This window comes from Gossypium arboreum, chromosome 10 (genome assembly GCF_025698485.1).
Source record: "Gossypium arboreum isolate Shixiya-1 chromosome 10, ASM2569848v2, whole genome shotgun sequence".
Classification (NCBI taxonomy): Eukaryota; Viridiplantae; Streptophyta; class Magnoliopsida; order Malvales; family Malvaceae; genus Gossypium; species Gossypium arboreum.
In genome coordinates, this window is record NC_069079.1 from 35,668,923 (window position 1) to 35,741,011 (window position 72,089).

Consider the following 72,089-nt stretch of genomic DNA (forward strand, 5'->3'; position numbering starts at 1 on the left):
AATTTGTGTTTTTATGAAATAGGGACTAAATTGTAAAAATATGAAATGTTAGTGGCAAATGTGTAAAATTACCTAAATGTGTGTGTTGGATTAAACTGAATAGAAAGGTAATTAAATAAGCTAAATTTGATATTATATAGATCAAGAAAAGCGAAATATGGACTTAGATCGGGGAAAGAATAAGATTTTGGATTAATCGACTCTTTTGTCGTTTTTGCATCCGAGGCAAGTTCGTATGCAACAAGCGTTGTTATAATTATATTTTATATGCTTTGATAATGCATAAATTGTTAATACGAGACTGCGGACATGTTCAACGATGATTCGACAAATGTGTAAATCCCAGTTGAACCTTAAGAATAGATTAGGATACGAATGACATGTCATTAGGGGTTTTTGTAATTATGTGATCCGGGTGTTGGTCTTGTACATCCTTCCAGTGGTTGAGTATATCGGCATGTGTTGCGGTTACTTGACAGCTTGTGTGAGCAGCACCGTGTAGCTACATCTTGACTGACAGCTTGTGTGAGCAGGCCCATTGATAGCTCGAGAGTGAGCATTATTGAGATATGATATGGAGATAGTTTCGGCTATGTATGTGGCACGTAAGGTGCGAGATTCCCAAATATCTGATAGTATTTCAAATGGTTCAATGGGTATATCAAAGACATGGATGAGTATGAGACTAATAAGAGGTGGTACAGGTATGTACATGAACCGTACGAGCTTTGAATCAAAGAAAACTGTGAGTTTTATATCAATTCTTATGATTGAATATGTGAAAGGTTTGTTAGCTAACATGTGTTATATGTTGATATATTTAAATGGTTGAATTGTATATTTATGTTTAATCGAGTTTATTTCATATGAGCTTACTAAGCTTTATAGCTTACTTTGTTTAATTTTCCGTGTTTTATATTGAAATTAAGCTAGCTCAGATTCAGGATTGTCGGAGACTTCATCACACTATCCTACTATCACTTGGTACTTTTGAACTTTGGTATTTTGGTATATGGTACGTATAGGAGTTTGGTCATTTTGGTATATATGTTGTTAATGAATTTTAGCCATTTGAGTTGGCTTGTAAACGTTAAGTGATGATATGTGAATAGCCATGTGATTTGGCTTATTTTGATATAAAATTTGTGATGTATATATTTTTGTAAATAGCCTTTGTTATGTTGTGAATGTAACACCCCTTACTCGTATTCGACGTCGGAACAGGGTAGGAGGCATTACCGGACTCACATCACAAGAAATCATACAAATCTGAGTCATAAATTTGCGTCCAAATCAAAACCATTTGCATCTAATAATAAAGTCCCTAATATGAGCCCACGAGGCCCAAAACATGCTTCGGAAATATTTTGGGACCAAACAGAGAATCTAGAAAATTTTACAAAACTTAAAAAAATTTTCATGTTACAGGGGTCACACGCCCGTATGATCCAAGAGACATGCCCCTATGACCTTGAGACGTGCCCGTGCTACAAGCTGTGTTCAATTTAGGGTGCTCTTTAACTTGTCCCACACGGCCGTGCCACACGCCCGTGTGCTAGGCCGTGTGGATATTTAATTTAATTCGAATTAAGTGCAGGTTTCACATGGCCAAGACACATGCCCATGTAGCACACACGGCTGAGTCATATACTGTAACACCCCAAACCCGGCCCAAACGTTATGGCCGGATCCGACTTGTCACATTGAAGTTTTTAAGAAAACCCATGCCTCTTTCAACGCCCTTCTTAGTGTTTTAAAAGATAGTCTTTGCTAAGTTAATAAAGTGAATGGAAGTCATGCACCGGTAGGTATCCAAAGCAGAGGAGGTGAGCCTAGAAGGTCGCTTAAGTACCAAGCTCTTGATTGGATCCAATCCTAGACATGCCCACAACCATTGCCACACTTTGGTGCTAGGTTAGGTTTTGAGAAAACGAGTTGGAATTCATTTAAGTAGATATTTTGATAAACCGATTAATTGTATCGTTGCGTTATTTTGAAAACAATTATCATTTTGGAAATGCGCCCTAGGTCTAACTCATATTGTTATCAGAAAAATATAGGGTATAAGATAAAATAATCCTAGAAAAATAATTAAAATGGCCTTATTACAACCCAAAACCAAATAATAATATCAATAAGATAAAACTTATAAAGAAATAAATCGGCTACTTATTGCAATTAAAAGAAACAGAAACAGTAGTGTGGCCATCTCCGAGTCCCTCGTAGCTCCTAACCATCTAAGCTTAGGGATTACCTACACAGTTAGAAACGGGTTGAGTTTACGAAAACTCAGTGTGTAACCCCAATAACAAACAAACAATAAATAGCACAGTATCAGTACAATCTGGGCCAAAGCCCTATTTAGTCTTGACATATACTGGGCCGAAGCCTTTCCATAAATCATATCATCGGGCAAGCCTTTTCATAAATCATATCATCGGGTCAAGCCTTTTCATAAATTATATCATCGGGTCAAGCCTTTATCAGAAACAGTATGGCCCTTAGGCCCATTTCAATATCACATGTAATGTCAATGGATGTATGCAAGCCCATTTCAATATCACATGTAATGTTAATGAATGTACGCAAGCCCATTTGGGGAGACTACTCGACCCACCATCCGCTACTCTCCACCCGTACCAACCAATCTCTCCATGTGGGGAATAACTCAACCCACCCAACCAAACTCTTCACTGGCAGCATAGCTGCTTTATCATATAACTGGAGGCTTAGCCTCTTTTAATAACTGGGGCAAAGCCCTTTCTGATAAACTAGGGCAAAGCCCTTTTCGGTAAACTGGGGTAGAGCCCTTTTAGCACTTCCTCCATCAATATAACCCATATCCCATGCAATATGTCATGTATGCAGAATGTCATGCCCATATTTGAATCAAACAATCACAGTCAAGTCATTCATATCACCAACATATATTCACAATCAAATCCGCCAACCACACAGTCCAAGTCAGTCACTTGCCTACGAGGGCAAAACAGTCATTTTTCATATTATAAGGGTATTTTCGTAATTTTACCAAAAATCAGGGTTTTCCATGTTCATTACAATTGTCAATATTTCCGAGTGTTTAAACAATGATCTTTAACCCACTTATCAAATTCGGGCTTTTGGGCCCAAAACCCTTAATGGGCCCTACGAATGCTGATTTAGCCCACTAAGCCTGCTTAACCCAAATTTTACAACAATACTAACCGTGTTAACATTTAACTTTTCCAAATTCCATTTTCTATCAATTTTACCCAAATGGACCCAAAAGCCCATTTGGCCCAATTCCTGCCCATTGAGGCCCAACTTACCATCGTGCACAAAATTGACTTCTTACCCGTTCTATCGATCCAAACACCGATCTTATCGTATTTATCGCATCTATACCTACACGCAACATTACAAGTTCCCGAAATGCCAGTATTTTAGCATTTCGGCTTCTCAGCAGATATTAATCTAAGCTATTGCGAGGGTTAGTACATACCTGTTATGGGTTGAAGTTTGAAACGTTTCCATAATCAATCACCTACGATAACCACCACCTGTCACTCAAACTTAACTAATCCAATATCAATATATGTAAATCCTAAGCACATCAGTCATACGGAACATAAGGGCATATTCGTCATTTTACCATACAAGGGTATTACGGTCACTTTACCCTACAGGGACTTTACAATTATTTTACCTATTAGGGTTATTTTAGTCATTTCATCCTACAAGGGTGTTTTGGTAAATCTACAAACCAAGGGTATTTCAGTAATTTTGTAAACCAATGGTATTTCTATAATTTTTAGAAAGTCAAGGGTATTTCGATAATTTTGTAAATCAGGGGTATTTTGGTAATTTTACAAATTGAGGGTATTTCGGTAATTTCACAAACCAGTGGTATTTCAGTAATTTTACAAACTAGGGTATTTTGGTAATTTTACAAACTAGGGGCATTTTGGTAATTCTATCCTACAGGGGTATTTCAGTAATTTCACAATCGAGGGTAAAATGGTAATTTTGTAAATCGAGGGTAAAACAGTAATTCTGTAAATCGAGGGTAAAATGGTAATTCTATAAATCGAAGGTAAAACGGTAATTTTGTAAATCGAGGGTGAAACGGTAATTCTATAAATCGAGGGTAAAATGGTAATTCTACAAATCGAGGGTATTTCAGTAATTTGGTAAACTAAAGTATTCTAAACAGGGATAACAATACGAATGGGCCTAAAGCCTATTCTCGGCCCAAATGGGCCCACACGCTCGTGTGGCCCTTTTAGCCCAAACCTAGCCACAAATATGAGATTCACCTAGCCTAGTCCAATATTTACTACACAATCAAACAACTTATCCAATTGGGCCCGTAGGCCCATTAGGCCCACATGACCCCTTTCGGCTCGAAGTAGCCATCCTATAGCTAGAGTAGCAAGAAAATACACACCTGATAGGAGACTGGAGTTAACCCACGCTTCGAGCACTCTTAGCCGACGCCTAACCCAAACGAGCACGCCATACAGCGAAAGGGATCAGCCAAGAAAAGGTACCTTTACTTTCCTCATGGTTCCCTCTATTTAAAGCCGACCATAACCACTCTTATGTTAGCTTCCCGATGTGGGATCCCTCCAACATCAGAGTTTAAATTCAACACCAACTCTTGCCGCCCCCTGTTAGCAAAATAAATGCTCCTTGCTTGCCATGGAATTCAAACCCATGCCTCCCCTTAGATGCTCCACACGCTACTTGCCACTAAGCCACAAGGCTTTTTGTGTCATATTTTATCCCCAATTAATTATAAGGTCTAAAGGCCAAAGTCCAGGTTTCCTTAAAAAAAAACCAAAATAAATTGCAAGAGCTAAGGCTTGAACCCAGGCTCCCATACAACCTTAATGACGCCACAACCACTAGACCACATGCTTTCTTGTATCATTTATTTAACACAATAATTTAAAAACCCTCATCCAAGCATCCAGATTTTTTTTTTCACTTAATACCAAAATTTTTGCTAAAGCCCAAGTTTGAACCCAAGATTTCTCTAGCACTTCTCAAGGCCATTAACCACCAAAGCAGACATTTAATTGTTATTTCATTGTACAATTAAATACCTATATACAACCTCCTTACAGACCCGCACTCAAGGCCCAATACTTCTAGGCCTAAATTCGAGGTGTTACACATACCCGTGTCTCTGCCCATGTGCTATATTCTGGACATTCTATTTCTTAAAATTAAGGTGCAAGGGACACACGGCCGGAACACATGCCCGTGGGGCAGACCGTGTGTCACACTCCCATGTGTCTATCCGTGTGGACAAAAATAAGGCTATTTACCAAGCCATTTGCCACCCTCATTTACACCTACACTTACATCAATTCAATGACATAATTCATAGCTTACTTAGGCAACCAAAACATCCACAACCAAGGTATTAACATCACACTAACATCTAATATGCTTTAACATCATAATTTATCAACATAAATCATGCAAGTTTCCATATTCATGAATGGTGTCAACATATAACTATACTTATAACCAACCATAGCCAACTTTCATGGTCATATACAAAATGAAATCATTAACCATTATAAGCCAATACATTTGGCCACATTACCAATGACACATACAACAAAATGACCAAGTCCCTATACATGCCATACATTCAAAATGCCAAGATCATCAAATACCCAAAATAAGAGTTTGATAGTGTGATTCGAATCTCCGTTGATCTCCAATTCCGAGTTAGCTTTGTGACACTATAAAAACATAGAAAATAAACGGAATAAGCTATATAGTTTAGTAAGCTCGTATGCAAGAAAAAAGCAACCTTACCATACACATAACATTCAAATAACACAACATAATTAAATGTAAACCTACCATAGTTTCATAATCGTAATCTATTCTATCACAAAACTTACCTCATATTCATCATTTCACACATTTAATAAGCATAAGCTTTACGTACATACTTGAGCCATCTCGAAATGAATGTAAACATACTTTCATCTTTGACATACCCGTGAACCACTCGGAATAATAATGTCAGATACTTGGAAAAATTTGCACACTAAGTGCCACATATGTAGCCAAGGCTACCTAAGTCTTGTATCAGATAATCGCTCGCTCTCGAGCTATCGACGGGCCTGCTCACACAAGCTGTCAGTCAAGACATAGCTGCGCCGTGTTGCTCACACAAGCTGCCAAGTATTTGCAACGTATGACGGTATACTCAGCCACCGGTAGGACGTACCCGGATCACATAATCACAATACACGTAATGACCCTAGTGACATGTCACTTGTATCCTACCCTATTCCTAATGTTCAAACGGGATTTCTCACTTGTCGATTCGTCTCTGGACTCATTCATAGGATTAAGCTCATCCACATTAATTAAACATACAATTCATGCAATATTAAAGCAATAAAATACAATCATATTAAAGCTTATTTTTAACATACGAACTTACCTCAGTACAAAATGGATAATTGTTCGATTTAGTCCACAATCTTGTTCTTTCCCCGGTCTAGGTCAGAACTTCATCTTTCTTGATCTATAATATCAAATTTAGCTTATTTAATTATCACATTATTCAATTTAATCTTAAAAACACCTTATGAAAAAAATTACATTTTTGCCCCTAACTTTTCAACTTTTTACATTTTAGTCCTTAGGCTTGTAAAATGATTTTCATTCAATTTTCATCACAATCAAGCCTAGATGAACCTATTTCTTGCTCATAAAAGCCCATATTTTTCATTTATTCATATTTTTACACGTATTTTACATCTTTTACAAATAGGTCCCTATTTGGCATTTTCATCAAAAATCACTTAGTAAATGTTGTTTATCTAACACCAAATATACATTTCCTACTATTAAACATCAAAGTACACAATTATCTAACATGGGTAAAATTTTAGACTTTGATTTTCTTTCAAATTAGTCCTTGAAATAGCTAGGTTAGGTTACACTGATCTCAAAAATATAAAAATCATTAAAAACGGGACAAGAACGGACTTAAAATCAAGCTTGGAAGCTTGGCCAAAAACCCTAGCTATGGATAAAATCGAGCTTGGAAGCTTGGCCAAAAACCCTAGTTATGGAAACTCTTCAAATTCGGCACAAGGGACTAAATTGGGGAAGATGACATCTTTTTATTTGTTTTATTTGTCTTTTTTACCATTTTACCAAAATTCCCTTAATGCCAAACTTTGAAATTTCATCTAACCATGTCCATTTTTGTCCAACTTAAATTATAATGGTTGAATTACCATTTATGGACCTCCAATTTAAGAATTCATTGCAATTAATCACCTCTAGTTTCTAGAACACATATTTGTACTTATTGCAATTTAGTCCTAATAGTCAAATTGGACATTCTATCGATCGAAATTTTCACACAATCATTCAATCATACTATATACCTTAATGAAATAATAAAATAAATATTTCTACTTCATATTTGTGGACTCGAAACCACTATTCTGATTTGACCCTAAAACGGGCTGTTACAGTGTAATATTGACATTTATGTGCTTGTGGTGAAATGGTATTTTTGAGTACCATATGATTGAGATTGTAGTTGTAGTATGCTTGAGTTTTGAGGTAAGAGAATGCATGGATAAAGTTAACTAGTTAAGTGAATTGAGAATGTGATTTTGGTATGAAATTGAATGGCACATTGTGGTGTTGATATGTTTGGTATTGGTTAGTATTGAAATGGTATAAATGAAGCTTGGATGAGGTTGATTTGAAGGCCAATTTATGTATTTTTTTGGTGCCATTTGGTTTGATATAGGTGTATACAAAATTAGGGGGCAAAATGGTTTGGTAAATAGCTTATCTTTGTCTACACGGGCAGAGACATGGGCGTGTGTCTCAGCCGTGTGTGATACACAGTCATATTACACGACCATGCATCTCTTGGTGTTGAATTAGAACCCAAGTCAGTATGCTCCACACGGCCTAGCACACGGGCGTGTGATTGGCCGTGTGGCATAAGTCAGTATACCCTACAAATTTGACAGGGCTTAGCACACGGGCGTGTGACTTGGCCTTGTCGCATAAGTCAATATACCCTACAGGTTTGGCACGGCCTAACACACAGCTTGGCACACGGGCGTGTAAGGCCAATTCGAATGGGCACACGAGCTGGACGCACTAACGTGTGGTTGGCCGTGTGACCCAAGTCAGTAAGTGGCATGAAATTGAACACTACTTATGACACAGGCGTGTCTTTGGCCTTGTGTGACACACGGCCTGGCCACACGGGCGTATGACCCCTGTATTTTGGAAATACTTTCTAAGTATTTCAAAAGTTTCTAAAGTTATCGATTTAGTCACGAACTATTCCTAAAGCATGTTTAGGGCCTCGTAGGCTCATATTAGGAACAATGTGATTGAAATAAATAATGTTTGCTATAAATTTCAAAAATATATTTGAAATGTTTGAATATTGTGTTATAAGTCCAGTAGTGATTCGAAACCCTATTTTAGCGTTGAATACGGGTGAGTGGTGTTACACTATGCTTGAATTTTTCGTGCAAAATTGGGAGATATTTTTGAAGATTGTGTCGAACCAAAATTGAAAAGTTTTCAAAAACGGCTTGTATATCATGCACGACAATAATTTCCCCTATTTGTATTGAATTCAACAATGTGTCGTGCCATAGATAGGATGTGGCGCAACACAACAATGAATTTTTGGAATTTTTTGTAACAACCCTTACCCGTGTCCTATGTTGGCACAAGGTACAAGGCATTACCGAACTTAAATACAATCAATCATGTAAAAATCGACCATAAAACTTTCGTTCTATTTAAAAACTTTCATACATGTGCTTACCGTACCTTATATGGGCTTACAGGGCCCAAAACATACATTTGGGGTGGTTCGAGACCAAACCGTAAACATTTGAAACTTTTGCAACACTTAGAAAATTTTCACACTTTGGAGAGTCACACACTCGTGTGGGTTGGCCGTATGGGTTTAACGAGCTCGTGTGGCTTGGACATGCCCATGTCTTCAGCCCGTGTAACTCTCTATTTATGAAGTTAGCAAACATTTAGAGTCACACGGCCAAGTCACATACCTGTGTGTGGCCGTGTCCCCTACACGGCTGAGACATACGGTCGTGTCTCTGCCTGTGTGGTTAACACTTAAGGCTATTTTCCAAGCCTTTATGTTACCCTTAATCCTTCACATCTTTACACACACTAAGGACACATATCATGACATCATTTTAATGATTTAGCATCTCATATTAAGACACATTCATAACATTAATTCCAACCATATATGGCCAACAAGCATAATCACACCACCTCATCACAAGCATTAGAACATAGCATAGATAGATAGGTTCACAAACCATAATTAAAATAAGACACACCTCTTGGCCATATAAAAATAACTCAATATAAGCCAATGCATTTGGATAATCATAATAACACATAACATAAATATAAGTCCCTCTACATACCACTCACTTAAAAATGTTTAACGTATATCAATATTACAAAGGTGATAGCTTGATAGTGTGATGCTGCCTCTGATGACCTCCAATCCCGAGCTAACCTGACAACACTAAAGAAAAGGAAAGGAAGGGAGTAAGCTTCAAATCTTAGTAAGACCGTATGAAAAATAATAAGCAATTATCGACTTGCTCCTCAAGGTAATACAACCATATTTGCACTTTTACTTACGCTCAGGTCAAGCTATTTTCTTGAGTCACAGTCACTAAATTATATATATCTGGAGCTAAAAAACTCTGAATTAAGATCCTCTAATTTTTCCAGAAACTAGACTCACATATATTCTTAGCATAAAATTTTCAGAATTTTTGGTTCAGCCAATTAATTACAATTTATTCTTTAAAGTTACCTCTGTTTCACTATCTAACAGTTCTGATCCCTCTTCACTAAAAATTAGTTATCTCCTTATTCAGGATTCGGATGATGTTCCCGTTTATTTATTTTGAAAATAAACTCATTAAAGAATTTGATAATATAAATTATAACCCATAATTATTTTTGTACAATTTTAAATGGTTTTCTCAATTCAGAATAGGGGATTTCAAAATCGTTCTGACTCTATTTCGTAGAAATTCAAATATCTCATAATACAAAATTCTTTTGGTTACCCTATTTCTTATATGAGAAACTAGACTAGATTAGCTTTAATTCCATATTTTATTCAATTTCTAACCCTCTTTCCACTATTTTTAGTGTATTTTCCAAGTTGGACTACTGCAGCTATCCCAAAATTATTTAGTGTAAAATAATGGTAACTAAGCTTATAACACCTTTGCAAACCATTTTAAACATCATGGTGAAAATACATATTGGTGCATCATAAGCAGAGAACCATAATCACAAGGTCATCAATATTTCATTCTCATAGGCATAGCTTACTTATTTGTATCCTTACTAAAGTTGCATCATTTCATGATCGTAATAGCATTTGAGCTTCGAGTACATACCTGTACCTTTTCGACATGCTCACAACATTTCATAGTTTGTTCATAATACATAAATGGACATAAGCACAACTTACTCATCACTATCAAATACAATTCATATATCATATATCGAGCTCACATCTCATACGTTTCAAGTAGGTACCTGTACCACTCACAACATGGTCATAACCTTTCTCATTTAGCTTAAACTGTAAATCTCACCGTTGAACCGTTCGAAATACTAAAGGATATTCGATAAGCCCTAAACATAGGGTAGGATGCCGATGCCATGTCCTAGATATGGTCTTATACTGGCTCATACATCAAGTCGATGCCATGTCCCAAACATGGTCTTACACTGACTATCGCGATCAAGGCCGACGCCATGTCCCAAACATGGTCTTACACTGGCTCTCACATATCTGTGCCGATGCTATGTCCCAAACATGGTCTTACATTGACACCTCTATCTGTGCCGATGCCATGTCCCAGACATGATCTTACACTGACACATCTCATAGCCGATGCCATGTCTCAGACATGGTTTTACACTATCTCTCGTCTCAATACTGATGTCATGTCCCAGACATGATCTTACACTAGCTCTCATAATGTGGCCGATGCATGTCCCAGACATGTCTTACACTAGCACACAATCACCCAAATGTCATGGCATGAATATCCAATCTATTCCTAAGGTTCAACCGGGAGTTTCTACTACATCAATTCCCATCATGCATACTCATTTTCACAATCAGACAATTTATGCTATATCAACTCAATCACACATAATAACAATGTAGTTGCATTATTTACACCCAACTTACTCATTTCAATGAAATATCATATTCCATCAAATTTCCAATGTATTCAATCATCACCCAAATGTTATTAACATTTGACATCACTTTCTCATATACAATTATCATCAACATATAATTCAATACAATGATAGCAGGATATATTTCAAGTATATTAACAATAACATGGATATCATGCTTATTTAATCACATGGACTTACCTCAAATGCAATTTCAGCTAATTATTCTATTTTAGTCCATAACCTCGTACTTTCCGATTTAAGCCCGAATCTCGGTTTTATTGATCTATAATGATAAAATTCACTACTTTAATCATCATTTTAACCAATACATTCCATAATTTATACTTTGGCAAAATGACCATTTTGCCCCTAGACTTTCACAAAAATTACGATTTTACCCTTGGGCTAGTAAATCAATTTTAATTAAATTTTATTATTATCCAAGACTAACCCAAACTTTATTACTCTTGTAGAAACTCAAAATTGCAATTGTTTCACACAATTTCGATCCATTTAACAAACTTTACAAAAGGGTCCACATTAGGTGTTTTCATGAAAATCCTTTCATAAAAGTTGTTTATTACACAACCATGACTTATTTTATTCCATAAAAATTCAGTAAAAAACATAAATATCACATGGAAAAACCCTATACTTTCAACCATTTTGGAAAATAATCCCCCCATTAGCTAGATTAAGCTGCAACGGTTCCAAAAATACAAAAATCATCAAAAATGACCATCAAAATCACTTACTTGCAAGGGAACTAAGTGGCTGAAAATTTGAGCTTCAAAATCGCCATGTTTGCTGCCATTTTCGGTGGAAGAAGAAGAAGAAATGAAAAAAATGACAACTTTTTCTTTATTTTATTTTATTACCAAAAAAGTCACCTAATGTCTACCAAATTTGACTTGTCAACTTTCTTGTCCCCTATGGCCGACCATCACTCCCCAAATGGCTTATTTTCACTTTAAATACCTCTAATTTTGGTTCTCTATCTATTTAACATATTTGGGTAGTAAAACAAAACTTTGCCCTTTATGCGATTTAGTCCTTTTTCGCAATTAAGCTCACAAACACAAAAATTAATTTACCAAAATTTTCATGCACTCATATAATCATGCTATAACACATAAAATAATATTAAAATAATTTATTGACCTCATATTTTTGGTTTTGAAACCACTGTTCCGAGTAGACCCAAAATTGAGCTATTACATTTTTGGGGTTCACGGGGCTTGTGTTGTGCCATGGTATTGTAGTGTGATAAGACGAATTCAATTTGGCCTCTCCGAGACTTGTAGAGAGTTCTTGGTTGCCCGTACATGCACCCTACTCACATCTAGTTCATTGGTTGTCATCAAGACCTTATTTTCGACCAATTCTAACAAAAAATAACTAATCTAATTCCTAATCTAACAAATTAAAAACAAATTAGTATACAATATTTTACTATTTGATCAAGTTCGATGGTTAGAAATATATGTCATGCTACTAGACTTGTCCGGAAAATCCTTGAATTTTACCATCGACTTTATCTTTTTGTCTCGCCTATCTCAGCTCTTCCATTTGCTCCTTCTTCTACCAGTGTAACAGTCCGGTTTTGACATAGTGGTTTTGGGACCACATATTTGAGTCAGAAAAAATATTTTAATATTATTTTTTCGTGCCTTTTATAAGTAAATTGACATGTGTGAAAGTCTCGTGTGAAAATTTAACTGTTTGTGTGCTTAATTTTGAAAAATGACCTAATAGCGTAAAATGTAAAAGTTGTGTGCTAGATGCTAAAAGTGCCTATTTGACTTGGCTTTATATTTAAGAGGTCCTTATGTTGTTATTATGCCATTTACACGATTGATGGACACTTATGACCTCAATATTCATGTTTTAATAGATTTATAATAAAGGGTAAAATGGGAATTTAATTAATATGTTAATAATAATAAAACAAATACATGAAAATAGATCATTTTATGTCCATATTTAGCCGAAAATACAAGAAAAGAAAAGAGAAAAGTTTTCTTAGGGTTCGGCACTTGTTATCCTTGATTAAGGTATGAGTTTTGCTCGGTTTTTCATAATTTCTATGTTTTTGTAATCGTTGCTTCGTATATTATCGAACCCATGCTTCAATTTTTGATTTTGACGATGATTTTGAAATATTCCATTGATGAAACTATGAGCTTTGTGATGTTAGTTAATGAAATATAGAAGCTTGATGTTGGGTTTACATGTTTTGTCTTTGGATTTTTGATGAAATTGAGTATTTTGAGCTAAATTGTAAAAATGTTATATTGAGGGACTAAAATATGAAATAAATGAAATGTATAGACTTGTATGAGAGCTAGGAGAATTCGGCTAAGCTTGTGTACAAGCAGATTTTTGTGTATTTTGTGATTTTGTGAATTAGGACTAAAGTGTCGAAATATGAAAATGTGAGGGCTAGTTTGCAAAATGCTCTAAATATCTGCCTATGGATGGTTTTGAATGATTTGGTGAATAAAAGGGTTAATTTTGAATACATATAGATCAAGAAAAGAGGAATCCAAACTTAGACTGAGGGAAGTCGAAAATTGTAGAGCAAACAGTCTTAGTCGACAACTCCGAGTACGAGGTAAGTTCATACGCAAAATATGATGTTATAAGTATTTTTAATGCTTTGATTATACATAGATTGTATATATGTTTGGTTTGGATGAATACAATAATAAATCAATGGTATTTGGCACTAAGTGTACGATACCGACTTAGCTTCAGTTAATTGAGATGGCACTAAGTGTGCGGAATCATTCTAGCTTCGGCTAACCTTTACAGTACTAAGTGTGAGAATGTTTAAAGCGCGAATAATTTACGGAAAGTTTTAAAATATTCAAACGGAAGGTAAGAATGAAAGTGAATAAATACGAGAAGATTCAGGTATGTATGATACCTATGTGGTAGATGATATTAGGTATGTAAAGTTCATTGAATTGGTATGAACATATGGATTTTGTTGGTATAGAATTGATAGATAAGTTGAGAATTTGTAAATACTTATGTGTTGTTGTTTCACATTTTATATACTGTTGATGATTTTAGTACGAGCTTACTAAGCTTTTGAAAGCTTACTTTGTGTGTGTTTGCATTGTTTAATAGATATCGAAGCTATTGTGAGCTCAAGGATCGTCGAGGATCGTCATCACACTATCGAACCTTATTTTGGTACCTTTGAAAATGTATATAATAAAGTATGGCATGTATAGGCTAGTAGTTTTAGGATTATGTTTTGTGATGTACATATATTTTTAACCATGTAATTTGGCTAGTTTATGTTTGAACTTATAGTTGTTAATGGTATATAATATGTGATGCCAATGTTAAATTCTGGTATGTTTTGGTTAGTTAAAAGAGATGGTAAGTTTGGTAAGTTCATGGCATAAGATTGAGTGATGGTTTTGATTTGATCTTATCTTATGTTTTAGTATAAATTGGTAAGGTTGATGAGTATGTAAATGATTGATAATGTTATGGTATGAATGGCTTATGTTTTGGTATTGAATTGGTTGAGTAAATATGCTTGTTCATTTGCTTGTAGATTGGCCCAAATTGGGGTGGCAAATTGGCTAATCAAATGGCCTATTTTTGCCCACACAGGTAGAGACACAGGCGTGTGTCTCAGCCATGTGTGACACATGACTATGTTGCACGGCTGTGTGTCCCCTAGGTTACCCTACAATTATAAGTCAGGCTCAAGCACGGCCAAGGCATACAGTCATGTGGCTAGCCGTGTGACCCAAGTCAGATTCGACCACAGCCAAGACACACGGGTGTGTCTTGTGGCCGTGTGATTAAGTCAGTATGTATGTGTTGTTTAGACACTGCCTAGATACACGAGTGTGTCTAATGCCGCGTGAGGCACACGGCCTGTTCACACGGGTGTGTGACCTGTACTTGTTTGAAAAATGTTAAAGTTTTGGAAAATTCAGTATGTGTTCGGTTTAGTCCCGACCTTTTTCTAATGTATGTTTAAGGTCTCGATAACCTATATAAGGGACTCTATATTGATGTGGATCTCTGATGCATTGATAATTATGAAGTGAAAGTTAAATGTTTCGATTTGTCTGGTAACGCCTTTAGCCTTAGTTCAGTGATGGATACAGGTTAGGAGTGTTACATTTTATTGGTATCAGAGTTATGATTTAGTCGGTTCTAGGACTACCATAGTGTTTTTGAGTCTAGCTATACATGCCATATTTATGAATTGCGATAGTGTGATGAATCCTGACATTGAAATGTGCTTTTATATAGCAAATGGATATCGAAAGAGACAAGCCTTCTATCAGATGATGAATGATTAGTTCACCCGATATATTAGAACCAATCAGATTGTACAACAACCTCCACCCCCAGTTAATTCTCCTCAAACTCCTAGTATGCCACCAGTGAATCCGATTCAGTTAAGTAGACCACCAGTAGATAAGATTAGAAAATACGGTGCCGAAGAGTTCTGAGCTACAACGAGTGATGATGCTGAAAAAGCTGAATTTTGGTTAGAGAACACGATAAGAGTGTTTGACGAATTATCATTGAATCTTGAAGAATGCATAAAATGTGTTGTTTCCCTTTTGAGAGATACGGCGTATCATTGGTGGAAGACTTTGATATCTGTGGTTCCGAGTGAACGGGTTACTTGGGATTTCTTCCAAGCTGAATTCTGGAAGAAATATATTAGTCAGACATTCATTGATCAGAAATGTAAAGAGTTTCTCGAGCTTAAACAAGACCGTATGTCTGTCACAGAATACGAGTGAGAATTTGTAAGGTTGAGTCAGTATGCTCGTGAATTTGTATCTACGGAAGCAATAATGTGCAAAAGATTCGAGGATGGTTTAAACGAAGATATTCGTCTGTTAGTTAGGATTCTAGAAATCAAGGAATTTGTTGTTCTTGTTGAACGAGCATTTAAAGCTGAAGATCTCGGGAAAAAGAAAAGAAAATCTGATTTTGAAGCTAGAGAGGTACGAAAGAGATCATCGGGCAAATCATTTCAATTTGGATCAAAGAAGTTTAAGGATGATGGTAGTCGTTCAAAGGCTAGTGTGGGACATTCAAACAGAGACTGTGCTAGATCGCAGTCGAACTTTAAAGCTCCAGCTACGTCTGTTGCCAGTGTTGATAATACAAAGAATGAAAAGCTTGAGTGTGATCAGTATGGAAGATGACATTTTGGAGAATGTTGGGAAAAAGTAATAACCGAGCTTGTTACAGTTATGGTTCACGAAATCATTTTATAAAAGATTGCCCAGATTTAGTTGAAAAAGATAATGTTCAGAATCCAATGCTGAGTGGTAACGCTTCTCGTGGTAAACCTTCCAGAAATACGAGAAATGTAAGCGGTAGTCAAAGAGGGACAAAAGATACAACTATTAGATCTGAAGCTCGTGCACCTGCCAGAGCCTATGCTATCTGAGCTCGTGAGGAAGCTTCATCGGTAGATGTGATTACGGGTAGATTTACTTTTTATGATACTTCTGTGATTGCTTTGATAGATCCTAGATCGACACATTCATATATATGTATGAACTTAGTGAACAGTAAGACTTTGCCTGTAGAGTCTACTGAATTTGTAATTAGAGTTTTGAACCCCCTAGGCAGATGTGTTATGGTTGATAAAGTCTGCAAGAATTGTCCGTTAATGTTTCGAGACACTTGTTTTCCAGCTAATCTAATCTTGTTACCTTTTGATGAGTTCGATATAATTTTGGGTATGGATTGATTAACTTTGCATGATGCTGTTGTGAATTACGAACGAAAAACTATTGATTTGAGATGCAAGAATGATGAAATAGTCAGAATTGAATCTAGTGATTTGAGCGGATTGCCTTTTGTTATATCTTCGATGAAAGCTTTAAGTATTGTGAGAAAGGGTTGTGAAGCCTATTTCGCATATGTGATTTATTCGAGAGTGTTGGAAAACAAAGTTGAATCAGTGCCTGTTGCGTGTGAGCTTCCTGATGTATTTCTTGAAGAACTTTCAGGATTACCTCGGGTTAGAGAAGTTGAATTTGGCATTGTATTTGTACCTGTACTACTCCAATTTCAATAGCTCCATACAAAATGGCTCCGACTGAACTAAAAGAATTAAAGTCTCAGTTGCAAGAATTGACCGATAGAGGGTTTGCTAGACCGAGTTTCTCACTTTGGGGTGCTCCAGTGCTATTTGTGAAAAAGAAAGACGGTACGATGAGAATGTGTATCAATTATCATCGGTTGAATAAAATGACTATTAAGAATAAGTATCCTCTGTCCCGAATTGATGATTTGTTTGATCAGTTGAAAGGAGTTACTGTGTTTTCGAAAATAGATTTGAGATCAGGCTATTATCAATTACGAGTGAAAGACTCAGACATATTGAAAACTACTTTCCGAACAAGGTACGGTCACTATGAATTCTTAGTTATGCCTTTCAGAATGACTAACGCATCTGCTATCTTTATGGATTTGATGAATAGAATTTTTAGACCGTATTTAGATCAATTTGTTGTGGTATTCATTGATGACATATTGATTTATTCACGGGATGAATCCGAACATGCCGAGCATCTGAGATTAGTGTTGCAGATTCTGCGAGATAAACAATTGTATGCGAAGTTCAGTAAATGTGAGTTCTGGTTACGAGAAGTTGGTTTCCTAGGTCATATTGTATCAGCATCTGGTATTCGAGTCGATCTGAGCAAAATTACACCTATTTTATATTGGAAACCTCCGAGGAATGTCTCCAAATTTCGCAGTTTTCTAGGACTTACTGTTTACTATAGAAGGTTCGTAAAAGGTTTTTCTATGATTGCGACTCCATTAACAAAACTACTGCAGAAAGATGTGCAGTTTGAGTGGTCCGAAAAATGTCAGAACGACTTTGATCAGTTGAAAACCTTATTGACTGAAGCTCCGGTATTAGTACAACCCGAATCCGGTAAAGAATTTGTGATATACAGTGATTCTTCTTGATTGGTCTGGGATGTGTTTTAATACAAGAAGGCAAGTCATTGCTTATGCTTCGAGACAGTTGAAACCGCACAAAAAGAACTATCCGACACACGATCTTAAGTTAGCTGTGATTGTGTTTGCTCTAAAGATTTGGTGTCAATACCTGTTTAGTGAGAAATGTCATGTGTATTTTGATTATAAGAGTTTGAAATATTTAATTACTCAAAAAGATTTGAATCTGCGACAAAGAAGATGGCTTGAACTGCTAAAAGACTATGAACTTGTAATTGATTATCATCCGGGAAAAGCAAATGTTGTTGCTAATGCCTTGAGTCGAAAATTGTTGTTTACTTTGCGTGCGATGAATACTTATTTGGTTCCGTCTGATGATAGTTCAGTTTTAGCTAAATTGAAAGCAAGAACTTTGTTCTTACTACAGATTATTGAAGCACAGAAGATTGATAATGAGATTTTAGCTAAACGAACTCAGTGTGATGTAGAGTCTGATTCAGAATTCAGATTTGATAAAGATAATTGTTTGAGATTTCGAGATCGAGTTTGTGTTCCGAGAAATCCAGAGTTAATTCAGATGATTTTGAATGATGCTCATAACATTCGATTATCTGTGCATCTGGGTAGTACAAAAATGTATAATGATCTGAAACAGCATTATTGGTGGTCTAGAATGAAAAGAGATATCTCTAATTTTGTGTCTAAATGCCTGATCTGTCAGCAAGTTAAAGCTGAGCATCAGGTGCCATCGGGGTTATTACAACCGATTAGTGCCAGAGTGGAAATGGGATTGAGTGATTATAGACTTTGTTTCAGGTTTTCCCCTGTCTCTGAGAAAGACAGATGGTTGTAGTTGATCGTTTGACGAAATCAGCTCATTTTATTCCAGTTCAATCTAATTACTCGCTTGATAAATTAGCTGAGTTATACATTTCTGATATTGTGAGGTTGCATGGTGTACCATTGTCTATAGTGTCAGGTAGAGATCCGAGATTCACATCACGATTTTGGAAGAAGTTGCAAGATGCTCTGGGTACTAAATTACACTTTAGTACTGCTTTTAGTCCACAAACGGACAGTCAATCATAGCGCATTATTCAGATACTTGAGGATATGTTGAGATGTTACCTCGCACCGCATCTAAGGTAGGTAAGGCGTACTTACGCAATGTCCGTTGAGCCATGGGGACCTTTTCCCTATTATTTCCTTGTTATTCCCGTGGCTATTGAGACAATGGATTTTCCAAAGATAAATTTATAATTGTAGGTGAGTCGGCATTCATCTTTGGATGGTTGCACCTAATAATTCTCTTGGAATCTGGATGTGGTTCAATTAGAGTGCTAGATCTTCGGGTCATAAATGACTTGGAAAGAAAATAAAAATAAAAATAAACAAACAAACATTAAAAATTGTATCTGTAGGTCCTAACGTTCCTACTTATCTTATTAATTGTAAAAAATTTATTTTCAAAATTTATTGCTGAAACCTCCTTACCAACAGCGCCAACAACTTGACCACCTATAAATGTATTATCATTTATAGTTAAATAATACACAAAAAATATAAGGAATTAAGAATGGAAGTGTCCGCAATTGTACAGGTCAAATTGTAATATAGTCTATACAACAAAATATTTGGGAGTATTCTGAGGATCGTACCCAAGAGAGGATGGAATAAATAATGAAAACACTTTTTTACAATAATAAGTCTAAGTAGTAGTAATTATTTATTATATTACGATGAACCATAAAATAGATTAAGGTAATAAAAATAAATAAATAAATAAAAATAAACAAACAAACGAAATAAATTGATAAACTAATCAAGAAGATGAACTCTCTTCAGGGTTTGTAACTAACTTCATATTAGGGTTTTAAGGTGGATTAGACATCGATTAAGTAAATATTACCTCCCGGCCTCTAATTAGCTTACTCAAATGGTTGGTACTCATTTATCTCCCAACCTTAGTTTCTCAACCAGGATAAATTACGATTTACTTAGTTTGACTTATCTCTACCTCGTCTAGCCTATGATAACTTATTAGTATTGTCAAGCCTAACAGTTTAAGAACACATAATTTATACCAACTAATCCTCTTAGAAAACCCTAAATCCTCTATTAATCACATCCTTATCCACTCATTAATCTCCTTTAAGGATTTAGCCACTTATGTTATTCATAATCTCAACTTCAATTGAATAAACCATGTGAGAAACACGACCTATTCAGAGAAGAAAATAGATTTGAATAATCGTGGATTTAATATCAAATGGGAAAGCTTGTGCATCACTCGATCTTTGCTTCCACGTCAATTGGGCTTTTATATCTTCATCCTACACAATCAATTGAACCAATTAACACAACTTAAGGCTCGTGTCAGCCTATTGGGTCACAAAACGTACAAAATGTGTTAAATAACACTTATTTTTATTAACATTTATTCTTAAGGCTTAATTACAGAAAACATAACTTAAAAATACTAAATTGCTTAAAAAGCAAGTTCCTTAAGTATAGAATGGACTCGAATTAAGTACTATATTTGACAGCAGGATAGAGGTCGGGAGGTAATAATTGATTAATCAGTAGTTAATCCACCTTAAAACCCTAACCCAAAGTTAATTACAAAACTTGAAGCAAGTTAATTTTCCTAATTAGTTTATTTATTTTTAAGTTGTTTGTTTATTTTCTTATTTATTTATTTTCATTGTTTATTTTTATTCCCTTAATTTATTTTATGGTTCATCTTAATATAGGAATTAATTAGTACTATGTAGACTTATTATTGTAAAAATGTTTTCATAATTTATTCTATCCTCCCTTGGGTATGATCCTCGGAATACTTCCAAGTATTTTGTTGTACAAACAATTTGACTCGTGCACTTATGGACATTACCGTTCTAATCTTTTATATTTTTGGTGTTATATTTTACTATAAACAATAACTTTTTTATAGGCGATAAGAGTGTAAACTTTAAATTTTCCATGAGGAACATATCTTCTAATGTGCTCACCCTAAAGCCTTTGAATTGCCTTTGGTGACTCATTTTGTGAATAACTCATTTGTTTTCCCCCACCTTGGACTTGCAAGTTCTAAGAAAAAGGACTTGTTGGCCACGCGCACTCTGAAGACTTCTAAAGTGCCTATCATCCCTCTGAAAAGTACTGCGGGTTGCTCTCTTAATTTTCTCAGCCTCTGCAAACTTGTGCGCCCTCTCACACAAGTCTGCCAAACTTTGTGCTCTATTATCAATAAATGAGTACTGAACATGCTCATTTTGAACACCCATAATGAAGGCATCAATAGCCCATTGGACCTCCAAATTCTTCGTGTTCACTGCGGCTACATGAAACCACTTAACATAATCCTGTAAAGATTCTCCATCTTTTTGCTTCACTAATATTAAACCCATTGGGGTGCTCATTATCATTTTATAGGAAAGGAACCTACCTAAAAACATCTGACCCAACTGTGAGAAGCTTCGAATAGAACCCTGTAGCAAAGATAAATACCAATCCTTCGCATTTCCCCTAATAGTCATCGAAAAAGCCTTGCACTTCACCACATTAGAAGCCCCTAACATATTCATGTAATCATTATATTGTATGAGATGTACTATTGGGTCCTTTTTACTCTCAAACATTTCCTTTGGTACTTTGAATTCTGATGGCAACCCCACAGCTACGACCTCCGGAACCAAAGGGTTGCTAGAGCAAAACAACCAATTTATGTCCTGTACATCAAGATGTAATGCCTGAACATCCCTATGCAAAACATCCATCTCATTTTTCCACGGCTTTGTATGTGTTCCAACAACCTCCTCCTAGAGAGGCACAATATTGTCTTAAAGATCGGAATGGTCGAATTGCATATTTCTACTCAATTTCTCATTTTGTATTAGTAGCTCCTAGTGAAGCAACTGTTGTTGCTCGAACCTAGCTACTCTGCTGAGTCACTTATTCTTTCATTAGTCGTAGTTGCTCCTATAAACCAAATAATTGTTGCGGCGATGCTTCCTGATTAGAGGGAAAGGATAGCCCCTGACCAGCAGGAACATTGAGATCAAAAGAATTAAAGGTACCTCATTGGCCTGAGTTACCTAAGTTTTCTGGTTGATCTGCAAACCAGTCAGTGAAAAGGTCCATCTCTCGAGGTTGATTGCCGGCATCAGACCTCTATCTTGATCTAATGGGAAGTTGCTATGGAAGTCCTCGTTAAGGTGAGTCACCTTTTTTTTTCTTTATGGTCGGAAGTCTTTCCACGCTCACCGCACCAAATTGTTGAGTGCTTTTGTGAGTCTATCTTTCATGGAGGCCAATTTCCTTATTTATTTGACATGGTTCCTAGGTGTGACTACTAAGTATGCCCCCATGCATACCAACACATATCTTATTCGAGGGTCAACATGTGCCCCCTAAGTATGGGTTCGCTTGCATGATGATGCGAACCCACCACGTGCGAACTCATATGGGTGAACTGTGCCACGTGCGAACTCATATAAGCAAACCGTACAAGCTGCAACTACTAAAGTAAATAAGATTGGGTCGGTCCTAGTCGGGTAGCGGGTCGGTAATGGCGAACACCCACAACAGAGGTTATTTATTATAGTTCTTGTTCTTTATTTCTTGATTTCTTTCATTCAAGTTCTCATTATCGTTCCCCAAGATAATATCATCATAACAAATGAGAGAAAATAAGATGCAAATTAGATCAATTAATATATATTTGACATTGAGGTGGGGATGATAGTCACACAGTTTAAACTTGTGTCAAATAGGTATCTAATAAGGATTTTAAAAATTATTTGAAATTTCAATCTCCTAAAATATATTAATGTTATATATGAAGGTTACGAAATGAAATTATCCTTCAATTTCATTTATTAACATTTGGATAACTTATTTTATTTTAAAGTTTTTCAATAAAATTTTAATTGATTATTGAAATATTGCTTTAATTTTATTCCACTAATCAAAGAGCATTGGTTATAAAAAAAGCAAAAGAAAAAAAAGGATGGGTTAAAATGATTTCAGCCTTTGTGGTTATAAAATTTCCCATATCCCATGTTTGAAAATAATTGAATAAATTAGACATGTTATATTAAATTTGAAGTTACAATTTAGTGTATTACAGCATTTCAATGTATTAATTAATAAATAATTTTTATTGGAATTTTGACACTCATATTTTAATTGTGAGATTTTTTTGTTTTCTTCTTTCTCCTTTTTTTTACAATAATTTTAAAAAGAATTTTACAAATTTTTGGATAAGATTTTACAATAATTTAGAAAATAACAATTTTACAATATTTTTAAGTAGTATAAAAAGACTTTTAAAACATAATAATGAATTACATACTTGAATATACCATTATTAAATAAAAATTAGTAAATACTCTTAGATAGTAGAAGTAAGAGTTGAATACTTTGTCAAAAATCTAAAATTTTAAATTATAAAATGAAATTTATTTCAAATCAATAACCCAAAAATATTAACAATAGAAATATTAAACATGTACTTTACAATTTTAATTATTTCAAAACAAATTTATAATTGAACACAATAAGTAGAGAAGAAAGTGAGTTATTGAATTGATGGTTAATCTAATTGAGATTGAAGAGAGGGAGTTTAGTTTTGCTATCATTTATGTGGTGTCACTTGAACATAAAAATAGTTTTTTTGGAATGTTCAAGAAATATTCATATTCACATTCATTTTATCCAAGTTATAGTCTGGTGATGGTTTTTGTTGGGCTCTATCTACTTCCAATGGTTGCTTTCAATAATCAGTTTTGTTAAGAGATTATCATGAGTTGTGGAGTATGGTGATTGGAAGGGATTTTTATGAGATGATGACCTGAGTTTTCATGAATTATGGATTGTTTCATATTGGAGGTTGATATGTTTGTATCAGATTTTTACCTTTTTGTCATGCTTCTATTTTCTGTTTATCAATGCTATCAAGTTTAGTGTTCTTTTTGTATTTTCAACTATTTCTTGACCAATTTTGATTTACTTATTTGCTCTTCAAGGATTACTATGTAATGTATGCTATCCCTATTCTTGATTTTTTTTTTTTGTTTAGTAAAAAATAAAAGACTGGGGTTATATTCCTAGTATCTTAGATATTTTAATTGGTTAATATATGATGTTAGTCTCTGAATTTTGTCAAAATTTGAGATTTAATCTATGTACTTAAAAATAAAAATTAGGTCTTCGTATTTTTTATTTAAAAGTCAGAGTCCAATCATTAAAATTTTAAATATTTTCTGTCAAAATTTATCAACTTAGAATTTTGATTAGATTGTCCTTATATGACATAACATATGATTGATTTTAAATAAACATGTTAAATTGATGAATTTTGACAAAAACTACAATAACGGTAATGATTAAATTAGGATTTTAAATTAAAAAAATATCAGGATTGAATTTTTAACTTTTAAAGTAGACACGCCAAATCTCAAATTATATATAAGTACAGGACTAACAAAATACTTTAACCTTTTCAATTTACGGATATGGCCATTATTGTGCTAATCCTACCCAGGACAAGCTCTTGGGTTTTGAGAATTACCAGAGGGCTCGGCCAGGCCCATCATTGTAGTCCAACAACATTGACCGTAGTTCAACTTTAAGTTAAATTTAGTTATTAGTCTCTCTACTTTATAAAAGTTATGGATTTAGTCTATATACTTTAATTTAGTTATTTTTAACCCTTTTACTTTTCAATTTTTAAAATTTCAAACCTCATCAAATGATAATTGTTAAATTCATTAAGTTATGCTATTTCTAAAATATGATGCGACAAACATATTATCATATGCGTAATGTCATGTCACTAATTATTTTCGCATATTATTCATTAAAAATATAATTAATGGATTAAAATTGTATTTTGCATAAAGATTGAAATTTTAAAATTCAAAAAGTATAAGGACTTAGAATGATTAAATTTGAGAATATGAACTAAATTTACAACTCTAAATGAGTAGTAATTGAATTTAACCAAATAAATTTAATTGCTACTTTTTGGAAAGGAGTAGATTTGGTCAATTTAAAACTACAAAATTAAAATTGATGAAATTAAATTTTAATGACTGAATCCATAACTTTCATAAATTACAGGGACTGTAATAGCATAATTTAACCTTCACTTTCTTTCACCTCTTCAACATTGTTTTGTTATTGTTACATACCAAATAAGAAAACGTGTACTGTTACTTGTTATAGTTTTGTCTTCTTTTTTCTATCTTAGTTCACATTGTTTTCCCCCAAAAGAAATCATTCATCAAAAGACAGAGGAAATAGATAAGACAGAGAGGGAAGATGCCCGAAACTAGAGTTGAGGTACCAGAAATGGTGATGTTGGAGATTCTGTCAAAGCTTCCAGTTAAATCCTTGACACGTTTCAGGTGCGTTTGTAAGCCTTGGTGTTCATCTTTTCAAACCCCTCACTTCATTACCAAACATCAGCAAAACAACCTCCACAACAACAACCTTAATCTCCTCCTCAAACGTTGTCAGGGTAACACCCATGATGACATCTACTATTTATCTCAACTTTCAACTGAGAAAAGCCAAAACTTTTCGGTACAACACAACATTCACTTACCCTTTTTCGAGGATTGTTGGTATGCCCCTGTGGTTTCAGGTCCTTGTAATGGATTATTGTGTTTACATGATGCTGATAAGGTTGCCCTTTGGAACCCATCAACTAGAGAGTTTAAAACTCTCCCTCAATCCACAGTCCAACGCCCTCCTTTAGTAGATTCCACTAGTTTTGGTTGCGTTGGTATTGGGTTTGATTCTCAAAGTGGTGACTACAAAGTGGTAAGATTTGTTACTAATTATTTTGAAGAGAATGAAGATGAAGGGTTAATGGGTGATTGGAACCACCAAGTTGAGTTATATTCACTTAAAAGCGATTCATGGAAGGAGATTTCAGTTCCCGGGGTTCAACCTTATGGATCTCCTTTGTTTAATAATTACGTAAATGGGTTTTATTATTGGCAGGCAATTGGGGACTCTGATTACCTTATTCTCTCATTTGATATGGTCAATGAAAAGTTTTCTACTTTACCATTGCCTGAATTTGGTGGGTCTTTAGCTAAATACTATTTGGAACTTTTGGACTTCAATGGACTGCTTGGTGCTATTGTTTACCCAAGGGAAGGGACTGACAAATCTTTTGATTTGTGGGTTATGAATGGATCATGGACTAAACAATTCAGAATTGACTCTCTTCATGGAGTTGAGAGGCCTTTGGGGTTTTGGAAAAATGGTGAATTGTTTCTCGAGAGCTCGGATCATGAACTCGTGTTGTTTGACCCCTCCACGCGAGAGCTTAAAAGTCTTGGTATCCATGCTTATCAGGAAACGATGCAGATTATTGCTTATGTTGAGAGCTTGGTTCCAATCAATGGAAGATCAGAGCGCGAGGAACTTATAATACGTCGGCCGGCTGGAGACGCATCGAATTGATATTGAATATGAAAATGGATGGGGACTACAACAAAAGAGGTAAGATTTCATGGGATTTGCTCTCTTGATATGCAGTTTATGTCGACTATATTGTCTTTCTCCAAAACTGCTGTTATTGTTCGTTCTATACGTAAGCCAAAGATGTTAGCCTCTGCCTTGTCTGTATTTTTTTTGGTTGGTTCAATGAATTTGCTAGATTTCTGCCTAGAGAATCAATTAGTTGTTAACTCTTCTCTGCAGATCTAATAACCTGCAGATACGATCTGCAGGTGCATATACATGCTGGATATGGTGTGCTTTTCGTACACGAATTGTTGTTTAGAGAGCTAGATGTCTCGAATCGATGAATGTAATTTGATGTTGAGCAATAGGAACTATTATGATGATGATCATGACTTATTGTCAGTACTTTTAGATCCAAATGAAACAGTGTAATTAGCTCAAATAATTTTGTTTTTCTAGGAATCCACTGAATACAGATTGCTTGTCTGTGTTTTTTCTTCCACTTTTATTACAATTTCCATTCCCAATTGCTTGCCAATGCAACTTGGGGCAGCTTCTACTATCATGAATCATTATCAGCTAGTTTCTCATTTTTGCAGTGGTGTTGATGTATGTTTTTTGGACTAGAGTGTGTGTTGGGTACAGGTATGATCAATGGTTTTTAATGTATTTGGAGGATCATATTCTCATGCCCATATCTGGAAATCTAACACGAATGCTAGATATGGGTGCTTAAAGAAAACTGAGATGTTGGAGCAAAATTGGTAGTGATATGATAGTCCTCATGGCACCACTGTTAACTTATTACCTAGATTGGTGATCGTCCGTATCTAAAATGGTGCCTAACACTAGTTACGGATGCTTCAAGAAAAATGAAAAGTACAGAAGGAATCTTATGAGCTAGGTTGCTCTACTGTTCATTTATTTCGCGTAGTCCATATTTTTATTCAACATAAATTCGAACATGAATACACGACAATGACCCTTCAAGGATGAAACTTCCAAATATTTGAAAAACTTCAAAATTGAATCTATCTGTATCGAAGTACTTAAATTACTCAAATATGAAAGCATATGATATAACGGGGAAGAGATTGGATAAAGCAGATAATTAAGGTGAGGGCTTAAATTTCAGGTTTTCTATATATTCAGGGAAGCCGGGGTTCTTCATGATTCTTGCTTGTCAGTGATTCAAGGATTATGTGTTTATTTTATTATAATTATCATGATCCAATGTTGATATATTAACCAATTAGACCTGCCAATGGGTTGGGTTACTTAGTCCAGCATAGCTCGAAGGCTAGCTCGAAAAGTGGGAGAGTTTAGATAAAACTAGAGACCCGAAAAATAGGCCTGGGTAAAAATAAGACGTTTTTGGCTCGGGCCTGGCCCGAATTTACAAAAAAATAAAAAAAATTTGCTATTTTTTGTTGTTTGATAGGCTTGGATAAAAATAAAACATTTTTGGCCTGGGCCTAACCCGGATTTACAAAATGACCAAATTTTTTGTTATTTTTTGTTGTTTTAATGCTATTTTTTTATTGTTTTCTTTCTATTTTGCTACCATTTTACTATTATGTTACTATTATTTTATTATTATTATTAGGATATTGTATAACACTTGTTTTATTGTTAATTTTGTTATTATTTTAGAGGCATTTACTTGTTAAGTTGCATTTATCTTAGTGTTATGTAAGTATACATGTTTTTTAAAATTTATTTTAATTTATTGAGAAATATTTTTTTAATATTTTTAATATTTTTGATGTATTATATATATTTAAAAAGTATATAAAAAATAATATAAAAAATTTAATACAGGCAGGCCGAGCTAGGTTTGAGTTTTAATATTTTTTTTTGAGCCGAGCGCGAACCTAGTAAATAAGCTTAAATTTTTTATTGGGCTCGACCCAACTCATAAACACATCTATAACTAATCCTCCACGCCTCCTTTTTGCGTTTGCATGAAATTCTCCTATGATTCATTCTTGCATTTCCACTTCTGGTAATTGGTGATCATAACTTTTTCCTTCATTTGCTCTTCTTTTTCCTTGCATTCTTTTTACATTCACTTTCAGCCAAAATGCATCATCGATCTATTCAAGACTCTTTAGTTTCTTTAATTTTAACTATGGATCCTTATCTTCTTCAATTAGTCTTTAAGTACAGCTATCCCTACCTTTTTCATTAATTTTGGAGCAATTATTTCTAATTTAATTCTCTAAGGGTTCACTCATTACCTCATATGTTTGCATTGGGTTTTAAATAATTTGGGTTGCATTAATTAAAGAAGTCCATGAATTACTACCATCTACTGTTGGTGTACTAAAATATTCTCATCTTTATTGATCATTTCCCTTATTACTGTTTCTTAAAAGCTGTCTTCACACGAATATTAACATCTACACCTTTTATTAATGTATACCCTTCCACACACCACACTGCTCATTCTTTAATTATTATATTCGACATTTAGAATTCCTAAGGTTGATATATCAAATGTGCCCCATTTTCTCTTTCATTAACTCCACCTCTAACATGAACTTGTTATTTAACCTTTTCCAACTTCTTTCTCTAATCAATAGACACTTGATTTAGTGTTCGATGGAATTGAAGAAATGGATTGGTTAAAATCAATTTTACATAAAAATATTCAACAAGCAAGACATCTCTGCATCCTAAAACTCTAATCAAGAATTGAAATTGATTAATTAGTTAAAACCTTCATAGCCATTTTAAAGTAATTGTAACCTTCCAAGAGTTCTTTTCATTGAAACTCTCTCATGGATCAATAATGTTTTGAAAAGTCATCCTATTCTAAGTGTGAAAAGGGGCTCCCATCACAATTGTTTGGTAAACCTAAATTTCATATGGTAGAAATGTGCCCATGTTTTAACCTCTTAAAACCAACTTGATAACCCAACTTATCTCTACTTAAGAAATATTTCTTCCATCCCATCTAGTCAAAACTAAAGAAGAAATCACTTGCCTAAGATTCACTTTATATTGATGCCTTCTATCTATTTTGAACTTATCACTGTTAACTTTAGAAAATTTTATTGTATTGGCAATACATTTTTGTAGTCTATGTATAACTTCACAATCAACAGAACCAATGCCCAACATTTTAGACTCTAATATTCGATTATCTTTAATATATTTATCACATTCCACTAGTGTAAATTTGCTAGTCATTGTCTCTACCATCTTCTTAAGGATGTTTCCAACCATATTAGATCATGTTAAAGTTTGCTTATAAGTTTTCTTGACTTCGCTTCCAAAAATGGTGTATTACTATCTTTTGAATTTTGATATCATTATATTCACGTTGGTTTCATGTCTCATTTTATCTCTTTCAATATAAGAAATAAAGCCAAAAACCATTCAATTTCTTGCCTCCCTCATGTTAGAGAATCCAATAATGTTAGATTTACAACTTTTAGAAATCTTTCTCTTCATGAAAATTGATTACTTGTACCATATCTTTCAAAAAACATATATGTTCACTACAACAAAACATGTCAAAGGTAATAGATGACTTGAGACACATCGGGATTGCGCCTTCTTAAATTGACTCACATCAATATGTAGAGATGCGCATAAGTAGCGTCTCCTTAGGTAGGCACTGAAGAGACATCACCGTGGCATGTCTCCTTAGGCCAAACTTAAGGAAACACTTTTGTCGCGTCTCCTTAGAACTAACCAATGGAGACACTAGGCTACGTCTCTTTGGATTACCTATGGAAACGCTTTCTCTTGTCTACTAAGCTGTCGATTGTAGAGATTCATTCATCATGTCCATAGGTCTCTAGATTGTTTTGTACAACTTAAACATTGAGATGTTTTGTTCTTGGTTTCTTTGTAGGTCTCTTGAATCTTTCTTTCTTTCTTCCAACGCCAGTATTTCATTCTCCCTAATTTTTGTTTCCTTACAAATTCTTGATCTTGGACTAGAGGCAATGGTATGTCCATATTTATTGTCTTCAAAATTTATCCATCTGTATGATTTCAAATTCACTTATATCATGTTTTATGGGGCTTTTTGTTTACTTTTATTTATAGTATCCCAAATATCCATTGCATGAATGAATTTGTGATATAAGTATTTCATTTGTATGTATGCAAATAATGAATAAGTTTGTTTTACTGAATTTGTTGTTTTAAATAGATTCTTTTCTTCTTTGAATCGATTGTTTGTTGTTTTAAATTGATTTTTTTGCTTCTTTGAATCAATTCATGATTGTTGTTTTAAATCGATCCATGATTGTTATTTTAAATCGATTCTTTGCTTCTTTAAATCGATTTTTTTGCTGTTTTAAATCAATTCATTATTGTTTGAATCGATTCTTTGTTGTTTTAACTCAATTTGTACTTAAACATAAATTCACTGATATTCATTTGGTCCCTTATCAATACTTGCACAACATTTGTCCCTTATCAAGACTAACTTACATCGGTGTAAATAAGTTCTTTTTCCTTCAAGCCTCTTGTTGGACGTGTCAAGCAAAGGGAGGTTCCCTCAATATTCTATTAAGAGAAAATACGTAACTACACTTGATATGTCTCATGTGACTAACTAAAAATACGATAAAGGCAAGTGCACCTATCGATAAATAGTATAGCTATAGTGAGTAGAGATATCGTATCCACGAGGACTAAAAGTATTAGTAATTACCGTTTTTCTATTATTTAGTCGATAATTTGGAGTGATGAGTTTTAAACTGAAATTACTAAACTAATTTAATTAAGAACTCAACAGAGAATAAATCAAGAAAATAATTGAATAATAACCAATGAGAGAGACAATACTCAGGAAAGAATCCACCTAAACTTCATCTATTATTGTGAATCTGAATTAAACGATTTATTCACTCGGTAACTTGATCTGTAGAAATCCCTAAATTATATTAATATCTCTTTTATGAGTAAGAGCAACTGAATCTAAGTTGATTAATTGAAATTTCTTTCTAATTAAAACCCTTATTATCATATTAACTCAATCTATGGATTCCCTTATTAGATTTGACTCTAATCTAGTAGATTTATATCGTCTTATTTTTTAGGATTGCATGGAACTCCACTCAATTATAATAAATCTACTCTTAAATAGAGACTTTTACTCCTCTGTCTTAAGCACATTAAACATGGATTAATATCCTAGAAATATTAAAAAAAAATTAGCACACATAATTGAGAACAAGAATCAAATATTTATCGCATAAAATATAAATTAAATAATAGGATTCATCATAAGTTTCATCTTTCTTAGGTATCTAGGGAATTAGTTCATAATTCTAAATGAAAACATCTCAAAGTCAAAAAAACCACAAAAAAACAAAGAAACTCATAAAAACTTCAAAAGAAATTAGAAGAAGGTTTTCGATCTTAATGGAAATCTGCTTCAGAGTTGGCTCTAATGGTGTTTTTTAAGTTGTTTTCTTCAATATACTTTGATCCTCCTATATCTCCTCTTCTATTTGGTATTTATAGACTTTAGAATACTCAGAAAGCCTAAAAATTATGTTTTTTCGCGTGTTTGGAAAGTAGGTTGCGAAATCGACATGGCCTGGCACATAGCCTTGTGTCTAGCTCGTATGGCTCACATAGTTGTGTGTCTAGCTCGTGTGGAAAGGCCCAACTCATGTAGCTCTTGAAATCTGCTCTTTTTGACTGATTTTCACTCGTTTTTCGCTCTTTTAGCTCTCAAATGCTCATCTAAGTATAGGAACATGAATTCAAAGGATTAGGACATCAAATTCACCAATTTGCATAAATATTCATCCAAAAATGTATTAAAAACGAGATTAAAATATGTTAGTTTTATCATTTATCAACACCAATGTAAGTAAGTTCTTTGAATCGATTGTTTGTTGTGAAATATATAAGCATTTTCCTTTTATTCTTTAAAACTAACTAATGAAGACACTAGGTTGCGTATCTCTGGATTACCTATAGAGACACTTTCTCGCGTCTCTTGAGTTGTTAATTGTAGAGACGTTAGTCATAATCTCCGTAAGTCTCTTTTTAATAAATTCTTTTATAAAAACCCACTAACCTTCCTCTCCTATAACACCCCACACTCGACTTAAACGTTACGATTGGATTATGAAAGTTACATTGGTACATAAAATATTGTTCGTTTATTTTCATGAAAACTTATGTTTAAATCGAATGTAATTAAATTTATTTAATTTAACAAAAAACAAAAGTGTCCAAAAATTCGTGTGAGAGCGCATTTTGAAGACAACTTGTCTTTTCAATTATTTTTAAACAAACTCATTCACTTAAACTATCAAATAATTGCAAAACAACATTTTTACTTGATTTCAAAACATTTGCAACAAAAAAATATTTTTGAGTTATTAATTTTGAAAATCTTAGTGTTTTAACAGTTATGTCGTCTTTGTTACAGATACCATTTAAAAATATTATGTTTGCAAATAAAAACAAATACAAAAATAAATGCCCTAAAAACATTTTAAAATGTCCGAAAGCTCGTTAAACCTAAATTAAATCCAAAACATACTTAAAACTAAAATGTCAGAATCGAGCTCTGGAATCGCTGCCAAATCCTAAGTTTGAGGATCACTTAAAACGAATCAAATAGAGGAATAAGCTGGATGCCTAGTGTGTGACTTGATCTACACACATAATTTTACTTATAACATACTCATATGCAATTATCATAACAGGTTTTCATATTTTCAGAAACATACATCATATCAAAACAAAACTTGCCCCCATTCACTACACACCAACTCCATCCAACTAATCACACCAAATAGGACTACAATAGTTCATCTATCCAATCACATTGATATGTGGTGTTATACCACTCAAAAAAGTGTAGTTGAGCTATCAGACAGATATTACGGTTTAACAGCCAAAATTGTAATAAAACTACCAAAAACACTTCCTCCATCACATATCAGGACCCATCTCAATGCACATGCATGAACAAACTAACATATAATCATATCACATAAAATGTATGACATTCATACCTAAACATCTTTTCATAGATCATATCATATTGCTCACACAGAATTAATCCTACTAATCATGCATTCTAAGCATACTAACACATAACATACTGAATTTATGTTTTATAAGCTTCTAAAATAATCACGGATTCAATTTTAGAGTATCTTAATTGGCCCCAAATCAGGCCTTCAAATTGACCGAAAAGGGCTTACATGCCCCAACAAGCCAGCCTTTGTGGCTCACATGACTTACCTGTTTAGCTCGTGTAATCACACACGCCCATGTGCCCCACACGGGCGACTGTACATCCTTATGATGGACATGACCAACCACACGCTCGTATAGTGCACACGATTAACCACATGCCTGTGTAGTGCATACAGCCAGCCACACAGCCATGTGACGTGTAATTTTAAAACAACCACTATTTTTCGGGGTTTTTCGAGTTCCAATCGAGTTTTTAGGTTAGACTTACACACCTGATGATAGTTATGATAAATCACACAACAATACATTCTGAATCCTACATATGGCACCAAACTACAACGATTAACAAATACAAATTAACCCAAAATTCCACTAGATTACACCTATTTTTAAAAGAAAACAATCCCTAAAATCAACACATGAGCACTTACTTCAAAGAATAGCAGTGTCAAAACGACTACTCCACTAGAGGATTTTGATTCTCGCACCCTTCACCTAATCAAAAGCCACGAGAAACACTTAACATAAAGAAGAATGAGAAATAAACACTAACATCTCAAACCTTGCTTAACGAATGAGTTAAACATTTCAAACCTTGCTTAACGAACGAAAAATAAACAATGTTACTTATACTATTCTTAGATTACGATTGGAAAGGAAGAGTAAAAAAGATAGCCCCACAATAACTTAATGGCTGGAAAACAAAAGTAAAAAAAAAAAAAAAAAAAGAGACAAGGAAAGAATGAAAACTCAATAGGAAAGGAAAGAAAGAAGAGGAAAACAAAAGAAACCTGACTAGTGAGAGAGGAGTGGACGATTTTGGGGAGGAGAAAAACTAAGGGAAATTGATAAAAATAAAAAAAAATAAAAATAAACAAGATATTCACAAAATATTCTAACCACCAGATTTCTTTAGAATTCAAATTGACCACAACTTTTAACACATAGCAAGAATTTTTTTTTTCTACATTTGCACACAACAAGATTCAAACACAAGGCATAAGAGTAAGTTAAAGCCTTACCACTGAACCAGTAGGCTCATTCTTGATAGCAACTTACAAAAACAAAAGATAAGCCCTAAGACTCAAGTCTTATGTAGTACCAAAATTAATGGAAAATTTTCAAAATAAGGGAATCAAACTCAAGACCTAAAAAAAATATTCAAAGTACTTAACCAACATACCAAATCAAATTATTTGACATATTTAAACAATCCAAACTTAAGGAAGTTGGGGCATTACAACTCACCCCTCTTTAAAGAAATTTTAGCCTCGAAATTTACCTGACTAAAAAAGATAGGGATACTACTGACGGATTGAGTCCTCAGGCTCCCAAGTGGCATCTTTTGAACCATGATTCCGCCATAAAACCTTAACTAATAGAATGGTCCTTCTCTTCAAGACCTTAACCTTATGATCCAGAATCTGCATCGACTCCTCCTCAAAGGAAAAATTTGGCCTCAACTCAATCTCCTCCATCGGAATAACATAGGAAGGAAAACAATGACATATGAAAGACGTCATGAATGTGGTCCAACTTCGAAAGTAGCTCTAACTAATAAGAAATTGGCCAGACATGCTTCAAAACCTAATATGGCTCGATGAACCTAGGGCTTAACTTGCCCTTATGACCAAATTTGATAACCTTTTTCCACGGAGAAACCTTAAGGAATACACGATCCCTCACCCCGAACTTAATATCCTTCCTCTTAATATCCGCATAAGGCTTCTGTCTATTAGAACTGACCTTAAGTCAATCTCGAATCAAGTAAACCTTATCCTCAATCTCGACAACTAACTCAGGACCCAACACCTTCCTTTTACTCAATTCAGTCCAACAAAGTGGAGTGCGACACTTACGATCATATTAGGCTTTACAAGGAGCCATATGAATACTAAACTGAAAACTATTATTACAAACGAATTTAGCTAGCTACAAAAACTCCTCCCAACTATCCTGGAAATCAATAACATAGCTCCGAAGCATATTATCTAAAATCTAAATTACCCTCTCAGATTGACCATCAGTCTGCAGATGAAATGCTGTAATAAAGTCCAATCGAGTATCTAGAACCTCATGTAATTTCTTCCAAAATCGAGAAGTAAATCGAGGATCTTGATATGAAATAATTGATATCGGAACCCTATGAAACCTAACTATCTCTGAAATGTAAAGCTTCGCCAACTTTTGTAAAGAATAACTGGTCCTGATCGGAATAAAGTAAAGAGACTAAGTCAATCGATCCACAATAACTCAAACAAAATCGTTCTTAGTAGGTATCAAATGTAACCCACTAACGAAGTCCATAGTTACTCGTTCTCACTTCCACAATGGAATCTTAACGAGTTATAGCAAACTAGAAGAAAGTTGGTGCTCAGCCTTAATCTGCCGCCACATTAGACAATGAGACACAAATATTTGGTTACATTACGTTTCAATTTAGCCCACCAATATAACTCAGATGTCATGGTACATATTATTACCACTGGGATGCATAGCATAGGGGTTACTATGTGCTTCCCGCAGAATGGATTGCCTCAAATCTACATCACTCGTCACACAAATCCTACCTCGGAAACACAGAATACCATTGCTATTAAACCCGAAATTCAAAATCTTACCCTTATCAATCTGTTGAACCCGATTGATCAGAGACCCATTCAAAAGCTGCTTATTTTTAAATCTCACTCATCCAAATTGGCTTAACTTGCAACTTGGCCAGAATCCTTCCATCATCAAACAAACTTAGACGAGAAAATATCGCTATCAACTCGGACATAGATCTTCTAATAAGAGTATCGGGCACCACATTATCCTGGCCAAGATTATACTTGTAATACCTCTAACCCTTATCCATCGCCGAAATAGGATTTTGAAGCATTACTAGAGTTTATAGATCAAATATGAACATATTCATATAATTCACTATTTATTCTCGAAACCAAATATATTCAATCATGTTGTCCCTTAGCTAGACCCTCGAGGCCCAATTTATGAGTTAAAAACAAGTCGGGACTAAATTAAGAACTTAGATAATATTTCGTGAAATTTCAAAAATTTTCACTTAGGTGCAAGGGAGACACACCTATGTGGGTAGGCCGTGTGGCTCACACGACCAAGTGACACACCCGTGTCTCAGGCCGTGTGGGCATTCTATATGAAGCACACGGTCGTGTCCCAGCCCGTGCCAAATTTAACTACCTATTTTAATTGATAAGCCTAAGTCACACATGGCTTTTTTAATACCGACACTACCTATTTTGCTAGATATGGAAAACGTACCTTGGTCCTTACATTTAAGTGGTATTTTCCTTTGTAAAACGGCGGAGACATTTTCTTCGGCACTCACCTTTTCATTTCCCAAGAGCTTCTTCTTACTTGTGCATAATTCTTTTAAGAATTTTACATACAATGGAATTTGTTTAATCGTATCAAGAAGAAGTATGTTGATTTCTACCTTTCGAAAGGTGTCAATGATCTTTTTCTCTTCTCGTTCTTTTTTGCATTGGCAAGTCTTCCAGGAAATGGAGGTAGTACTACAAATGATTTTTGTGGTGCTGACTTTATTGGAGCCTCTGTGTCAAGTTTCTTCTCATCTCGACCAGCGTTGTGGGTACAACTTATGCCAGGTATGGGCTCCAAAATCTTCCCACTCATTAACGTAATAGCACTTACATTGTGTTTTGGATTAGGCTTAGTTTAGGACGACAGTTTACATTGGGACTCCAAACGGCTAACCGTGAGCGCATGCTTGCTCACTTGTTTATCTAACTTTTACAAATGCATTTCAATTTTTAGCTGAAACTTCTCAGTACTATTGACTAGCCTTTCTACTTTGGCTTCCAAAGATGAATTTGAAGGTGGTAATTGTTGATTCAGAGGAAGCCTTTGTTGGTAAGGTTGATTGAACTGAGGATTCGACCCATAACTTAGATTTAGGTGATCTTTCCACCCCATAATATACGAGTTTGAGTAGCGGTTATACTACCTCTGGGGCAGTCTTGGAAAGTTCTCAACAACATTTGCTTATTCTATCGAATCCTCATGTAGAATCGGACAGGAGTCCGTCAGATGATCTGGCTTAGCACAAATTCTGCACAATCGTACTGGGCCCGTTTTATCTGTAAGCAAAGTTTGAACAACTTTAGTTAGCTTATCAATTTATCTTCTAGAGATAGAGAACTTAACCTATTAACCCATCTTATGGGTTCTGTGGCTGGTCAGAATAGTTGAGAGTTAGCAGCCATGGTTGAAATCAACTCTCTCGCTCTTTGGGGCGTCATATTAACGAGTGCCCCCCACTTGCAGCATCTATCATCTTCGTTTCCATTAGGAGTAATCCCTTATAAAAATACTGCAAGAGTGACTATTCAGTCAATCCATGTTGTGGGCAACTTGCACACAACTTTTTGTATCGCTCCCAATAATCGTAAAGCGATTCAGTCTCTTTTTGACAGATTCCCACAATGTCCCTCCTTAGTTCAGCTGCTCAGCTGCAGGAAAGAACCTGTCAAGAAACAAACAAGACATGTCAGACCATATATTTACAGATCCTGGAGGCAAATAAAATAGCCACTCTCTAACAGAGTCGGCTAGTGAGAAAGGAAAAGCACAGTTTGATTTGTTCTTCGGTTACTCCCTGAGGCTTCATGCTTGTGCACACCATATGGAATTCCTTAAGGTGAGTATGCAAGTTTTCGTTCTGCAGTCCACGGAAGGTGGGTAGTAAATGAATCAAATCGAATTTTAACTCGAACGACGTTCCTCCTGCCGAATGGGTTATATATAAAGGTTATTGTTCATCCGGAGCTGCCGCGAGCTGGCGTATCGTCTGCCCAGCCATCTTGTTTGGTTCGTCAAATGAGAAAATCTCTTCGGTGCATGATATGGTTTCGAATCCGGGATTTGGCCGTTTACCACGTTATATGGCTTCTCTTTGCAATTGTCGGGCCAATTTCTCAATTTCTAGTTCAAACTCTAGAGTTCCCGGTTCTGATCTGGTCATAAGGAAAACAAACAAAAATTAAAAAATTATCTCCAATTCCCGGTAACGGTGCCAAAATTTGATGGGCGTCGAAACCACCAAAAATAATTCCTACAAAAACAACTTTAAATTGCAATAAAGAATGATAGTAAGGTCGAGTCCAAAGGGATTGGATATCGTAATCAACTTCTGTGTTCACTTATGAATAGAATATTCGTCGAGTCAAACGTCGTGTCAAGAGTCGTGCCCATGATTCCAAACGTACCTGCAACAAAAATAAACAATTAAATCGGGGGTTTTGAGAATGTTAAGAAAGTAAATAATCTAATAAGCTTAAATAAACGATTGATTAATATTGAAAATAAATGTAAAATGGAAATAAATTCAGACTTTTGTAAACAGATAAAATAAGCCTTAACCTTAGAATCAGTAAATTTTGTATCAGGAATCAATCCTAAAAAATTAATCTTCTCCTCTAAACGATAAACTGGTTATAGCAGTTAAGAACGTCCTAATCACAAATTCCTCCTCTAGTAACTGATTTCGGTATGACCTACAAACCAACCCTTACCGATTATCTAACTGAGATACACGTGTTCCCGATTCAAGATTCCGGCAACCATGCGTTCTAAGAACCCAACTCGAATTAACGGCCTCAACTGCGTGGGTCATTTAAACCCGATCACTTCTTCATCGATTTGTTCTCTAAGATCCAAATACAGCACGACCGACTCGTTTCTCCAACTATCAGCTAACACGACTCCAACCCAACGTGCGCTTTTTGACTTGTAATCGAGTTAACCTTAAGGGATGAGTTGTCAATCCTGATACTTAAGAAAAGAAGAAATACCGATTGGACGAATTTTAGCACGAATTCGTATCTCGCGATTCCTGACCGGAAAGAACACCGGCCTAAGGCTAAGATGAAGTTTAGTGAAGCATGCAATTAATCATGCTTTTTATGTTTAGAAAGGTTGGTTGAAGATAATGGAAGAATTTGGGAAATGAAAAGGGCTTGGGAAGGCAATTAGCCCAATTTTATAAAAGCAAGCAAAATTTAAAGGAAATACAAAATTAATGGATGATTTCCTAATAACATAAAACCCCTATTTATATATATAGGTTTTACTAAATTTAGTGTAAACTAATTTAATATAAAATATAAAATAAAATAAGATTTTTCTATTTTTGGCTTTTACAAAGTCAAAATATTTGATGTGTCCTTGGCTTCCTCCACCTTTTTGATTTGGCCCCATTTCAATGATTTTCTTTCAAATTAGTTCTTTTTAGATTGTTTTTGACTAATTGCATCCCTAACAAGATTAAAACATAAAAAACTTAATTAGCGGGTTTAGTTCAAAAATAAACAAAATTAAACACAAAAGATATGCAAATTAAAATGTTTATCGATTATGATAATCATTAACTTTAAATGTTTATGTAAGTTATGATAATCATTAACTTATATTCTTATTTTTCCTTTTATTCATTTACTAATTTTTTTAAACTGGTTTGGAGATGGAACCAATTTGTAGTTATAAATGGAACCAAGTTATGTACAATCTTGCACAAACTATTATTTTATCATAACAACACTATTTGAAATTTCATCAATCAATATATTGATAATAATTTCTTTTCAAGTAAAAAACTTGTTATTTGTTTTATTTATTTAGTTTTAAATTTTAAAAATCGATTAAATATTGCAACCATTTCTTATGTTTATGGCTTTGAAAATTGGCCTCAACTTTTGCTTCGTTTTCATCATCGCCATTACATGATATTAATAAATAAAACTCAAATTCAACTCTGAAAAAATACATGTAGTTACTGTTCATGTAACTTAATAGAGTAGTGATTATAACGTGATATGGTTAACTTAATAGAGTAGTGTAAATTAATTAATTATTCATAAAATAAATTTATTATGCTAAATTAAAAATTAAAATAAAATAAATAAAAATAATTGAACATTTAAAATACAAAAATAAAATAAAATTTCATGTCATCTTCCACATGTGGATCATACATTGATTATTTTATTATCTTATAAAAAATAAATCTTATAGTATATTGAAATAATTTGTATAATGTTTGATAAATTTAAATATCAAATTTGAAAAATTTTAAGTAACAAATTAAAAATATAAAATTTAATTATTAAAAAATAGTATAGATTGACTAAATGAATTCATTTTTATTAAGTAATAAGTCAACCATCATTATTTACTTATCTCTTCAATAGCTTTTAATTGGAAAAGGGTATGTGAAAATAATTAAACCAGAAATTAATCTCAACATGGGGAATAGTTTTGTTAATTTTTAAAAGTTAAAAAATATGATTATTATGAAATATGACATATGATTATATGATTATTTAATTAATTAATATTATATATCATAAAATTATTATGAAATATGATTATTTATTTAATCAGAAATTAATTAATTATTCATAAAATTATTTAAATATAAAAAGTGTATTTAGTTAGTAGAGAGAAAATTGGAATTTAGGAATGTTTAGATTGAGATGAGGAAAATAATATATATATATTTTGGTAAGTTAAAAGAAAAATGGGGGAGTGGTTAATAACTAACCAAACCAAGTGATGCTTAACTTTGGATGGAAGTGTCCATCAGGAAATCTTGGTCAAGGATAAGCTATTTATGTACATACAATATTGTCAACTATACTACTATTCTACGATTGGTAGCAGTATTAATTAAGAGGGTAGAACAAGTTGAAAGCATAAAAAATAAAGGAGACAGAGAGGCGAAGGCAATATAGTTGTTAGTAAAAAATGGGAAGAAATTAAGTAGTCGTAAAGAAATTAATAGCACAAAAAAAAAAAAACTACAACAAGAACTGTCTACCTATGTTTCAGCAATCGACTTCTTTACAAGTTCTTTCAATAGATAGTGCACCTAAAGATCAAAGCATCATTTCAAGTTTCAGTATAAACTAAGAACTCCAAATATCTTACTCTTGTTTCAGTATAAACTAAGAAAAACATGAGATTAGAACTACATGAAAATGGCCAAATTCACATGCATTCAATAAACTAATTAATATTGTAAAATAGCTGATTAGATTTCTTAAGCATCATTTCAAGTTTCAACCTTGTAAAACAGTGTTGAAAGAACTTATTTTTAAAAGAAATTAGACCTAATTCAATTTCGCATATAATAAAATATTTTAAAATAATAAAAATCCAATTAGTTATGATCTTATAAGAACTAAATTTTTACTAGTGAAAATATATTTAAGATTTACACATGTAAGGAACCTGAATAAGAATTCTTATGAAAATATAAGCAAATGAAAGCTTGAAAAATTCCCAGCTATTATAGGAATCTGCCCTCCGAAATCATTGTTATATAATATCAACTGTTATAAGAAATGATATTATACTTGTTATGTTGTTATTAGAAAGATTTATGATCTAGAGAGTAGTCAAATTGTTAATAGCCGAAAGACTTTCACCTAAAGTATATAATCAAATTTGTCAAAATAGCTTGATGATAGAACCCATGCACTTTGTTTTTTCTGTAAATAGAGAGAAAAGTCATGAACTCTGTTCCTCTTATATTGAACTAATAGCTGAGAATAGTTTTAGATTGTTTTCTCACAAATACTGACTTATATTTTTGACTTATCTTTTCATTGTGTTTATTGTTATCACCTTTTTCACTAATACTCATCATCATCATGTTTCTTGTTAAGTCAAACAAACAATGGTGACCATCAATATATCACCCAAAATCTCAAAATCATTTAACACAAAGAAAATCATTACTTCGATTAATTCAAGCCAAGAACAAACAACAAAATTTCATAAACAAAACTTTTTGCCTTAACAAAAAAAAAATAACAAACAAAATATTTTAATTATTTTCTAATAAAATTTCCTAATAAAATTTCAGCCTTCCATTTATGCAACAAAACCTATTGAAACAAAACTTTGTTCTAATAATTAATGGCCAACAAATGCAACAAAAGAGTTCATATTCTTTCCAATGTCGAGATAAAAAGCTAACATCGGTCACAAAGTTCAACTGAAACAAAATTAATAAAACAAAAAAAGAACTTAAACAGAACCATTCCTTTACTTCTCTTTGTTTCCTTCTTGTTTACCAGCAACCAAACACAACACCAATTAACAAACAAAAAATAAAAAATGTAAACATAAAGCGAAATTAATCAAATAAAAAAGGTGTGCGTGAGGGAAAGAATAATTTATTACCAGCTAGGAATGGAAGCAATGCAAGTTGGAGAAAGTGACGAAAACCTTGAAAACCTCACCGATCTAGAAAAACCAATCGATTACAGAAGAAGAGTAAGTCGGCAAAAACCCCGAACGCCAGAAAAAAGAAATAAACAAGAATTAGCAATTACCTCAAATCGAGAAAAAGGAACAAATGAGATGATATATAGCTTTGTACCAAAAGCAATCGCCAATCTTTATCTTCTTCAACAAATAACAATTTTACGCATATATCAGGGAGGGGGAACTGATTTGAGGAAAATTTGGGAAAAAAAGAAAGGTATTTCGAAACAAATTAGGGATTTCGAGGGGGAATTGATTTGGGAAAAAAATTGGGGAAAAAAGAAAGGGGTCTGGGAAAGAAACTTAGGGATTTTGGGAAAAGGGGGAGCTGATTTGGGGAAAAAAATTGGGGAAAAAAGAAAAGGGTTCGGGAAAAAAAACTTAGGGATTTGGAGAGAGGGGGAACTGATTTGGGGAAAAATTTTTGGGGTTTTAGGACTAACAAAACTGTACTGTTTAGTAAAAAATTTAATACATGCTCACGGCTTTTTTTTATAAACACCGCTATTACTGACCTTTTGCGGCATTTCTGAGAAAAGTACTACTACAGTTTTATCCTTTTGCGGCGTTTATTCAAGAATGCCGCTAATATCTTACCTTTTATGACATTTTTCGATTAGCGCCACTAATATATAACCTCTGTAGAGTTTTCAGTTCAAACGCCGTTAAAAACACGACTAAAAATTTAATTTCCTGTGGTGACAGAAATCCATGGTGGCATTCCAACTCACTTTTTATTTTTATTTTAGTCATTATCAATATTTGTCTTCTCTATTATTAACAAAATATAGAAAAATTCGTTCTCCCAAGTTGAAAAGAAAAAAGTAAAACAAAGGAAAAAAAAACCATAACTTTACCTTTTTTTTATGTGAAAGATCAAATAGTAAAGATGGATCTTTCATGGATTTCACCTTAGATCTCTTTCTCTTTGTAAAGGAAAATTGTGTTTACTTATTTATTTGAGTTGGATTGGGTTGGTTTGGAAAAGGAGAAAGGTGATATGTTAACCACACTAAGGAAAAGGTTGATGAGGGACTTCAAGAGGTTACAACGAGATCCACCTACTTGTATTAGTGGGGCTCCTCAAAATAATAATATTATGCTTTGGGCATTTTGTTATGACAGGAAATCAACAATGAAATTGAGTCGTTAAGTTAATTAGTAAAGTTGTTCGTTTTAAGAAAAATATGTTAGTGAAATGGTGCTTTTAGATGAGTGGTCAATGAGGTGTTGCATTTTGATGTTAGTATAAAACGATGTGCTCTAGTTTTTAGTTTTTTAATGAAACATTGAGTTTTTGGGTTAGGAAATAATAATTGTCATGTAACAGCTTCTTAACCAATTCTTGTAACTGTCATTTCCTTCTATTTTAGTATGGTTTTGGGATAGTAGGCAGTTATGAAAAGTTTGGAATGAATTTTTTTCTTCTCTGTTACATTCTCTGTTCTCTCTTCTCTTATCCTTCACTCTAAATCTCTTTTATCTTCCTAAAACGAACTTTATCAAGGGTATTAGAGCCTCGCATTCCTCCATGACCGGTTATGAGGTTACCAACCATTTGTAGAAAGATGTTGGTTACCTCCAACAAGAGGTTGCCAAGCTCCAAGTTGAACTCTCTTAGTGGGATACCAAGCTGGATGTGCAAATGAAAAAAACTAAAAGATGACTTTTGTGGTGAGTTAAAATATGAGTTACAGTATCCGGGTAATCCACCTTCTACTCCTATTGTTGGGGCTCTACAAGAAAAAGGGAAGGGCATTTTAGATGGTTCTCCACCTGGTTTCCCTCCTAAGGAAACCCTACTTGTTTCTCCTATGATAGATTTTGGGAAGTATGGGTATTTCTTCTTATTTGAGAAGCATGGAGGGTGTAACATCCCACCCAACGGAATCTCAGCATTTGAATACTATTCGAAAGAATAAGACGGATAGAATAAGTCTAGAAGTGAATAAGTTTAAAGCTATTCTAAAATATAAGAACCATGTGGGTATGCCTGTGACGTCTTGATGTTGGCGGACACAAGGTTGGCACATGGCAATTAAGAGTCATGTCTAATGAGTAAGGATTCGCCTCAAAAGACTTTGATTGGCATAATTAGGAAGGGCGTAATCTATTATAAGTAATAAGGAAATAAACCTTATGGTGAGAAAGTCTATGTCAACAATGAGAGCACTTAGTAACGATGGCCTTGAGCCAGTTAAGTTATAAGGAAATGACGGTTAAAGCTTAACTGAATATGAACTAAAATAGTTAAGAACCAAAGGAAAACACTTGATTAGTATTATTTGAATTGGCAAGATTTGGATAAGACCACCAATTGATTGATGTGGCGTGTGTCTAGTTCCAATATGGACTTGAGTTAAGTTAAGAGCAAGAGATAGATTAAGAAGAAATATCTTCTCTCTCTTCCTCTCCTCGGTGGAGTAAGTCTAAGAGAAGATAAGAAAACTCTGAAATAGATCTAAGGCCGACAACTAGTTAAGAAGAGAAAACTCTGAAATAGATGTTATCCGCCCCACTAATGCTCTTAACGTAAACATAGATGCATGATTGATATAGGAAAGAACGCCTAGCGAAACATGGAGGAGACTCAAATAATGGGGTCGCCGCTAAGAAGGTGTGATGCGCTAAAGCGTGAATTGTTATGCCACCAGATACGCTTTGATGAAATAACTATGGATAGTGGATGAGTTTAGACCCAAGGTTAAGTCACGTATGTGTTTTCATACTCTAGTATTCACAACTGTCTTGCATTTAACTGGTAATCACATGGATTAATACACATATCGAACATCCACTAGAACAAAGGAAAATATTTAGTTGACTGAGTAAGTGAAGAGAACTGATCCCTTCCTTTCCCAAGAAGTAGCCTATAGCTATATAAGGGTGAGCTGAGGGGAAAATCCTCTCATCCTTTAGGATGAGCCTAGAATGAGAGGATCAACCTTGAGATGCCCATTGTAAGGTAAGTCTCCCGACCTTGCATTCTAAGCTGCTGGAGAGCAGTTCTGTTTAGCTGGTAGAGCTTTTCTATGTGATTTTAGTGTTTGAAGTAGAAGGAAAAATGAGTTAGATGAGCAGACCTTGATGTGTTTTCTGTGGATTAACATTTAGGGGTTGTCGATTTACCCAAAAGAAGCTCAGATTGATGTTTGAAGTTGCAAAAAGGTATGGCTCTGTGAGGCTACGTGAGTGTTTTGTGTGATTTTGTAAGGATCTTGTGAGGGTTCTGTGAGTACCCTATGAACACTTTGAGTGTTTCTATTTGTCTATGCATGTATGTTTATATGCTTGTTACTTTTATGCTAATACCCTTCAATGCCATGGAAATGTGAAATAAAATGTAAGCTATGTATGTGTGATGCGTTGATTCTGTGAAAATGTATATCTAATAAGCTTGTATGTGTGGCTTGATGCCTAAGTGACAATGCACCTCTGCTATGAAAAGAAAGCATGAACACGATGAACATGTAAAGCATGAACACGATGAACATGTAAAGAAAGCATGAGCTAAATTATATGTCTCTAGTTCTGTTAAAAATTATGTGCATGCGTGAGTGTGCTTGAAGCGCGACTATCTTTGCATAAGGAGTCTAAGTTGCATGTTTGGAAATTTAGATACATCTACATGTTGAAGTCTGTTGCAATGAGTCAATCAACCATGAGTCTACATGTCGAGTCTACTTGCGTGTGTGGGTTTATCGAGACAGTAAACATGAATTTTGATATGGAAGTCCATGGCCATGGCAAGTGAAGATCACATAGTGTAAGACCTGGTCATGGTGGCCACGGAGTCATGTGGAAAAGAATATGATGAAAAGGACGGTTGAATGAGTACTAGGCGATGAGGGGCAAACATCATGGCAATGAGTTTAGGCAAATCTCTATCGTTAAAACACCAATTTATCAATATATGGAAGCCTTTGTGACTGTTCTTTGTTACATGTGAGCCTTGTGGCGGAACTTGTTATATGTAGAAGCCTTTGTGGTTGTTCATTATTACATGTGAGCCTTTGTGGCAAAATCATCAAGTGAAGCCGTTTGGGTTGATTTTGTTATGAGAAGAGCTCAAAAATCAACTATTAACTAATACTATGCTAAACTTTATCCTCTTTATATCCAACAATGGAGCCAAGTAGAGGCTCATGGGGTCATGCTCCCTTTCAAAGTTTAAAATTTTTTCAATTTAATTTTTTTATAAATATATTATAGTTCTCCCAAAAATATAAGTACTAATTCTAATTTTAATTTGACCTTCTAAGATTAACATCATAATTCTACGACTGTTTATATCTATGAATCACCTCTACAAACCACTCTAACACTCTATATACAACACATGCTATTTGTAGGAATTTAAAACAAATGATCCCACCGCATTAAACAACTTTATTGTGGTATCAACGCGTGGTATCTACAAAAATTTGAAAAAGAATACCCTTACTCCTATCGCACTTAAGGCAAATGATCCTACCACATTAAACAACAGCTTTATTGTGGTATCAACGCGTGCTATCTACAAAAATTTGAAAAACAAAACGCTTAATCTTATGGCACTTGAGGGTGAGATGTGATAGCATCAAACAAAAGCATAAAAAGATACGTAAAGTGATTATTAAAATATTCCTCGTGTTGTATTTTCGTTATTAAATTTTTATTTTTTAAATTTTATTTATTAAATTATATTAAATTAAATATTTTTATTTTTAATGTTAAAAACTTTTTGAAGAAATGAGTTTTTTATTAATTTAATAACAAATTTAGTTCTATTAATATTTAAATATTTTATCAATTTGATTCTAATAATAAATTTAACCTTCAATATTTACAATATTTATTATTTAAGTTTAAATTCTAAAAATTTAATAAATTTACCTCTAAACATTTACAAAATATCAATTTTTTGTCTTTTCTAACCATTGAACTAATATCGGTTTCAAAGCACTCCAAACTCTTTTACTAGAAGTAAATTAAAAAAATTAAACTTATACGGTTAAAAGGTAAAAAATACTTTAGTAACAAATTTAAAAAATAACATTAAGCATTTCAAACTTTAAAAATATTAAAATTTTAAAATTATAAATTTTAGTAAAAATAACAATACCGACCCATTCGTCATATTCTCGTCAACCAAGTGGTAGAGTCAAGAGGTTGGCAAGGGCTTACTCCCTAAAGTGAATTTTTTTTATTTAGAGTTTTTATAATTTGTAAAATTTTAAATTAGTAATAGTAAAGTTATACTTTAACTCCAAAAATAATAAAATTTTAATTTAATTCTTTTAAAAATAAAGATATAAATTATTAAAATAATAAATTTATATTTTTATTAGTATAAAATGTACAATTAAATTCTGTAATGATTTTACATAGTGTTAACTTTTTTTTTAATTTTCTTTTTATCATACTCCTTCCCCGGTGATATATCCACTTACTTTTCAATTCTTTTCCCTGTTCCTTCTTTACTAGCCACGTGGTAAATATGGGACAGAGGAATGCCACATTTTGTAGGCTTTTGCCACGTTAAAACATGTTGTCTACCACGTTTCAAGCTGTAAAATACTAGTTCTATTGTAACTGAATCCAGCATTTGGAGGGTAAAACCGACCAAATGAAGTCCATTAACAATCTCATCAACGCAAAAATACATGCTCCGTCTAAATTAAAATAACTGTAATTTGTAGCCCCTTATGGAATTCTTTTTATATATGATGATAGAGATGTTACAATTAGTTTTTTTATAATAATGTTACAGTGCTTTGTACGAATGCCCCACTATTTGTTTTACAAGTTGATTAAGGATCCTAGATTTCCTTTTTATTTTGCATCAAACAATATTCTTTAAGAGTTGATAGATTCTTCTCCTGTTTCCCAATTAGACTGTCTGCATTTAGTATTATTTTATTGTTGTGTTTTTTCTTGACACGAGTTGCTAACTCTTCTTCTTGTCAACGAGATTTTAAAGTTTTAATTATGAGATATCATATCTTTAATTTCAAATATTCAAGTTTATTAAATATAGAATTCGTATTTGATATCTTAGAATATTTTCCAAGTTAATTAGACTCTTTAAATCTAAAATTGTTTAATTATTTTACTACTTGTGACGAATAACATAATTGAGTAGAATTTAGACATGCAATTCATATTGTATGGGTATGTGATTTGGTCTATATAAACTCTATTTGTATGTGTTTGTTGATTAGAATTAGGTGTTCTTAATTTTAATGTTATTAATAAATTGAACCCTAGATGTTATGCTATATGATTACTTGTTAATAACGGAAATAATTTCAACAAGTTTCTTTTAATTATCGAGAAGGTAATGATATATTGGTTGATAAATGTGACATTGACAATTATAACTATTAAATTTATTTTTATATCAATAATCAAACTCATGAATCAAAACTAAGATTTTGTAATATATATATTTTAAAATTTTATTTGTTATATATATTTTGAGAGTATTAATTTTAATTTAAAACTCTCTTTATTTTTAATTGCTTGGTTTTGACACCCACCAATTAAGTATTAAAAACATCATAATGAAAACATTAAAATTTTGATATACCATGTTACTAAACCTTAAATTATATTGTATAATAATAATTGTCAAAATAAATATAATAAACTAGTTTTTTTTATCTCGTCCGATAAATAATTTAATTATATGTACTTATTAAATATTAAATTTATTTGTATTTAAAATAATATATATTTTCATAAATAATATGAAATAATGTTTTCTAAATACTATATAAAATATTATATAATATATACTATTTTAAGACTATATTTAATTTATAATTAAGTTCAAAATTCTCACCTATTAATTATAAATTTATTTAGCTACAAAGTCATTTCACTATAGTATTGTAATTGAGCTCTCCCTTATTACATACCATTACGAAAACTACTCAATTAGTGCTTGTACAATAACCTTGTCATAAGTGTATTATCCTCGTAGGATATCTTTGATCTTTTTAAGATAAATCTATTATCCTAAAATGATCTTATTTTATCCCATGGTAATCATTACATTTTCCTTCATTAAAAGTCAATTACTATCAAATAGTAATCAAGCCATTTATGAAAAAGACAATCGACTCATGACCATATTTATTTTTCATTTATCATGTAATGTCAATGAAATGATATCATTTACCCATTTTTTGGCTATAAATTCCACTATTGTGAATTATGCTACATACTGCAAAAGTCATATATCCAACACACCAGCTTTCGATTTCTTATCTATTTGAACTTAGGCTTTTACTTATATCAACGTATATGAGTCACACATACATAGTCCTCATCCACTCAGGATTAAAATATGTCATACTATGAATGTCATAAGTGAATGAATCCATAAACAGGGACGAGGATGGTGGAGGTAGAGAGACAAGGGCGGGAGATTTTTATTTTATTTAATATTAATATAATTATATTTATTTAGTATTAATATAGAATTTAAATTTATTATTATTTTGAAAATATTTATGTATTTTTTAAAATTAGGATCAAATGAGACCATTTGTAAATATGTAACTAGATTGATATAATATGTAAAAGCTGAGGGCTAAATTTGTTATTATACCGATTCTTTAATTGCCACATTAGCTTGCCGTTTATGATTTTAACATGAGTGACCAAAGTGATCGAACTATGTAACGTGAGTGCTTAAATTGCAATATTTTTGTTTTGGGTGCCTAAAATGAAAGTTTTAGATAGTTGGATTACTATGTGTGTAGTTTACCCAATAAATATTACGGCATAACTTCATATATTTGCCTAACTATGAATAAAAAAATATGAAGCTTGTTAATGAGATTGTTAGCTTAACTGATGTTTTTGCTAATATCAAGCTTGCATAGATGTTCTTTAAAACTCCTGTTAAGCTTTCTTGAGGTGCTTTTCGTTGTTGTTGGATTTATTTGCTGGTTCGGAGCTTGGTGATGTTGGTGACAATATCATTGTCAAAGTAACAAAAAGCTTAATGATATTGTGAGAAGGTGGTTGCTTGCTGATTTACGAAATGTTGATATGAAGTTTTTGAGTTTTTTCCTTGTGCTTAATACTTGACAATAAGATATGGTGTCGAGTTCTAGTGTTGATACTTTCAATTTCACTTGGATTGCATGAAAGAGTTACAAGTTACACTTGTTTTCTTGGACTTTGTTTGACTTCTTGTGTTTACCATGAGTCTAAGCCTTTTTTGTTCATTGAAAGTTGGTAATGTTGTGTCTATTTTATGGTGTCCCTTTGTATTTGTTGCCTATTTGAGTGAGATGTGTTTTGTTGTGATGTTAGTTTGCTCTTCATTTTGACTTCTTTTCATGTGCTTTCTATGTTCAAGTTGTTAGAACTGTTAAAAAAAAATCTGATATAAACTTAAAATTGTAAACGAGAATCTATCATGTCAAACCATCAAGAACAAAACTAGATGCGAAAGAGTACATGAATTCATTGATTTGTTGAAATCTACGGATCTTGGGGTTTTGATATTCCAAATTAGCACACAAGAAATTCAAAGAAGGTGACTCTCTCTTTTCTAAAGATGAGATATTAGAAAAGTTATCTTATGTGTAATTTGGGGACCATAGCCCTAATATATAACTTTCGCACATTAACTTAATTTCTAATCAGCCCATTATTAATTACAAATTAATTAATAGAGTATCCACACATATTGAGCCCATACTTTATTTAATAACTAGAACCCAATAAACCTTAACCAAATTAGACCACTTTTAATTTAGGCTAACCTTTTATGATAATAAATAATAACATGTAATTACCCTTATATGTGATGACCATATTTTCCAACAATCTCCCACTGGGACCACATATATTAATTATTCTATAATTACATGTCATTATATAACCTTATGAGCTCAAAACTTTACTATCATATCCAAAAAAAGTATTCCGAGCAATCTTGTCTATTAATTATGTTAGCATAGAACCAAGGTGATTTTCGTTACGTATATATTGTAACTAAATCCATCTATGATAACAGATAGTAACACAACCAAATGACATTGTAACACCCTAAATAATTTATTTATGTTTCTGTAAATACCTGACACAAATGTGTATTTGCTTCAGTGGTTAATTGTTCTAGGTATGTGTGTGTGAGGTTTTGGTTTCAATTCCTACTTTTGGAAAATTTTGTTATTTTTTACCCTAGCCTTATCTTTGGTGGGTTGCGTTATATATTATCTTTAGTAAATCCATATCAGAATGAGCCTATTGGTTCGAGTGGTAAAGAGTTAGTGTGTTGGAGGTACTGTGTTTGAACCCTTGCGCGAGCGTGAGTGTTAATTTTTGCTTCGGTTGTGTGATAGAGGCTCAGTGGAACCGAAACTTTGAAGTTGTTGGATGAGAATCAAGTTGTGAGATAGTGGGGGCGATTTGTTAGTGGGATAATTGGTGGAGTTGAGATATTATTTTTATCTATTTTTATTTTTATTTTTTCAAAATTTTGATTCTCTCTCTCTCTAAAAATTTTGATGTCAGTTTGTTCTTCCCTTTTTTGACACTCTCGTTTTTCCCTCTTTTTGTTACCCTCTCCTTTCCTGTTCAAACTATTGTCGATCTCTGCACTTGATTTTGTGTTTTTTGCCCAAGTTGTGTTTGGTATTTGAAGTGTTGTGCGATTGTAGGTCGTTTTGGTTGTGTTATTGATGTGTATTTTGGTGTTAGGTGCTAATCAAGGGGATCAGAATTCTTCGTCTATCGTGTGGGGTGTTAGGATTGTCGTAATTGTTCTGGTAAGTAATTGAACTTTTCGTTGTGTAATTTGTTCAATTTGTCGATTGGGGTTTTGATAATTGGTGTTTCGGTACTTAGATTTGTTGATTGGAATTCTATTTTTAGGTTCTAGTGGTCTCGGGAGTGGTTTCGCATCAAAATCGTACCAGGTGTGTACCTAAAACACGAAAAAATTGAGGTTCGACAAAAGCTAAAAAATGACACTGCCGATGCCACACGAGTGTGTGCCCGACCGTCTGGTGGGTCGTGTGCAAGCCACAACTGTGTGATGGTGTTAGTGTAGTTGTGTGGGCCACACGGGCTAGGCCAAGTTGAGCGTGTGTTTAACAACCTGTTTTTGGTAAAATCGGAACAGTGGTTTTAGGACCACAAATCCGAAGTCAAAATATTTATTTTATTATTATTTTAATATTTACAACATGATAACATGATTGTGTGAAATTTTCGTTAAAAAATTTTAGCGTTTGGTTGCTCAATTTGATAAAAAAGACTTAATCGCATAAAGTGTAAAACTGGAGTTCAATTAGCTAAAAGTATTAAATGGCTATGAAATTAAATAGTGGAGCCTTATGCTGAAATTTGACCATTGTTAAGGTTAGTGGACATTTATGTCCATGGTTTTTGTGATACATTAATGTTTTATTAAAGGTTAATAATGTAATTTGTAAAATAAAGATAAAACAAATAAAATAAAATAAGCCATCATCTTTATTCTCATCTCTTACAACTGAAATTAACTTAAAGAAGCCATTAACAAAGCTTCAAACATTCGACTATGGAGACTTGAATGCATGGTATGATTTTTGACTTGTTTTTAGTGATTTCGATGTTTTTGAGATCGTTGTAGCTTAGTTTAGCTAGCCCAGGGACTATTTTGAAAAAATGTTAAAGATTTTGAATGTTTCATTGATGAATACATGAGTATTTTGATGTTTGATGATAGATTATGAATGTTTGTTGTGGATTATAAAAGTTTTATAAAGTGATTTTAGTGAAAATGCAAATTAGGGATTAAATTGTGAAATGTGGAAACTTTGTGGTTAAAATATGAAATAAATGAAAAATATGGGTTGCTAGGGGCATAATAGTAATTCGGCTAGCATGGATGAATTTTGAATTTCATTAATTTGTGATTTTATGAAATAAGGACTAAATTCTGAAAAATGTGAAATATTAGGGCAAAAGTGTAAATTTTCTTAAATGTGAATTTTGGATTAAATTAAATTGAGAGATGATTAAATAAGTTAATTTTGATTATATTTAGATCAAGAAAAATGAAGTTCGGATCTAGATCGAGGGAAAAATAAACTTTTGAATTAATCGGTCTATTTCATTCTTTTTGAACTCGAGGTAGGTTCTTATGCAACGAGCTTTATTATAATTGTGTTTAAATGCTTTGATATTGCATAAATTGTGATTTATGATCTTACGAACACTTTCGATGACGATTCGGCATTGGAAGTCCCGGTTAAACCTTAGGAATAGTTTAGGATACTAGTGACATGTCATTAGGGGATACATTAAGTTGGCTTCGGGCCAAGATATTAGCACTTCAGGTGTGAGTTATATCGATTTGGCTTCGGGCCATGAATATAGGCTGATTTGGCTTCGGGCCATGATATTAATATTTCGGATATAATCTACCTTGATTTGGCTTCGGGCCATGGTATAGGTACTTAGTGTACGAGACTCTTGAGTATCTGACTTCTATTCCTAATGGTTCAATGGGTAAACGAAATATGTGATTGAGTATGATAATGATATGAGACGGTACAGGTACGTACATGACATGTATAAGCTTTGGTGTGAAGAAACTTGTGAAGAATGTGATTAATATTATAATTGTGTATATGAAAGATTTGTTAGCTAATATATGCTAAATGTGGATATATTCAAATTGTTAATTTATAATCTTGAGATAGAATTAAGTTTATTGTATACGAGCTTACTAAGTTTTATAGCTTACTTTGTTTATTTTCTCGCTTTTTATAGTGTTATCAAGCTAGCTCGGGTTCGGGGATCATCGGAGATTGCTTCACACTATCCATCTATCATTTGGTACCTATGAACTTTGGTATTTTAAGTATATGGCCTGTATAGGGACTTGGTCTTTTCGGTATATGTATTTTGGCCATTTGTGTTGGCTTGTAAATATTAGGTTTGGTTTATATATATAGCCACGTGAGTTGGCTTATAATGGTGAATTTGATGATGTATATAAGTGTCCAAATGGCCTTTGTTTGAGTTTAGTAATTGCCTTATAAATGCTAGTTATGATGGTATTTGATGCTTGTTGAAAATGGATATGGTGAATATCAAATGGTTAATAAATTGGTAATTAGTATGCTTATGAGTTTAGGTAATTTGATGCATGTTTGAAAATGGATATTGATGAATGAGAAGGGTAAAATTTGGCATGTATTTGAATTGCATCTTTTAGTATGCTGAGTCTTGTATTTGTTGGTGTTGAAATGGAATAAATGATGCTTGGTTGAATTTGATTGAATGCTTATTTATGCCTTGTTTGAATTTGATTGAATGCTTATTTATGCCTTGTATTGGTACCAATTGGTTTGATGTAGGTGTGTACAAGTTTGGGTCGCAAATTAGCTTGGTAAATAACCTATTTTTGTCCACACGAGTAGAGACACAGGGGTGTGTTTTAGCCGTGTGTGACACACGGTTATGTTACACGGCTATGTGTCTTAGCCGTATGTGATACACGGTTATGTTACACGGCTGTGTGTCCCTTAGTGTTGAATTAAAAACCAAGTCAGTATGCTCCACATGGCTTCACACATGGGTATGTGACTTGGTCTTGTGGCATAATTCAGTATACCCTACAGGATCAGCACGGCCTTATACACGGCCTAACACATGGGCATGTCTAGCCATTTATAGGGCACACAGGCTAGCCAGACGAGCATGTGTATTAGCCGTGTGACCCAATTCAGAGAGTTACACTGGGTTGAACACTGGCTGGGACAAGACTATGTGCTCCCATTTCGAATGTCCACACGGCTTCTAACACAGGCGTATCTGTTGGCTGTGTGAAACACACGGCCGGGCCACACGGGTGTGTGGGCCACACGGGCGTGTGTCCCCTATTTTATGCAAAAATTTTCTAAGTGTTAAAAAATTTCCTAAATTATCAGTTTAGTTCCGAACCACCCTGGATGCATGTTTAAAGCCTCGTAGGATCATATTAGGGATGATTTTAATATTGTTGATTAATATTTGATTGAAAATTGATTAATTGTATATGAAAGGTATGTTTGAATGTGTTATAAGTCCAGTAATGCTCTGTAACCCTATTTCAGCGTTAAATACAGGTGAGGGGTGTTAGATTTATTGGTATTAGAGCTACGATTTAGTCGATTATAGAACTAACATAGCATATGTAGGAGTCTAGCTATACATGTCATATATAACCTGTGATAGTGTGATGACTTCTGACATTTAAAATGTATTTTCATATAGTAAATGGATCCTAATCGAGCTATAGCTGATGAGGCTGAAAGTAATGCGTCAGCTCCCGCTCAAAGGGCAGCACTATCTGGATCTAGACCTGTATCGAGTTGTTAGGGAAAAGAGGCTAGAGAAGCCTTTTTTCAGATGATAAATGAGTGGTTTACGGAGTTTGTTCGAAAAAATATGGCTGTTCAACAACCTCCACCCCCACCTAATCCCCAACCGGTCTCTGTAACCCCTCAAGTTATGAAATATCAACGAGTAAATAAGCTACCAGTTGATAAAATCCGTAAGTACAGGGCTGAAGAGTTCAGAGCTACCATTGATGATGATCCCAAAAGAGAGCTGAATTTTGGCTTGAAAACACTATTCGGGTATTTGATTAATTGTCGTGCACACCAGTAGATTATGTTAAATGTGCGGTATCTCTATTGAAAGACGTTGCATATCAATGGTGGAATACATTAGTATCGGTGGTCTCAAGAGAGAGAGTCACCTGGGAATTCTTTCAGACCGAGTTCTGGAAGAAATACATAAGCTAACGGTTTCTAGATCAAAAGCACAAAAAGTTTTTAGAATTGAAACAAGGTAGTATGACTGTGACTAAGTACAAAAGAGAATTCGTGAGATTGAGTAAATATGCTTGGGAATGTGTTTCTACTAAAGGGATTATGTGTAAGTGGTTTGTAAATGGGAGGAATGAAGATATTAAACTTTTGGTAGGGATTCTAGACTTGAAAAAATTCATTTTTCTGGTTGATCGAGCTTGCAAAGCCGAAGAACTTAGCCAAAAAAAGAGGAAAGTTGATTCAGAGGCTAGAGATTCGAGAAAAAAGATAGATGAATAAACCTTATCATTCTTTATTAAAGAAATCTCGAGATTCGTTTAGTCGATCACATGCTTCACTATGATATCAGAATAGGGATCGTGGAAATTAATATGTGATTTCTAAAGCTCAAGCTACTTCTGTCTCGAGTGTTGGCAGTGTGAGAAACAACAAACTTGAGTGTCAACAGTGCGGGAGAAGATATTTTGGAGAGTGCTGGAATAAGAGAAATAAAGTTTGTTTCAAATGTGGCTCACTAGATCATTTTATTTAAGATTGCCCAGAATTATCCGAGAAAGATAAATTTCAAAAAGCAAGACCAAGCAATACGACTATGAGAGAGAGACCCCCGAGAAATACGGGGAATGTGTCTAGTAGCAAAGGTGTGACTAGAGATTTAACTGTAAGATCTGAGGCTAGAGTGCTAGCCAGAGCTTACGCTATTCGCGTTCACGAAGTTGTGTCATCACCAGATGTTACCACAGGTACATTTTCTCTTTATGGCACTAATGTTATTGCATTGATTGATCCTGGATCAACTCATTATGTTTGTGAGAATTTAGTATCCAGTAAGAAATTGCCTGTTGAATCTACTGATTTTGTGATTAAAGTATCGAACCCCTTAGGCAAGTATATTTTAATTGAAAAAGTTTGCAAAGATTGCCCTATTTTGACTCGAGGTTACTGTTTTCTGGTTGACTTGATGCTTTTACCATTTGATGAATTTGATGTAATTCTAGGAATGGATTGTTGACTCTGTATGATGCTGTTGTAAATTGTAGATGAAAGATCATTAAATTGAAATGTTAGAATAGTGGAATTACTCTAACTGAATCAGATGAATTGAGTAAATTGTCTACTGTGATTTTGTTTATGTCAGCTCAGAGATTTCTGAGAAAGAGTGCGAAGCTTATCTTGCTTATGTTTTAGATACAAAAGTGTTTGAATCAAAAATTGAATCAGTGCCTGTAGTTTGTGAATATCTGGATGTATTCCCAGAAGAATTACTTGGGTTGCCACCTGTCAGAGAGGTTGAGTTTGCTATTGAACTGGTACCAGGAACATCAGTGATATCTATAGCTCTTTATAGAATGGCTCGGACAGAATTAAATGAGTTGAAATCTTAGTTGTAAGAGCTGGCAGGTAAAGGTTTCACACGACCGAGTTTTTCGCCCTAGGGTGCACCAGTATTGTTCGTAAAGAAGAAAGATGGGTCAATGAGAATATGTATTGATTATCAACAGCTCAACAAGGTTACAATAAAGAACAAAAATCAGTTGCCGAGAATAGATAATTTATTTGATCAGTTGAAAGGGGTAATAGTGTTCTCGAAGATAGATTTGAGATTCAGCTATTATCAGTTACGAGTGAAAGATTCAGATGTGCTGAAAACTGCGTTCAGAACGAGGTACGGATATTATGAATTTCTTGTTATACCTTTCGGATTATCTAATGCTCTTGCAGTCTTTATGGATTTGATGAATCTAATTTTTAGACCGTATTTAGACAGATTCGTTATTATGTTTATTGGTTCATTCTGATCTATTCACATGATGAGTCTGAGCATGCCAAGCATTTGAGAGATAAGCAATTGTTTGATAAATTCAGTAAATGTGAATTCTAGCTCCGAGAAGTCAGATTTTTAGGGCATATTGTTTCAAATGAAGGTATAAGAGTTAATCCGAGCAAGATTTCAATTGTTGTTGATTAGAAATCACCGAGGAATGTATCTAAAGTTAGAAGCTTTCTAAGATTGGCTAGCTATTATTAGCATTTTGTTAAAGGATTCTCGATGATTGCTATACCAATGACTAGATTGCTACAGAAAGATGTGAAATTTGAGTGGTTTGAGAAATGCTAATAGGGTTTTGAGCAGTTGAAAGCATTGTTAACTGAGGTACTAGTTTTGGTTCAACCTGAGTCGGGTAAAGAATTTGTGATTTTCAGTGACGCGTCATTGAATGGTTTGGGTTATGTGTTGATGCAAGAGGTAAAGTGATAGCTTATGCCTCCAGACAGTTGAAACCACACGAAAAGAATTATCCGGTACACGACTTGGAATTAGCTGTGATTGTGTTCCCATTCACATCTTTACTGATCACAAAAGTTTAAAGTACTTAATGACTCAGAAAGATTTAAACTTGTGACAATGAAGATGGTTTGAGCTATTGAAAGATTATGAATTGGTGATTGATTATCATCCGGGGAAAGTAAATGTAGTCGCAGATGCTTTGAGTAGAAAATCTCTATTTGCTTTGAGAGCGATGAATACAAAAATGACTTGGTCTGATGATGGTTCGATTCTAGCAGAGTTGAAAGCTAAACTGGTTCTTTCTGCAGCAAATTTGTAAAGCTCAAAAGTGTGATACTAAGTTGCAAGCTAAAAGAATGCAATGTGAGTTGAATAGTGATACAAATTATCAAATCGGAACTAGTGATTGTTTAATGTTTCGAAATAGAGTATGCGTACCGAAAAATCCAGAGTTGACTCAAAAAATTTTACACGAGGCATACAATGTTTACTTATCAGTTTATCCGGGGAGTACTAAAATGTATAACAATTTGAAACGGTTATATTGGTGGTCGAGCATGAAACAAGACATTTCAGAGTTTGTGTCGAGATGTTTGATTTGTCAACAGATTAAAGCTAAACATCAAGTACCGTCCGGACTACTTTAGCCAGTAACAATACCTGAGTGGAAATGGGATAGAGTTACGATGGATTTCTTATCGGGATTACCCTTGACTCCGAAAAAGAAAGATGTTGTTTTTGTTGTCGTTGATCGATTGACAAAATCGACACATTTCATTCTGGTACGTATTGATTTTTCACTTGATAAATTAGCTGAATTGTACATCTCTGAGATTGTTAGATTCAACGGGGTGCCAGTTTCGATTATTTTGGATAGAGATTTGAGGTTCACGTTGAGATTTTGGAAGAAATTGCAAGAGGCTCTGGGTAGGAGGTTGAACTTTAGTACTGCATTTCATCCGCAAATCGACGGTCAGTTTGAGAAAGTAATTCAAGTTCTCAAAGATATGCTTTGTTGTTGTATTTTATAATTTGAAGGCAATTGGGAGAGATTTTTTCCATTGGTTGAATTTGCGTATAATAATAGTTTTCAATCGAGCATAAAAATGGCATCGTACGAAGCATTGTATGGTCGTAAATGCCGAACACCATTGTACTGGACTGAGCTTAACGAGAAAAAGATTTGTGGGTTGGTTTGGTTATATAAACCATAGAGAAAGTGAAAGTAATTCGTGACTGTTTGAAAGCAGCTTCAGATAGACAGAAATCGTACGTGGATTTAAAACAAAAGGACATTAAATTTCAGATCGGTGATGAAGTGTTTGAAAGTATCTCCATGGAATAAAATACTTAGATTTGGTCGCAAAGAAAAATTGAGCCCGCCTTTTATCGGGCTGTATAAAATTATCGAAAGAATAGATCCAGTGGCATATCGGCTAGCTTTACCGACTAAGTTAGAGAAAATCCATAATGTGTTTCACGTATCACTGTTGTGTCGATATAGATCAAATCCATGACACGTAATTTTTCCGGCAGATATTGAAATTCAACCCGATATGACGTACAATAAAGAATAGATCAGAATTTTAACTCGTGAAGTTAAAGAGTTGAGAAATAAACGAATAGCTTTTGTGAAAGTCTTGTGGCAACATCACAGAGTCGAAGAAGCTACATAGGAACCCGAAGAAGCTATGAGAGAACAGTATCCTAACTTATTCACTGGTAAGATTTTCGGGAACGAAAATCCCTAAAAAGGGGAGAGTTGTAACAACCCATTTTTGGTCAAATCGGAAAAGTGGTTTCAGGACCACAAATCTGAAGTCAAAATATTTATTTTATTATTATTTTAATATTTACAGCATGATAGCATGATTGTGTGAAATTTTTGTTAAGAAATTTTAGCGTTTGGTTGCTCAATTTAATAAAAAGGACTTAATCACGTAAAGTGTAAAACTGGAGTTGAATTAGCTAAAAGTATTAAATGGCTATGAAATTAAATAATGGGGGTCCTTATGTTGAAATTTGACCGTTGTTAAGGTTAGTGGACATTCATGTCCATGGTTTATGCGATATATTAATGTTTTATTAAAGGTTAATAATGTAATTTGTAAAATAAAGATAAAACAAATAAAATAAAATAAGCCATTGTCTTTATTCTCATCTCTTACAATCGAAATTAACCTAAGGAAGCCATTAACAAAGCTACAAACATTCGGCTATGGAGACTTGAATGCATGGTATGATTTTTGACTCGGTACCTATGAACTTGGTATTTTAAGTATATGACATGTATAGGGACTTGGTCTTTTCGGTATATGTATTTTGGCCATTTGTGTTGGCTTGTAAATATTAGGTTTGGTTTATATATATATATAGCCATGTGAGTTGGCTTATAATAATGAATTTGATGATATATATAAGTGTACAAATGACCTTTGTTTGAGTTTAGTAATTACCTTATAAATGCTAGTTATGATGGTATTTGATGCTTGTTGAAAATGGATATGACGAATATCAAATGGTTGATGAATTGGTAATTAGTATGCTTATGAGTTTAGGTAATTTGATGCATGTTTGAAAATGACCATATTGATGAATGGGAAGGGTAAAATTTGGAATGTATTTGAATTGCATATTATGGTATGGTGAGTCTTGTATTTGTTGGTATTGAAATGGAATAAATGATGTTTGGTTGAAGTTGATTGAATGCTTATTTATGCCTTTTATTGGTACCAATTGGTTTGATGTAGGTGTGTACATGTCTGGGTGGTAAATTGGCTTGGTACATAGCCTATTTTTGTCCGTATGGGCAGAGAAACGGGGGTGTGTCTTAGCCGTGTATGACACATTGTTATGTTACACGGCCGTGTGTCCCCTGTGTTAAATTAGAAACCAAATCAGTATGCTTCACATGGCTTCACACACGATCATGTGACTTGGCCGTGTGGCACAAGTCAGTATCCCCTACAGGATTGGTACGACCTCGCACACAAGCGTGGAAGGTCATTTATAGGGAACACGGGTAGCCATACGGGGGTGTGTGTTGGCCGTGTGACCCAAGTTAGAGAGTTAGACGGGGTCGAACACAGGCTGGGACACGGCCACGTGCTCCTATTTCGAATGTCCACACGGTCTATGACACGGACGTGTCTGTTGGCCATGTGAGAAACAATGCCGAGCCACACGGGTGTGTCCCCTATTTTATGCAAAAATTTTCTAAGTGTAGAAAAATTTCCTGAGTTATCAGTTTAGTTTCGAACCACCCTGAATGCATGTTTAAGGCCTCGTAGGAACATATTAGGGACTATATGAATATTGTTGATTAATATTTGATTGAAATTTGATTAATTGTATATGAAAGGTATGTTTGAATGTGTTATAAGTCTGGTAACTCTATTTAGGAGTTGAATACAGGTGATGGGTGTTACAGTGTAGGCCCACACGAGCATGCCACTCGGGCGTGTGGGTTTTAGGCCAGGCTATGTAGGCCAGACGAGCATGCCCATAATTCTGTAATTTTCCCTAGGGTCGTACGGGTAGTATCGATAAACTGTAAGCCTACCGTAGGGTCGATAAGGGCTAATTAAACCCTATTTTGTGTGCTATGATATTCTGATAGACTGATCTGAGTAGGATGCTCAAAGTATGTTTGATTGTACTATTTTAGTATATAATCATTTGTATATGAGAATATTAAGCATGTCTAATCTGAAATATATGCATCTATATTCTGTATTTGTGTTTGGGGGGGGAAAGAATTGCATATGTGGAGGAAGTGATCTGAATGGCGACTCCTCACCTATTTTCTGGTAGCTTGACTGCATATTATCTGTTATATGTAGTATTGACACTACAGGTGCGTAGGGATGGGTGGGTGTTTTTAACCCCACATGGTGTGATGGGATGGTCAGAGATGGTGTGTAAAGGATGGGGGTAGGATTTTGTATATCTCTTTTGTTATTTAATTCTGACATTTGTATCTGTTATGGACTTAGGTCCGAATTTGTATCTGAGTGATTATGAAATTCTGTGCATATCACATAACTATTTCTATTGGGTTACACATTGAGTTTAAAAAAACTCACATCTGTTTATCTATTCTGTTCAGGTAATCCACAGACTTAGGCAGGTTAGTGCGGCGGAGGCTCAGCGGTGACAACTTGATCGAGAACTGTTTTTACTTAGTAATTAATTGTTTTATTTAAAATTCTGGATTTATTTTAGAGTTTGTAATTTTTGGGACTCTCAGAACTGTATGGTTTTAACTGTTGGTTTTGGTTTCACTTGTTTTCTATTCTGCGTGGTTTATCAAAACGATTTATGAAAACGACGGCTTTACACAAAAAAAGGATTTTCTGAAAATACGAACTAGATTTCCAAAATATTATGGTTTTTAAAACTTATGCTGTAAATTATGTTTTGGCAAATGAATTTATTAAAGAATGCTTGCATTAATAGTTATATAAACAAATATGGGTTATAAAACTTGGATGATTTAGCGAACAGCTATACAAAGTTTTATCAAAGTAACATTGATTTCAAAACCCTTCTTTGTAACACTCCCGGATTCGGTCATAACGTCTATGTAACGGCCCGTTTTTAGCCAAATTGGAACACTAGTTTTCAAAACACAAATCCTAGGTTAGAATATTTATTTTATTATTATTTTAAGGTCTACAGTATGATTGTGTGAAAATTTCGTTAAGAAATTTTATTATTTGAGTGCTTAATTTGACAAAAACGGCTAAATTGCAGTAAGTGCAAAACTTGCATGCTAGAAGTTGAAAGTGTTAAATTGTTATGGTTTTTAACATGAGTGGCCTTAAATGGCAATTAAACCATTGTTTATTTGGGTGGACATTCTTGGACATGTATTAGGTGACTTTGATGTTTATAACCAAGGTTAAAAGTGTAATTTACATATACATAGTAAAATAAGTAAAGTAAATCCAATTTTCTTGTCCATCTTTCACCTAGCCGAAAATTTGAAGAAGAAAAAGCCCTGTAAATAGCTTGAAACATTTTTCCATTGTTCTTGCTTGCATGTAAGTCACTTTAGACTCGGTTTTTAATGATTTTTATATTTTTGGAGTCGTTGTAACTTCATCTAGCTAGCCCAAGGACTAATTTGAGAAAAATTTAAAAGTCTAGGGTTTTACCATTGATGTATGTGCATGTATTTTGATGTTTGATGGTAGAAAACAAATGGTTGTTGTTAGATAAACAACATTTGTAAAAGTGATTTTTGATAAAAATGTCAAATATGGATTAAATTGTGAAATGTGTAAAATTCATGGTTAAAATGTGAAATAAATAAAATTATGGGCTGCTATAAGAAGAAAAATATTCGGCTAGGCTTGGGTTGTGATGAAATTGAATTAATTTCGTTTTACGAGCCTAATGACTAAATTGTAAAAATGTTGAAATATTAGGGGCAAAAGTGTAATGTTGCCATAATATGTCATTTGGTCTAAATTGAATAAATTGATAATTGAATAAGTTGAATTTGATATTATGTAGATCAAGAAAAGCAAAATTCAGATTTAAATCGGTGAAAAAATAAGGTTTTGGACTAATCGAACCGTTACGTTATTTTTACATTCGAAGTAAGTTTGTATTTAATAAGCATTGATATATTTGTGTTTTAAATGCTTTGATATTGCATAAATTGTGAATTATGACTTTGCGAACACATTTGACGAAGATTCGACATTGGAAATCCCAGTTGAACCTTAGGAATATATTAGGGTACAAATGACATGTCATTAAGGGTTACATTGAGTTTACTATGGGCCATGATATTAGATCTTCTGGCACGAGATTCATCGAGTTAGCTTCTGGCCATGATATTGGCACTTCGGGTGTGAGATTCATCGAGTTGGCTTCAGGCCATGATATTGGCACTTTGGGTACGAGATTCATTGAGTTGGCTTTGGGCCATGATATTGGCACTTAGGGTGCAAGATTCCTGAGCATCCGACTTTTATTCCAAATGGTTCAACGAGTATATTGAAGATGTGAAATAGTGAGAAATAGATACGTATCTGTACAGGTATGTACGAAAAACTATATAAGCATTGAATTTAGAAAAGTTGTGAGCTTATGATCAATTATGTGATCAAATTCATGTTAACTTTGTGATTAATATTTTGTTGTTTATTATGTTCATATAATTTGAATGGTAAATGAATGGTGAGATTTCCTTATTATTCCATACGAGCTTACTAAGCTTTTTAGCTTACTTGTTTACTTTTTTCGTGTTTTATAGTGATATCAAAACTAACTCGGATTCGGGGATCATCAGAGACTTCATCACACTATCCAACTATCACTTTGGTACTTTTTAAACTAAGTTTTGGTCATATGGCATAATAGAAGTTTGGTCATTTTGATATGTATTTGGTGTTGGATGTAGCCATTTGAGTTGGCTTGTTTTGGTTGATTTGATTCTGTGTATTGCCATGTAATTTGGCTTATTTTGGCAAATATAGTGATGTATATATATATATATATATATGTGTTAATGCTCTTTGGTGATGAGGTTTATATCTTCTTATTGAATGCCTAGATGAGATATGGTAGTGAAGGTAGCAAATTGCTTAGTGTATGCCTTACTGTGGATTGGTATATTGAGTGCCATATGAATGCATTAAGAGTTATGATAGACATGTGGTTTTATGTAAAGTTGTGCACAATTGAAAGTGACAAATTAGGTGTTTTGAGGTTGTGAAAATTGTATGCTTTGAATTGGCATGTTTTGGTCTTGGTTGTGCTTGAATTAGATGCCCATATATGCTATGATTATGTGCCATTTGAGTTGTATAGGTGTGTGCAAATTTGGGTGGAAAGATGGCTTGGTAAATAGCCTATTTTTGTTCACATGGGCAGAGACACGAGCTTATGTCTCAACCGTGTGTGACACACGGCCAGGTTACAGGACCATGTGTCCCTTATGTTAATTTAAAAACCAAGTTAGTTTGCTCCACATGGCCTAGCACACGGGCATGTGATTGGCCATGTGGCATAAGTCAGTATACCCTACAAGATTTGCACAACCTAGCACACGGCCGGGTACACGAGCATGTGAGGCCATTTTGAAAGGCACCTAGGCTGGTCACACGGGCATGTGGTTGGCCATGTAACCCAAGTCAGAGAGCTACACGGGGTCGAACACGGGTTGGGACACGGCCATGTGATCCCATTTCGAATATCTACACGGCCTGGGACACGGACGTGTCTCTCGGCCGTGTGAGGCACACGGCTGGGGCACACGGGCATGTGACCCTTGTATATTGAAAAAAAATTTAAGTTTTGTAAAAATTTCCTAAGTTATCTGTTTATTCCTGAATCACTTCTAATATTTGTTTTAGACCCTGAAGGCTCGTGTTAGAGACTATTTGATAGAATGTGAATGGTTTTAAATTGGTTGAGGATTTATAATTTGAATTGAATGATTGTTTGTGTTGTAAGTCTGGTAATGCCTCGTAACCCTATTTCGGTGTTAGGTACGGGTTAGAGGTGTTACATTTATTGGTATCAGAGCTATAGTTTAGTCGATTCTCGGACTAACGTAGCGTATGTGAGAGTCTAGCTATACATGTCATATATATAAACTGTGATAGTGTGATATCCCTTAACAGTTTTAAATCGTGTTTTCATATAGTAAATGGTTCCCAATCAAGCTGTAGCTGATGATATTGAGAGTAATGCGCCAGCTCCCGCTCATGGGGCAGTGCTGTCTGAATCTACACCCGTATCGAGTAGTCAATGAGGAGAGGCTAAAGAAGCCTTCTTTCAGATGATGAATGAGTGGTTTACGATGTTTGTTCGAACAAATCCAGCTCTTCAACATCCTCCACCCCTACCTAATCCCCAACAGGTTCCCATAGCTCCTCAAGGTTTGGAACCTTTACGTTAGAGTAAGCCGCCTGTGGATAGAATTTGAAAGTATGGGGTCGAAGATTTGAGAGCTACAGTAGATGATAGTATTGAGAGAGTCGAGTTTTGGATAGAGAATACGATTCAAGTATTTGATTAGTTATCGTGTAATCCTGTAAAATGTGTTAAATGCGCCGTATCTCTTCTGAGAGATACTGCATATCAGTGGTGGAATACTTTAGAATCTGTAGTGTCGAGAGAATGGATCACATGGGAATTCTTTCAGACCGAGTTTCGAAAGAAATACATAAGTCAGCGGTTTCTTGATCAAAAGCATAAAGAGTTTTTAGAATTAAAATAGGGTCGTATGACTGTGACTGAGTACGAACGAGAATTTGTAAGATTAAGTAAGTATGCTCGGGAGTGTGTTTCTACTAAAGAAATCATGTGCAAACGGTTCATTGATGGGTTGAACGAGGATATTAAACTTCTAGTTGGAATTCTAGAATTGAAAGAATTCGTGGTGCTAATTGACAGAGCCTGTAAAGCGAAAGAACTTGGCAGGGAAAAGAGAAAAGTTGATTCAGAGGCAAGAGATTCGAAGAAGAGGTCGATGAGTAAAACTTATTACTCTTCGTCAAAGAAATTGCGAGATCTGTATAGCTGTTCGAATACTTCAGTGGGGTATCCAAATAGAGATCGTGGAAAGCAACACACGAGGCCAAAAGCTGAATTTACTTCAGTAACAAGTGTTGACAGTGTGAGAAACAATCCTGAGTGTCAACGGTGTGGGAGATGACATTTTAGAGATTGCTGGAATAAAAGTAATAAAGCTTGTTTCAGATGTGGTTCGCCAGATCATGTTATTTGGGATTGTTTTGAGTTAACCGAGAAAGATAACTATCAGAATTAAGACCGAGTAATACAGCTGCTGAGGTAGACCACCTAGAAATATGAAAAATGTGACTAGTAGCAAAGGAATAACAAAAGACTCAGCTGTGAGATCTGAGGCTAGAGCACCAGCCAGAGCTTACGCTATTCGCGCTTGCAAAGATGCGTCATCACCAGATGTTATCACCGGTACATTTTCTCTCCATGACACTAGTGTAATTGCTTTAATTGATCCTGGATTGACTCATTTGTATATCTGTATGAATTTAGTGTCTAATAAGAGTTTGCCTGTCGAGTCTAATGAAATTGTGATTAAAGTATCAAACCCCTTAGGCAAGTATGTTCTAGTTGATAAATTTTGCTAGAATTGTCCTATGATGACTTGGGGTTATTGTTTTCTGACTGACTTGATGCTTTTACCATTTGATGAGTTCGATGTAATTCTTGGTATGGATTGGTTAACTCTGCACGATGCCATTGTGAATTATAGACGAAAGACTATTGAATTGAGATGTTAGAATAATGAAATCCTTCGAATTGAGTCTGATGAATCGAGTGGATTGCCTGTTATGATTTGTCAATGTTAGCTCAGAAATATGTAAGAAAAGGTTACAATACTTATCTTGTGTATGTGCTAGATACGAAAGTGTTTGAGTCGAAATTGAATCAGTGACGGTAGTTTGTGAATATTTAGATGTATTTCCAGAATAATTACTTGGGTTGCCGCCGATCAGAGATGTAGAGTTTGCTATTGAATTAATATCAGAAACATTACCGATAACAATAGCCTGGTACAGAATGGCTCTAATAGAATTGAAAGAATTAAAAACTCAATTGCAAGAATTAACAGATAGAGGTTTTGCACGACCTACTTTTTTCACCCTAAGGTGCACCTGTGTTGTTTGTAAAGAAGAAAGATGGATCGATGAGATTGTGTATCGACTATCGTCAGCTTAACAAGGTTACGATAAATAATAAGTATCCTTTGCCAAGAATCGATATTGAAAGGGGCAACAGTATTCACGAAGATTGATTTGAGATCTGGCTACTATTGTTGCAAGTGAAGGATTCGGATGTGCCGAAAATTGCATTCAGAAAAAGGTACGAGCATTATGAATTTCTTGTTATGCCTTTTGAATTAACTAATGCTCTTGCAGTTTTTATAGATTTAATGAATAGAATCTTAAGACTGTATTTAGACAGATTTATTGTTGTATCCATTGATGACATTTTGATCTATTCATGAGATGAGTCTGAACATGCTGGACATTTGAGGATTGTATTACAAACCTTGAGTGATAAGCAACTATCTGCTAAATTCAGTAAATGTGAGTTTAGGCTTCGAGAGGTTGGATTTTTGGGACATATTATTTCGACGGAAGGCATTAGAGTTGATTCGAGTAAGATATTAGCAGTTGTTGACTGGAAATCACTAAGAAACGTTTTCGAGGTTAGAAGCTTTCTGGGATTAGCTGGCTATTATCAGCGTTTTGTTAAAGGATTTTTGATGATTGCTATACCGATGACTAGATTTCTATAGAAAGATGTAAAATTTGAATGGTCCAAGAAATGTCAATAGAGTTTTGAACAGTTGAAAGTATTGTTAACTGAGGCACCAATTCGGTTCAACCTGAGTCAGGTAAGGAATTTGTGATTTTTAGCGATGCGTCATTGAACGGTTTGGGATTTGTTTTGATGCAAGACGGTAAAGTGATAGCTTATGCTTCCAGACAGTTGAAATCGCGTGAAAAGAATTATCTGACACACGACTTAGAATTGGCCGCTATAGTGTTCGTATTAAAAATTTGCCGACATCATTTATACGGAGAAAAGTACCACATCTTTACCGATCACAAGAGTTTGAAATATATAATGACTCAGAAAGATTTGAATTTGTGACAACGAAGATGGCTTGAGTTGCTAAAATATTATGAGTTAGTTATTGATTATCATCCAGGAAAAGCTAATGTAGTCGCAGGTGCTTTGAGTAGAAAATATTTATTTACTTTGAAAGCGATGAATACTCAGTTAACATTATCTGATGATGGTTAGATATTAGCTGAATTAAAAGCTAAACCGGTATTTCTTCAACAAATTTGCGAGGCTTAGAAACATGACAGTGATTTACAAGCTAAAAGAGTACAATGTGAGTCGAATAGTGATTCAGACTATCAGATTGGATCTGATGATTGTTTAATGTTTCGAAATAGAATCTGCGTACTGAAACATCCTGATTTGATTCAAAAAAGTTTACACGAAGCACAAGTGGTTTTTTGCCTGTTCATCCGGGGAGTACTAAAATGCACAATTATTTGAAACAGTTGTACTAGTGGTCGGGTATGAAACGAGACATTTTAGAATTTGTATTGAGGTGCTTGGTTTGTCAACAAGTAAAAGCTAAACATCAAGTGCCTCCGGGATTATTACAGCCTATGATGATACCAAAATGGAAATGGGATAGAGTTACGATGGATTTCGTATCGGGATTGCCCCAGCCTCTGAAAGAGAAAATGCCATCTGGGTTGTTGTAGATTGACTAACGAAATTGGCATATTTCATTTTGGTACATATAGACTTTTTGCTTGATAGACTAGCTGAGTTGTATATCTCTGAGATTGTCAGATTACACGAGGTGCCAGTTTCTATTATTTCGGATAGAGATCCGAGATTTACATCGTGATTTTGGAAGAAACTGTAAGAAGCTTTGGGTACACATTTACACTTTAGTACAGTTTTTCATCTGGAAATCAACGGTCAGTCTGAGAGAGTAATTCAGATTCTTGAAGATATGCTTCATTACTGTGTTTTAGAATTTGAAGGCAACTGGGAGAAATGTTTGTCATTGGTTGAATTCATGTATAAAAATAGTTTTCAATCGAGCATAAAGATGATACCTTATGGAGCTTTGTATGGTCGTAATCCGTTGTACTAGACCGAGCTTAATGAGAAACAGATTCATGGGGTTGATTTGGTTAGAGAAACTGAAGATAAAGTGAAAGTAATTCGCGACTGTTTGAAAGCAGCTTTAGATCAACATAATTCATACGTGGATTTGAAACAAAAAGACATTAAATTTCAAATTGGTGACAAAGTATTTCTAAAAGTATCTCCTTGTAAGAAAATTCTTAGATTTGGTCGCAATGGCAAATTGAGTTCACGATTCATCTGGCCGCATGAGATTATAAAAAGAATAGGGCTAGTGGCATATCAACTAGCTTTACCGTCAGAGTTAGGAAAGATTCACAATGTATTTCATGTGTCGATGTTACGCCGTTATCGATCAGATCCATCGCACGTAATTCGCCGTCAAAGATTGAGATTCAACCTGATATGACGTATAATGAAGAACAGATCAGAATTTTAGCTCGTGAGGTTAAACAATTGAGAAATAAAAGTAGAGGTCTAGTAAAAGTACTTTAGCAATGACACCGTGTCGAAGAGGCTACGTGGGAACCTGAGGAAGCTATGTGAAAATAACACCCTAAACTATTTTCTAGTAAGATTTTCGAGGATGAAAATTCCAAAGGGAAAAGAGTTGTAACAACCTGTTTTTAGCCAAATCAGAAGAATGGTTTTGTAACGCCCCAAATCTTGAAAACCCTTATTAAATTATTTTTGTGTGTTGCGGCATGGATGTATGTCTGACTTAGTGGTTCAGTACTATGGGAGTGTCTGGGAAGTCATGTGTTCAAGCCTTGTCTTGAACAAATTTCTGCTTCTACTTGAATAAACCCTTGTCTTCTGACAGTAGGCTTCTTAAATTAAAATGAGTAAAGCATGACAATATAAGGCCTGTTAGCCTAGTGGTAAGTGGCGTGTGGTGTGTGGTTAGAGGTCTTGTGTTCGAGCCCTCCTATGCACAAAGGTGTTCTATTTTGTTGCTCTAGCCATGTAGGAAGTTAGGGTTGACCGAAACTCTGTAATATAAGTGGTTGAGTTAAGATTGAATAACCGATTTTGAGGAGTGGATGGGGGGA

General features: G+C 34.2%; 1 protein-coding gene and 1 long non-coding RNA gene across 7 annotated transcripts; one reads left to right on the plus strand and one right to left on the minus strand.

Annotated features, from left to right (window-relative positions):
- Positions 1 to 25,420: 25,420 nt before the first annotated feature.
- On the plus strand, positions 25,421 to 55,313 carry LOC108489126 (F-box/kelch-repeat protein At3g06240-like). Of its 5 annotated transcripts, XR_008271959.1 has the most exons (4): positions 25,421 to 26,772; positions 52,945 to 53,012; positions 53,119 to 53,162; positions 55,006 to 55,313. XR_008271959.1 is itself a non-coding variant. In XM_053019849.1 (2 exons), the coding sequence occupies exon 1, from the start codon at positions 25,579 to 25,581 to the stop codon at positions 26,731 to 26,733; it is 1,155 nt and encodes a 384-aa protein (XP_052875809.1). In that variant the 5' UTR covers positions 25,421 to 25,578; the 3' UTR covers positions 26,734 to 26,772; positions 55,006 to 55,313. The 5 variants fall into 5 exon arrangements, 3 of the variants coding, with proteins under 3 accessions (XP_052875809.1, XP_017648910.1, XP_017648911.1); XR_008271960.1 differs by lacking the exons at positions 52,945 to 53,012; positions 53,119 to 53,162 and adding an exon at positions 30,602 to 30,698; XM_053019849.1 differs by lacking the exons at positions 52,945 to 53,012; positions 53,119 to 53,162.
- On the minus strand, positions 31,947 to 43,739 carry LOC108489127 (uncharacterized). Of its 2 annotated transcripts, XR_008271962.1 has the most exons (5): positions 43,308 to 43,739; positions 43,156 to 43,218; positions 38,541 to 39,176; positions 35,210 to 38,434; positions 31,947 to 34,422 (listed from the first exon to the last, which is right to left on the minus strand). It is a non-coding gene; the product is annotated as an uncharacterized LOC108489127 (long non-coding RNA). The 2 variants fall into 2 exon arrangements; XR_001871899.2 differs by having other exon boundaries at positions 35,210 to 39,176.
- Positions 55,314 to 72,089: the final 16,776 nt, after the last annotated feature.

What these genes read in the sequence shown, in the direction of transcription:
- LOC108489126 (XM_053019849.1), top strand. Translation starts at nt 25,579, where the DNA reads ATGCCCGAAACTAGAGTTGAGGTACCAGAAATGGTGATGTTGGAGATT.